At 51.3% G+C, this 69,566-nt stretch overlaps 2 protein-coding genes across 4 annotated transcripts; one reads left to right on the forward strand and one right to left on the reverse strand.

The window, feature by feature from the left end:
* The first annotated feature begins 5,521 nt into the window (after nucleotides 1–5,521).
* Nucleotides 5,522–43,542, forward strand: ACAN (aggrecan). 3 transcript variants are annotated; one of them, XM_030814978.1, is made up of 19 exons: nucleotides 5,522–5,591; nucleotides 7,978–8,361; nucleotides 9,327–9,501; nucleotides 11,066–11,193; nucleotides 12,680–12,973; nucleotides 14,847–15,224; nucleotides 16,348–16,522; nucleotides 17,015–17,142; nucleotides 18,534–18,827; nucleotides 20,910–21,149; nucleotides 23,906–25,815; nucleotides 25,876–27,505; nucleotides 28,396–28,509; nucleotides 36,417–36,530; nucleotides 39,577–39,735; nucleotides 40,198–40,280; nucleotides 41,070–41,214; nucleotides 42,027–42,209; nucleotides 42,593–43,542. In XM_030814978.1, the coding sequence occupies exons 1-19, from the start codon at nucleotides 5,522–5,524 to the stop codon at nucleotides 42,667–42,669; spliced, it is 6,681 nt and encodes a 2,226-aa protein (XP_030670838.1). In that variant the 3' UTR covers nucleotides 42,670–43,542. The 3 variants fall into 3 exon arrangements, with proteins under 3 accessions (XP_030670838.1, XP_030670839.1, XP_030670840.1); XM_030814979.1 differs by lacking the exon at nucleotides 36,417–36,530; XM_030814980.1 differs by lacking the exons at nucleotides 28,396–28,509; nucleotides 36,417–36,530; nucleotides 42,027–42,209.
* Nucleotides 43,543–45,482: 1,940 nt separating this feature from the next.
* Nucleotides 45,483–55,562, reverse strand: HAPLN3 (hyaluronan and proteoglycan link protein 3). Its single transcript, XM_030814982.1, has 4 exons — nucleotides 55,410–55,562; nucleotides 49,579–49,947; nucleotides 47,153–47,455; nucleotides 45,483–46,441 (listed from the first exon to the last, which is right to left on the reverse strand). The coding sequence occupies exons 1-4, from the start codon at nucleotides 55,531–55,533 to the stop codon at nucleotides 46,155–46,157; spliced, it is 1,083 nt and encodes a 360-aa protein (XP_030670842.1). The 5' UTR covers nucleotides 55,534–55,562; the 3' UTR covers nucleotides 45,483–46,154.
* Nucleotides 55,563–69,566: the final 14,004 nt, after the last annotated feature.

A 69,566-nucleotide genomic window follows, 5' to 3' on the forward strand; every position in this document is an offset into this window, starting at 1 on the left:
CAGAGCTTGCAGGACTAGAAGTTGCTCTGGTTGGGTGAGTGAGTGAGTGGTGAGTGAATGCGAAGGCCTAGGACATTACTGTACACTGGTGTAGGCTTTATAGACACTGTACACTTAGGCTACACTAAATTTGTAAAAATAAATAAAGTAATTGCACTATGACGTTACAACGGCTGCAACGTCACCAGGTGATCACCAGGTGATCGGCATTTGTCAGCCCCATTAGAATCTTACAGGGCCGTCATCGTAGGTACAGTTTGTTGTTGACTGAAATGTTATGTGGCCCATGGCTGTAGTTACTTCCAGTAGTGTGCTGGTAAATCCACTCTCAAAAAGGAAAAGAAAGAAAAAGAAAAAGAAGAATCTCACCTCATTGATAGTGTCTGCTGATATCCATCATAACCAGTTTCAAACTACCAGTGTGATGTCGCCGAACACAAAATTGGAAAGAGATGCATAAAATGGGCTCTGGCCGGCTGGTGCCAGTTGGCTGTAGCATAACATTGGTTCTCCTTGGAGCCCTGGGAAGGGGTGACCCTGATTGTTCCTCCTCTGGGCCGCACATGGTCTGTGACCTTCCCAAAATCACACGCTGCACTGAAGCGTTATCATTAATCAATACAGCCATGCACATCACAAGGAAGCAGTGTGTCTCTAGCTGAGACTTACTGAATGTGAAGTGGGAGTGGTCTACCTCATTTGGCCGGGCACCACCTAGGTGCTCATCACATGTGAGCCTCTAGTCCCATCCTCAGCCCTCCTCCCCCCATGGCCTGGGGTTGAAGGAGATTACTTCTAAGATGTACAGGCAGCCATTTGTTCATTCGTTCATTCATTCATTCGTTCATTCAGCAATTTCCTCTCTTTGTGCCACACACTACATTGGGTGCCAGGGAGACAGTGGGGAACAAGACAGACACAGCAGCTACCTTGTGAAGTTCATTAATGCTGGGAATTATGAGGGCCAGGCCCCCTAGCACTGAGTTCTGGTTTGGGCTCCACTTCCAACCTACCATATGGCCTTGAGCAACTCAGTCGCCTCCTTGGGCCTCAGTTTCTTCATCTGTAAAATGAAGAAGTTAGGCTTGATGTTCACTAAGGTCTCTCACAGCTTAGACCTTATGTGGCTCCAGGGGGTAAAGAGAGGTCCAGAAGGCCACCGCAGGAGGAAGGGTTGGTTGGAGGGACCAGGAATGTCTCCATGGAGGAACAGCAGGCAGGAAGCAGATTGGACCTCTGAAGATTCACCATGAGTCCCATGAAAGAGGAGGGGATGTGTTTTGTGTGGCTCCTGATGGTGGAACTCTTGGGTGTAAATTATAATATGGGTGAGCCATTTTGACTCAATCTTGAAAGTTCTTGAGTACAATTGGAGCTGCTCAGCCGAGGAATGGGCCACCTTGTGAAGGAATGAGCGCCTACCATGCAATCAGAAGGCAAAGACCACCTGGCTGAGCTGTATATACAGTATTCATGCCAGGGAGGTCATGATTGTAAAGCATCATGATCATCAGTAGTGAAGGAATGAAAAAAAAAGAAGTTGTATGGTCCATTGTATTATGTGGAAAAGACAAATAGCATGCAAAAAGATTGCAGTTACAGAAAAACACAAGTAGATACCTTAAAAAAAAAAAAAAAGATTAGAATGGCCAGGTACGGTGGCTCACACCTGTAATCCCAGCACTTTGGGAGGCCAAAGTGGGTGGATCACTTGAGGACAGGAGTTTGAGACCAGCCTGCCCAACATGGTGAAACCGTCTGTACCAAAAAATACAAAAATTAGCCAGGCGTGGTGGCACACACCTGTAGTCCCAACTACTCGATGGTTGAGGCAGGACAATTGCTTGAACCTGGGAGGCAGAGGTTGCAGTGAGCCGAGATCATGCCACTGCACTCCAGCCTGGATTAGTAGAAGGCAAACTATCAAAACACTAATAATGAGGATTTGGATTGTAGATGATGGTCATTTTTGTCCCATTGTCCTATTTTCCAAATGTTTGGTAGTATGATAATGTTGTGTTTGAAATGAATGCAGTTTTATTATTTATGGAAAGTCATCTGGTCCAACCCTCATCCTGGGACAGGAAGCCTCTCTACAACCACTAAACTCTCTTCCAATACCCCAGTTCTGAGAGGCTCACTCGGGCCTGACAACCAGGGAGGTGGGAGGAAAGTTACATTGATGGATGCTTGCTGACTGCCAGAGCCTGTGCTGGGTGCAGAGCCAAAGAAACAGTGTCTGGCCTGGAGGAGGGACGATGGCTGTCACATTATCTTGCTCAGTCTTTGAAACAGCCATGGGGCAGGTCCTGGATTATTAAGCAGTAGGCGTCCACCCAGGTCGAGGAGGGGTCTCCACTGCACATGTTGCTGGAAGAGGCATTCAGGGAGAGTGGGTGAGCTGCCTGTTCAATCCCATAATTTGATGGAATCCAGGCCAAGCCCTTGGCCAGGTAGACAACCATGGGGTAGAGTCTGGCTGATGAGGAGGTGAAAGTTTCCTTGTCTCCAACCTGGACACATGCACGCATGCTCACACAGACACATAGCCTCAGCTCAAACTAAAAGCACCTCACTTTCCCCTGCCAAATCTCCACATAATTCTCTCTGAGAAAGTCAATTCCTTGATGATGAACCCAAACCACATGGCTCTCACCCGGCCTTCACCCAGCATCCCCTTCCTGCTCCCCAAGCTCCCCTCTTCACTTCATTTCAGGCTCCCTTTCCCCTTCCTCTGCCTTACCTATGCAGTCGCCTTGTCAGCACCTAATTCAGCTTTCCATGGAGAAAGGCCTCCCTGTTGACAGGGCCGTGCTGGGACTCGGGGCTGCCAAAGTCAGTCTTCTCGCATAAAAGGCTCAGTGAGTCCTGGAGACACTTGGAAGCCAGACAGAATGGAATTTCTCCCTATTTTCTTTACAGCTGAGAAAACACACACAAACACAAGAGCATATTTATTGCGATATTTCTATCCTAAAGTTTGTCTTAAAAAAAAAAAAAGAAATAAAATTAGTTTCTCTGCCCACTCCACCCCTGTCCCCCTACCCCCACTCTCCCCCTCCCCACCTCTTTTCATTCCCTTCCCATTTCCTGCTCTAGGCCAGGGAGAGAAACCAAGCCGTCCAAGCCCCACAGAGCACTCCTACAACCCCGGACAATGTCCAGCTTGTTCAGAGAGTGAGGGAAGAAACACAGCTCCGAAAACATACACACAACCTCCCAATGAAGGGTGTTCTGAGGGAAGAACAGGCGGGCCTTGTGTCTGAACACGAATCCCTAAGGCTCTGGGAAGAGAGGAGCCGGAAAGTCTAGACCCCTCCCCAGAGTGGAGAAGTCACCTTGCCCTCTGCCCTCTGGGGAACTATTTTCCAGCCGCAACTGGTCACATGGGGCTTGAACGAGAGCCCCTCATGGTGCCACAGCCTGGAGCCGGAGGCTTTTCTTTAAAAGGCAGCATCTAGGTAGAAAAATCCCTAAGGAGACACAAGGGGCTACTTCTCAGAACTTTGGGATTTTCCAGACTTTCTCCAGTGTGAGGATGACGTGCCTCATGCATTCACGCCGTACCCCCAGCAGCACCCACAGACAGCCCTTTCATTTCTAGGGGGACTTGTATATGTAGCATAGGTGGTAGAAAGATGTCACACTCAATCAACAGGAAGAAAGGGTCACTCGGAGTCCTGGGCCCACCCTGCCCCTGCCCCTGGCATTCCTGGATGGGAACACCAGTGCCCTCCCAACACCCCTCCTGAGCCTAGGGACTCCTGGGGTGCCCCCCTTATCCCCAAATCCATCCAGCCCCAGCTGGCGGTGACTGAGCCAAGAGCGACACCTGCTGGGCCATTGGGCTCTGATAGAGCAAAGGTCTGGGAACGCCATGGGCGTTGCTGAAAGCTCCACTCTTTTCTTTAGTCCCAGATCCTCCATCCGCTCCAAGGTGCCCTCCCTCTGTGATGCAAGCACTTCTTAAACCAAAAGGGCAGGTAGGTGCTGATGCAAGTCCATCCAACAGAACAACTCGGGGAACATCACCAGGCATGAGCCGTGGAGGGAAGCTCACAGGAGGTGTCTGTAATGGGACTGCACGTATTCTAAGCCAACGGTGCTCCATCTTGGCTGCACCTTAGAACCTTCAAGCTCTAAAAATCCTGAGGTCCAGGCAGAAGCCCAGGTGATTTCAGTGTGCAGCTGAGGTTCAGAGCGCTGCTCTGATGGGTCTCCTGTACATTCTGTTGGGTCTTCTTGGGTCCACCTATGCTGGAGTCAGGGTTCCAATTGTGCACCTTTACACTGTGGTTGTTACAGACCTGTGTACTTATCATGACAGCTCTCCAGCAGATGACGATAAGGAAGGTTTGTCTTTCTAATCCACATGAAGTCATTGAACTAGCAGGAGAGCTGCAGCATCCTAGGTCTAATTTCTCTCCTAAAATATTAATCTGTTCATCCCACAGCCTCCTCAAAAGCTCTCTAGGTGAATGTCTTTTCCCTGACATGAACCAGGCCCCTAAACCTTGCCTGAAACCTTGGAGGCTAGTCCATTCTAAAACACACGTGATCTCTGGATTTGAAGTTGGTGGCAGGCCCAGGTTGCATTAGGGATGTTGAGCAACTCATCACTTCTCTGGGCCTGGAGGACTGTATTAGTCAGGGTTCTCCAAGGAAACAAACCAATAGGACACATGCACACAGACACACACACACACACACACACACACACACATATGCACACACACACGAGACAGAGAGAGAGAGAGATTATTATAAGGAATGGGCTCATGCAATTATAGAGGCTGGCAAGTCCCAAGGTCTACATGGTAAGTTGGTAAGCTAGACCAGGAGACCTGGCAGTGTAGTTCTAGTCCAAGTTTGAAGGCTTGAGACCCAAATGAACTGACTGGGGTAGTTTCAGTTTGAAAGTCAGTAAGCTTGAGACCTAGGAAGAGCTGATGTTTTAGTTCAAGTCCAAAGGGAAGAAAAAGCGATGTTCTAGCTCAAAGGCCATCGAGCACAAAGAATTCTCTCTTTCTCAGGAGAAGTCAGTCTTTTCTTTCTATTCAGTCTTCAACTGATTGGACGAGACCCTTCCACATTAGGGAGGACCATCTGCTTTATTCAGTCTACCAATTCCAATGTCGATCTCATCCAGAAACACCCTCACAGACACACCCAGAACAATGCTTGAGCAAATGTCTGGGTGCCCCGGCCCAGTCAAGTTGACTCATAAAATTAACCATCACAGGAACTCATTCAGGTGAGACTTCACTGGCTGAAAGATGGGAGGTTAGGTTTATTAGCCTAATGCCTGGAATTAAACTGAGAAACCTGTGAAGGTTTTGTGAGGGAAGGATTTTTTAAGAAAATATCTCACAAACCACTTGCAACCTCCTTCTCTGGAGATGATTCCAGGTCCTTGGGTATGGAATTATCATGTTGCATCCTATGTCACATGACTCTGCTTGACCTCACCATGCCTTCACTGTCTAAATAACACCTCTGCTTTCCCTCTTCCAGGTGAACTATGACCACTTTACTCTGGGTTTTCGTGACTCTGAGGGTCATCACTGCAGCTGTCACTGTAGAAACTTCAGGTGAGGACATTCCTATGCATGTCTCACGTATTCAGTAGGCCTGAGTACTGGGTTTGAGTACTGGGTACTGAACCTGGTGCTACTGGTCCCAGGGATGTAATTTCCCCTTTCCTGGCCTTTTCCTGGCCCCGCCCTTCCCCTATTGACGCATGCATAACTGTGATGGGACAGCACCCATGTGCGGGCACACACTTCCAGGAGCCTCGCTCAGATAACACTGCTCCTGACTGCCCTCTAGCCCCGACAGCTGGCAGAGAGAGCTCCCGGAAGGTGCCCTCCTTCCCTCCATGGATCTCAGTGAGGACTGCTGCGCACTGAGCTTGCAGGAGGGGCAGGACATAGACAAACCAGTGCAGAAAGGGCCATTGAGGGAGGATCGCCTGGAGCACCAAAGAAGAAAGGTCACTTGAGAGACAGCCAGAGAAAAGCCCCAGGGAATCAGACAGGTCTTTGCCTTTTCTGCAAACCATCCTCGGGAAGCCCCAGCCTGCTCTCGTGCATGTGGAAGGCACTGGGTCTACTGCTAATCCAGCATTGGACCAAATGAGCAAAACTTCCACTGACCCCAGGATGGGCTTGACCCCAGAAGGGAAGGTATGTCTCCCCTAGGCCCAGACAAGAGAGGACTCTGCTCTTGGCTGTGTATTTTAGAGGCCCCCACTGGCCCTCCTCCAGCCTCAACCCTCTCCAAAGGCAGGGGAGTCGGTAGGGCCAATGCGTCCGCCCAAATCTGCACTTCCCCTTTAGAGTACATTCTGGGGTCCCAGCATGCCCAGAATTTCCTCCCCGAGTGGGCCCAGGCCACATCCAGGGCCTGCATGGGTCCATCCTCCTATGGGGACACCACATCCCTGGAGGGAGCCACCCTGGGCCCAAGGGAGGGGCTAAGGAGTGGCTGTTTGTATAGGGTGTGGGCAGAGCAGGGCTGCGGGGCTGAGATAAGCACAGCAGCGCATGAGACCCCCTCACAGTGCAGTCAGTGTGGGAAAAAGAAGGGAGCCCAGCTCCCCATGCTCCCACCCAGCCACTACAGCCCAAGGCAAAACACCAAGGAATCCAAGAATTCTGAATTTAAATCTGTTCTTTCAGGTCATTTTGAAAGGTACCATTGTCAAATAGGAAGATAGGACATTGAACTCAACAATCTGTTGGCCTGATTTACAACTTTTGCATCTGTAGACATATGGGACAAGGACCTCCATTTGTACTGTTGCTGGGACACCCACAGCCATGCAGCCCCTGGCTGTACCCAGGGGTGGTCTGCCCACACAGGGAAGCCAGTTCATTAGGTTTGAGTGAGGCTTTAAAAACTGCTGAGCTGGGCACCACAGTGCCTTTCAGCTCTCCCCTGAGAACCACTACTGCTAAAACCACGCCATGTCCAGGGTGCGAGGGCCCAGCACTCGGAAGAAGATGCCTGTGGAAGGGGCCGGTGGGACTGTCCAGGACATCGGAAGGTTAAGGGCTGGACTCTAAGCATTCCTCGCTCCCCTCCCCTTGCCCTGTGATGTATCTACCACCCACAAATACCTGAAACATTTTTTATTTCAACCTGTAGGCTCTCCTGAAAGAACAGGTTTCATAAATGTACGCGTCTCCGTGAAAGGTGCTATTTTTTTTTTTTTTGGAAAGCTGTTTTTTTTGGGTTTTTTTTTCCCCATTCCCAGCAGATCTTTTACTTCCAACAAGATTTGGTAAGCTCGTTGCACCTCCCCTATTGACACTCTCCATTATATTAACGTGTTTGGAGTTTGGTCCTGTCCCATCGCCTCTCCTGCATCTGACTCTTTGCACACCAAAATGTCTGATCTTCTCGGCTGCTTCTCCACCCGAGTCCCCTGACTCCCAAACAGCAGAAGAGAGTGACTTGTCCCAGTGGCAAAATCAGGCTCGCACCCAAAGCAGACCTCCCCAAATGGGATACATCTTAGAAGTTTTCTGTCTCAGCTTTAAAATTGTGTAGATTACTTTTCTACCCTAAAACAATTTTTCCCAAAATCTTTGAGTTAAGCTGTCACTCCAAGGAGATGGGTCCTGTTTTATTCCATGCTTTGATGCCCACTGCAGTACCCCAGTTTGAGAAACAGGGAGTTGGTCCTGACTCTGACATCTCCCCTCCCCTCCTCTGGAATCCTTTTCCAGCTCCGTAGTTTCTGTCTCGAGGTGCAGAGGCCAGGAGTCTTGAGGAACGCTGCTCTGGAAAGGGCATTGCAAGCCTTTCTGGGAATTTCCACATGACACGGGAGCATCCCCATCATAGAGACAGACACACTCATTGGATTTCGCTCTCTCAGGAGAGTGCATTGCTGGAAGGATGGATGGGGAGGCGGGGTGGTCCTCTCTAGGCACTAACAGGTCTCTCTTCCACCCCACCTCTCCCACACAGACCATGACAACTCGCTGAGTGTCAGCATCCCCCAACCGTCCCCGCTGAGGGTCCTCCTGGGGACTTCCCTCACCATCCCCTGCTATTTCATCGACCCCATGCACCCTGTGACCACCGCCCCCTCTACCGCACCCCTGGCCCCAAGAATCAAGTGGAGCCGTGTGTCCAAGGAGAAGGAGGTAGTGCTGCTGGTGGCCACTGAAGGGCGCGTGCGAGTCAACAGTGCCTACCAGGACAAGGTCTCGCTGCCCAACTACCCAGCCATCCCCAGTGACGCCACCTTGGAAATCCAGAGCCTGCGCTCCAATGACTCTGGAGTCTACCGCTGCGAGGTGATGCATGGCATCGAGGACAGCGAGGCTACCCTGGAGGTCGTGGTGAAAGGTGAGAGCCTCCCATAGGGACAGACGCTGCTTCACCCACAGAAAGAACCAGAGCAGTCTGCGCAGTGCAGGCGCAGGCAGGCTGGCCTTCAAACCATCTCCTCCACGCACCTCAGCCAAGTTACTTAACTTCAGCTGCTTCCTCTGTGACATGGAGCTGGTAGTATCATTCTCTCTGGACTTAGGGAGCATTAAATACTTCCTGGCTGTGGTCACAGTTAACTGACAGTTTGTGCTTCCCAAGAATCCTGTGATCCGGTGGGTCTTGTGATCATGCCCATTTTACAGACAAGCAAACTGAGGGCAAGTTACTTGCCTGAGGTTACCCTGGAAATGAGTCAGAGCAGTCTCCTGACAGCTCATCCTGGTGTCTTTTCCCTCCCCCTCTCCACTCTCATTCTCAGTTCCAGAAGCCAAAGCAAGGGCTGAAGACTCCCTGGTCTCTTTCTCTCCATGGCCCAAGGAAAACAGTCAGGTCTTTGGTTAGCTTTAGGACTTTGGTCAACACCAGATTTTTCCCAGGGGGAGGTACAGTGGGAGGCTCTGTCAAAGACGGTTCACTCCTGGGCACACCTTAAATGGGGTTTCCGCTAGGGTGGCCCTGGGCTGAAGGTGCAGGGGGTTCTGAGTGTCTCTTTCCCCTAATGCAATATGGGGGTCTTGGAGTGATAAGAAAAAACTATAAGGAGGCAGGTTTTAGTTTAATTCAAAGAACTTTCTCATTATCAGGATTATCATAAGTCTTCAAAAAGGAATGCCTTGTAAGGTAGTGAGCTCCGCATTACAGGGTGTTCCAGCAAATTCAGAAGGATCACGTGCAAAGGTGTACAGGGAGTCATGCATCAGCCTGGACCAGCTAGTTCCCTAAGGTCCCTTTGACTATTGCCACAATTCTGCGAGGGCCTCAGTGATCAGAGACTGTGCCTGACCAGCTCTTCCACTTGTGGGCGTGTATGTGTCTTGCAGGCATCGTGTTCCATTACAGAGCCATCTCTACACGCTACACCCTCGACTTTGACAGGGCGCAGCGGGCCTGCCTGCAGAACAGTGCCATCATCGCCACACCCGAGCAGCTGCAGGCCGCCTATGAAGACGGCTTCCACCAGTGTGACGCCGGCTGGCTGGCTGACCAGACTGTCAGGTGAGACCTAGCCCATCAGCTAGTGGGGGCCAGGAGTCAGCGGCCACAGGGGAGTGGGGCGGGTGCTGGGTGGAACGTTGGCCAGCACTGAGCTGGTGCCAGCATGACACCATGGCCAGCCTAGGTTAGGGGCCATGGTCATACCTTGGCCGAACAGCAGCTCAATGACCCATCCCAAACCCTTGTTATTGTGATTCTCTCTTGCAAATGGGATGAGGGACTGCTAGCAACCTTGCCCTACATATCATTATTTTTCCTACCCATTTTTTTCTTTGCCATGATTTCCTCACTTTTAAACTTTGGTGTCTTCTGTACTTTTGTAAACAACCTTCCATCCTTTTTGTTTTTAATAAGGCAAGACATAAATTGAACCCCTTGGTACATCCTTCCCTGAGCATAGTTGCTGAGGAGTGAGGTGCAGAGCAGTCCAGATAGACCTTGCCCTCAAGGGATCTCAATGCACTCTGAAGGCAAGGTGATATCACCCATTTCAGGAGCATCATAGCTCCAACAGCCAGAACCACAAAGCCTCAGGAAGAAAAAAAAGGAAAATGTCTTTGCAATCTCGGGGTAGGAAAAGAGATCTTAGGATACAAAAACTATAGCCATAAAAAAAAAAGATGAGATAATAGTCTAGCATAGAGCAAGAGCCCACACCTTGATGGCATAAAGAACTGGACTCAGCCAGGCGCAGTGGCTCATGCCTGTAATCTCAGCACTTTGGGAGGCTGAGGTGGGCAGATCACAGGGTCAGGAGATCGAGACCATCCTAGCTAATATGGTGAAACCCCATCTCTACTAAAAAATACAAAAAATTAGCCAGGCGTGGTGATGGTCTCCTGTAGTCCCAGCTACTCGGGAGGCTGAGGCAGGAGAATGCCGTGAACCCGGGAGGTGGAGCTTGCAGTGAGCCAAGATCGCACCACTGCACTCCAGCCTAGGTGACAGAGCGAGACTCCATCTCAAAAAAAAAAAAAGAACTGGACTCAAATTCCAGCTCTGGCACTTGGAAGCTGCGTAACTGTGGACAAATCGTTTAACACCTCTGAGCCCTAGTTTCTTCAAGTGTAAAGTAGATTGACGATAGCACCTACCTCATTGGGTTGACGTGAGACTCAAATGATATAGAGCGAGGCCTAACAAACTATGGCCCAGAGGTCAAGTCCAACCCACCCCTTGCTTCTGTAAATAAAGTTTTATTGGGACACAGTCACACCCATTTGCGTATCTGTGGGTGCTTCACGCTACAGTGGCAGTTGAGTGGTCACCACAGAGACTATGCAAAACCTAAAATATTTACTATCTGGCCTTTTATAGAAAAAAAATATGTGAGCCCCTGATAGACAAAGTGTGTTTTGTACCACTAAATATTCAGTAGTGGGGGCTGCCTTTAATCATGATTCACTGTAAAAACAGATAGGCAGTTGACATATTCAAAAGAGACATGGTCAAATGCAATATTAAGTCGCTGTTTCCTCCCATGAGGGAGGAAGATTCAAAGGCAGAGGCCATGGGCTTCCCTTTGTCCCCTGAGTGTCACGCCTCCATTTCGGGTTCCTGGCAGATACCCCATCCACACTCCCCGGGAAGGCTGCTATGGAGACAAGGATGAGTTTCCTGGTGTGAGGACGTATGGCATCCGAGACACCAACGAGACCTATGACGTGTACTGCTTCGCTGAGGAGATGGAGGGTGAGCTGCCCTGCCCACCAAGAGGCACCCAGCTCCCTTCCCAAGGCCCCCTTCCCCTCCCCATCTCCCCACTGACACTTGAGATCACACACGGTGCCAGCTCAGGGCCTGACACACTCCGTCCTCCTCTGCTATGAAGGGAGGTGGGCTGAGGCCTACAGGTCTGCACCCCTCGCACTCCACTTTGGAGAGGGTCTCAGTGGCCCCAACATCTGCAAAATGTCTGGTGTCACCACTGGACCCAAGAGCACGTGTCACAGGAGGTTTCTCACCTGGGATTGCCCCTCCCAGCTGAGACCCTGGCTGCTGTGACAAGCACATCGCTGTTCTAAGGTCCACCGTGCTGTCAAAGTCCAGCCCAGCCTTACCCTCGCAAGCGAAACTACACCAGCAACGAAGCTCCCAGGGCAGCTGGCCACCCAGCCACCCTCCCCCAGAGTCCTTGTGGGCAGCCCCAGCTCTGTTCCTGGACAGAGCTGGGAGCAGCGGAGAGGAACCTGGACTTTTTCTGTTTTGTAAAGGGCACCGGTTTTGATCGCAGAGTTACCCACGCACGTGGATTACACCCTTTCCACCATCTGCACCCATATACCCCTTTGTACATTCCAGACTCTGCAATGTCTGTCTCCTCCCTCCCTGCCTGCCCCGCCTTCCCCCCACCTGAGTACAGTGCCCACAGCTTCTCCAGGCTGGGGAGAAGAGCTGACAACTGGCACTTTCTGGGTGAGGGGCCCCGGCCAGGCTTTCTCACCACCGTAGCCCCCTGCCGCATTCTCACCCCAGGGGGCAAATCTGCCTATTAGGTAACAAGTTATTTGTGTGTTCCCACATTTGGCTAACCAAAGACAAATAGAACTGCCAGTTAGAGCTGCCACTGAGCAGGGGTAGCCAGAACCACGCCTGTGAGTGGATGCCCTCCGCCCCCACCCTTACCCCTTACCCTTACCCCTGACACAACCTTGTTAGGTTTTGGGAAATTTTTTTTTAAGCTCACAGTCCTCAAATGATGCTCTTATGGACTCTTCAGGGTCTAGAGACCCCAGTTTGGGAACCACTGCTCCAAGGGCTCAAGGTCTGATGCCTGCTTTTTCCAGGAAAATTTGAGTTTTTTAAAAGGATTTGCCTTGAGTAGGCAATGCTTAACTCCTAGGAAAGATCCCCCTGTGGTGGAATGCAAATGGAGCAAAGAGGCTTTTGAGCAGAATTTTCCTCCCAGATTTCAAGTTTGCTCCACCCTTTGCCCAATCTCCCTGCCATTTTTGCTGCTTCTTTCTCAGTCCCCTTGTTTTAGGAAATTGATGTCATCCTACACAAAAGCCCAGAAATAAGCAATGAAGGGCAAGATCTGAGATACAGACATATGGGACCAGGACTTTGGGAAGTTAAAGGACTCCCAAGGCCTCGTGGAAAAGTGTGGATCTCTCTGGGGATGCGGAGCAGAGGGAGGGGGAGAAGACCCTTACCCAGCTGGCTGTGTCCTTCACAGGTGAGGTCTTTTATGCAACATCTCCAGAGAAGTTCACCTTCCAGGAAGCAGCCAATGAGTGCCGGCGGCTGGGTGCCCGGCTGGCCACCACAGGCCAGCTCTACCTGGCCTGGCAGGCTGGCATGGACATGTGCAGCGCCGGCTGGCTGGCCGACCGCAGCGTGCGCTACCCCATCTCCAAGGCCCGGCCCAACTGCGGTGGCAACCTCCTGGGCGTGAGGACCGTCTACGTGCACGCCAACCAGACGGGCTACCCCGACCCCTCATCCCGCTACGACGCCATCTGCTATACAGGTGGGGCACGGCTGGTGGTGGGAAGGGAGTTCACGCCACTAAAATGGGGTCCTAGAGGGAAGAGGAGATATTGGAAAGGGAGGGTTGGTTTTTGCCCTTGAAGGGGCCACTGGGTACCTGAACCCCATGTTTTTAGAACACCCCTCCATTTTCACTGGTTCCTAGGAAGCACTGAGGTAGAGACACTTGAGACTGAAGCGTTTCTAGCCCTGTCTCATCAGATCAGCACAGAAGAGGCTTAAAAGCCTCCAAACTGTTTTCTCCAGTTTGAATCAAGGCTCTGTCACCTACTACTGTGCAACCCTGGCAAAGTCAAGGCCGTGAACCTCACTCTTCTCATCTGTCTAGTGGGGAGATGGGGTGCCCACCTGGGAAGATGTTGGGGGTCTGACATGTGACCCTGGCACCCATGGGAGGGTGCTGCTATCTGCCTTTTTAAATTGAATGTGTCTAAAAGGAGGGTCAAAATGGGTTTTGTTGTGTTTTTTTGTTTTTTTCTTTGAGACAGGGTCTCACTCTGTCATCCAGGCAGGAGTTCAGTGGTGCAATCATAGCTTACTGCAGCCTTAGCCTCCTGGGCTCAAGCAATCCTCCTGCCTCAGCCTCCCATGCAACTAGGAAAACAGGCACCACCATGCTTTGCTCATTTTTTTTTTTTTTTTGGTAGAGATGGGGTCTTGTCATGTTACCCAGGCTGGGCAAAATGTTATTTTACTTTATTATTATTATTATTATTATTATTATTATTATTATCATTATTGAGACAGAATCTCATTCTGTCACCCAGGCTGGAGTGCAGTGGTGCTATTTCAGCTCATTGGAACCTCCATCTCCCAGGTTCAAACAATTCTTCTGCCTCAGCCTCCCAGATAGATTGGGATTACAGGTGTGCGCCATCATGCCCAGCTAATTTTGTATTTTTAGTAGAGATGGGGTTTCACCATGTTGACCAGCTGGTCTTGAACTCTTGACCTCAGGTGATCCACCCACCTCAGCCTCCCAAAGTGCTGGGGTTACATGAGTGAGCCACCATGCCTGGCCGCAAAATGTTATTGAAAAGAGTAGGGGAAAGTTTGATGGGGACTTTATTTTGAAAAATTAGACCAAAATGTTCAAATAAGTTTTTATCTTACATTTAACACATTTTGAGTTATAATTATAATTACATGCTAATTCTTGGAGGAAAAAGCAATGTATCACATGAATGAGGAGTTGCAAAACTTTTATGTCCTAAGTGGTGATAACACAATGACAACTCATTACACGTTTCATTTCCACAACCTGATCTTACAGGAAGAGGGTTAATAGTTGGGATTTCCCCCTCGAAGCCTCTCTTAACTTTTTGGTATTCTAACCATTCTTTTGGAAGTAGTATCACTCTCATGAGACCCTCATTTTTCCATGACTATGAGACAGGCAGTTCTTCAAGGCCACCTTCATCAACTTCACAAACTGTACTTTCTGCAAGATTTTCTGATTTCTCTTTATAACACTTACCCGGTCCTGTTGGATAGTTACAGCATCAGATGGTTGGTAAGGTGCTCATGAGACGAGTGAAGCAGCAGCTGTGTTGAGCAGGAAGGGCTGTTGGGGTGGGAACTGATCTTTATGAGCCGTCAGCTCATTGGTCAATATCTTGCCCTCTGATAGCTCTTGCACTCTTTTGCGATCTTGAAACTGTGGGGACTCCTACGATGAATGCCGATAGCTGAGTACCCCTGAAATGGGCTTGGCAAGGCGCCTGGCACACAGGGGCGCCCTCCTGCCCCAGCAGGGAAAGAGGAGGAGCCATGCTCATCTCCAGCCCACTCCTCATCCCCCTCAAGCCGGTCCCAGGCTAAGAGGCTAAAGCTTGTCTTTGCCCCTTCCCTAGGTGAAGACTTTGTGGACATCCCAGAAAACTTCTTTGGAGTGGGAGGTGAGGAGGACATCACCATCCAGACAGTGACCTGGCCTGACATGGAGCTGCCACTGCCTCGAAACATCACTGAGGGTGAAGCCCGAGGCAGCGTGATCCTTACCGTAAAGCCCATCTTCGAGGTCTCCCCCAGTCCCCTGGAACCCGAGGAACCCTTCACGTTTGCCCCTGAAATAGGGGCCACTGCCTTCCCTGAGGTTGAGAATGAGACTGGAGAGGCCACCAGGCCCTGGGGCTTTCCCACGCCTGGCCTGGGCCCTGCCACGGCATTCACCAGTGAGGACCTCGTCGTGCAGGTGACCGCTGTCCCTGGGCAGCCGCATTTGCCAGGGGGTAAGTAGCTGCCCGTGGGTGCATCCAGGGGCAGGTGGAGAGAACTTGGCCTGCAGGGAAGGGATTCCCGCAGTTGAAGGCTGCACCTTCTACTTAACCTGGCACCTGGGACAATGTTCTCTCCTCTCAGACCTTATTCTCCTCATCTGTGAAACAAAAACAATAGGCCAGACTAGTCAGGTCCACACTCTTGCCATCAAGGATTTATTTCAGATGAGGTCATGTGTGGAATCCAGTCTCTATATCAAGCAGGCACATGTGCCACATAGATCTAAGGGAAGTAGCGTGGAGAACAACTGGGGCTCCTTCTGTCCAGGGCCCCTCCTTGCCCCATCAGACACCCCCATGAAACAGAGCCACTAGAAAACCACTGCTTTGGATGACCCCTGAGGCCTCTGACTGCTCTGACCTCCCAGGACAAGGGCCAGCAAACTGTGGCCAGTGGGCTGGGTTTAGCTGTTCTCATATGGCCCATGACTTAGGAATGATTTTTACATTCTTAGGGGCAAAAAGTCAAAAGAAAAATAATATTTTGTGACACATGAAAATTATATAAAATTCAAATTTCAATGTCCACAAATAAAGTTTGATTGGAACAAAGCCATAGCCATCTGTGGACAAGTTGTCTATGGCTAACTGAAGACAATCACAGCGGGGTTGAATACAGTCAGTCCTTCATGTCTGGATTCAACCAACCATGGATGGAAAATATTCCAAAAGAAAAGAAACAATAACATAACAATACAACAATAAAAGTAATACAGATTTAAAACAATGCAATATAACCACTACTTACATAGCATTGTTATTGTATCAGATTTTATAGGTAATCTAGAGATGCTTTTATACAAATACTACACTTTTATATCAGGGACTTGAGCCTCTGCGGATTTTGGTATCTGAGGAGATCCTGGATCCCGAAGGATAACTGTAGGGGAGGCGCAGATGGATGCTGCCATCCACCATCACACCCACATGGCTACCAAGTGGGATTTCAGCCTGCATTGCCCAGATAAATCCAATATGTCAGGCAGCAGGAGTTGGTCCCCCTCTGTGCCCATGGAGCCTTGGGAACTGCACACCATGGGTCCCTGAACCTGACCGCTCCCTCCTCCCCACCCAGGGGTCGTGTTCCACTACCGCCCGGGACCCACTCGCTACTCGCTGACCTTTGAGGAGGCGCAGCAGGCCTGCCTGCACACCGGGGCGGTCATTGCCTCGCCGGAGCAGCTCCAGGCCGCCTACGAAGCAGGCTATGAGCAGTGCGACGCTGGCTGGCTGCGGGACCAGACCGTCAGGTGAAGCCATGCTCCTCGCCCAGCCCAAACCCAATGGAAGAGGTCAGGCTCAAGGAGCCACAGCCTGGCGTGGCCCCCAGCACACTGAGCACCCAATACCTTGTGGGTTAATGAATTAATTGGTGACTCAACTGAAGCATATCCCGAAAGGGTGGTGAAGGGCACCGGGTAATGTTTAGTTCTTGGTCATTTCTCCCCATCAGACAGAGGCAGCAGCCCCCTCCTCAAGTGCCGCGTTCCCCTCCAGCCTGACCCGGTGCCCTTCCATGCAGCTGCTGTCTCCTGAAGCCAGAAATCCCCCAGGAGCCACCAGACCCTTCCCCAGGCTGCTCGGAGAACTTGCTGCATAAGGGGCTTCTTGCTGGTTTGAATCCCGGCAGACAACTGAAGACATGCCCGAGTCCCTGCGTAGCCTCTGGCCTCAGCCCAAGGCCCTGCATCTACCAGGCCCTGGAACAGGCCTTTATCTTCTCCTCCCACTCTCCTTTGCAGATACCCCATTGTGAGCCCACGGACCCCATGCGTGGGTGACAAGGACAGCAGCCCAGGGGTCAGGACCTATGGCGTGCGCCCATCAACAGAGACCTACGATGTCTACTGCTACGTGGACAGACTTGAGGGTACAAGCCACATTCTCACATTTCGGGCCCTAGATGGGCAGGGGGTGGGCAGGGGGCTGACAGGGCGATACAAAGAAGAGAGGGGGGTTACCACCCACTCACCCCTGATCCCACCCAGTTTTCCAGGTGGGAAAGGGTCTGCTGAAAAAGGAAGGCCTCCAGCCCCTCCCTCAGATCCAGCCCCTGCTCTCCTACTGAATGTTTCATGTGGTCTCCTCCAGCATTGCAGGGGAGCATCAGTCCCTTTAAAAAGCAATGAGGTCTGTGGGTAAATCTCGGTTTATTATAAATAAATGCTAGATACACCAACTCCTTCTTGGAGAGTCCCAATGCCTGGGCACAAATCAAAGGCACTGAGAAGTCCTGCAGTAAAAACAAAAACAAAAAACCTCTTTAGGCTGGGCACAGTGGCTCACACCTGTAATCCTAGCACTTTGGGAGGCAGAGGTGCCTCAATGTGGGTGGATTGCTCTAGCCCACGAGTTCAAGACCAGCCTGGGCAACATGGCCAAACTCTGTCTCTACTTATTTAAAAAGAAAGAAAAAGAGAAACTTCTTTAACTCTGTTTAACTCAGCATTGCCCAATTTTTAACCACAGACCTTTATTTTGTTTTATTTCATTTCTTTTAATTTCCATGAAAATTACCAAATTTCCACTGAACACAATTTTGGAAATGCTGGTGTTCCAGAAAGATTTCGGCATTGCCACTCACTTGTTTCAAGACCCTGGGCAAGTCACTTAACCTCTCTAGGCCTCAGTTCCTTCATCTATAAAGTGGGACTGATTTATATGTACATCAGAGGTTTTTTTGAGTATGAAATGAGATATGTATGAAAATCTTCTTGGCATGAGTAGGTCTTCAGTAAGTGTAAGCTCTCCTCCCCCTGAATCGGATAGGTACCAGGTACATTGCTAGGTGCTGGGACCCAGCCCCTGCCCTGGATGAGTTCCCAGGGTGTGGGGTGAGCAGGTCCACAGCAGTCACAGTGATAAGTGCAGTGGTGTAGGGGTGCACAGGGATTGGAGGGGGCCCAGGCGAGCTGCCTCGCTTAGCCAAGGGAGGGGGTGCCTAAGTGTGACTAGAGAATCCAGAAAAGAGGGCAGGAGGAGTTGTTGTGGAAACAACTTGGCCCAGTTTGACAGGAATTTTGACTTTTTTGGCACCGGAAGTCCTACGTCCCAGGAAACCCCAGTACAAACCAGAGCAGTGGTCACCTATTTCCCAGGATCCCAGAAAATCTAAGGGGGTGTGGTCAAAGAAGGGGTGATGGAGCTGGGCTGGGTCTTAGCCCTGGTGAGGAGGGTTGGAGGAACTCTGTCCTGGGTGGGCAGGGACTGACCTGGCCTGAATATGGGGGGTCATATTCTACCCCTTGCCTCTGCCCCCAGGGGAGGTGTTCTTCGCCACACGCCTTGAGCAGTTCACCTTCCAGGAAGCACTGGAGTTCTGTGAATCTAACAATGCTACACTGGCCACTACGGGCCAGCTCTACGCCGCCTGGAGCCGCGGCCTGGACAAGTGCTATGCTGGCTGGCTGGCCGACGGCAGCCTCCGCTACCCCATCGTCACCCCAAGGCCTGCCTGTGGTGGAGACAAGCCAGGCGTGAGAACCGTCTACCTCTACCCTAACCAGACGGGCCTCCCGGACCCACTGTCCCGGCACCATGCCTTCTGCTTCCGAGGTATGCAGCCTCGCTTCGGCTCCAGCAGCCCCTTTTGTCTGGAGAGGACCCCCCTAGTTTCACCCCATCCTGCCACCACCCAGTATCCCATCCATCAGAGCAAGAAAAAGTCAGTCCCTCTGGGGCAGAGCCAGCTCTGAAACCAGCACAACGCAGGCTTTGACCCCAAGGCAAGGTCATCCTTCTAAAGTTCCCCAGAGACAAGCAGAGATAAGTAAGAACTTGAGCTGGTATTTGTGTCTACTAGAAATGAGGTAGACCTGAATTTGAGTTATGGCTCTGCTACTTAATAGCTGTGTGACAATGGAGACATAATGGTTCCTACGTCAGAGAGAGCTGCAAGAATTAATTGAGTGCATGTGGTGCCCTTGGTGTAGTGCCTGGGACACAGTAAATGCTCAATAAATGTTAGCTTTATTTCATATACATATATATATGTAAAGCTATAATATATAGCTTTATTTTGTACAACCTGTAATTTGTACACCCTTGTCAAATTCTCTCCTGCTTGCAAATATTTTTGTGATGAGTTTAGTCAAATTATTCTATTACTCTTCACTAAGCACTGGTGGTTCATGTTTTTCATTGACCTATGCTATGGATATGCTACCATTTCAACCATCACTCCCCATTGGACTTCTGAGAGTGATGTCATCAAGCAATATAGTAAGCATGGCCAGGGCATAGCCATGGAATTGCTGGGCTCTGATTGGATTTGTTCCTGCACAGTCCATGGAGGGTCTGGGTGCATGGACCAGAATGTAGATTGTAATAACAGCCTGTGCCATGTTTTAGATAGTTTATATCAAAACTGAGTGTCTTTGCAACTTCCTGTGAATCTATAATTATTCTCAAATAAACTTAAGGGGAAAAAAACTTGAGTGTCCCCAAGTTTCCCAGACAGCCAGGGTCACCTTTTAGAACCCAATTCAAAGCCAGGAGCAGTGGCTTACGCCTGTAATCCCAGCACTTTGGGAGGCCAAGTTGGGCGGATCACTTGAGGTCAGGAGTTCGAGATCAGCCTGGCCAACATGGTGAAACCCTGTCTCTACTAAGAAAAGTGCAAAAATTAGCCGGGTTTGGTGGTGCGCACCTGTAATCCCAGCTACTAGGGAGGCTGAGGCAGGAGAATCGCCTGAACCCAGGAGTTGGAGGTTGCAGTGAGCTGAGATTATTCTGCTGTACTCCAGCCTGGGCAGCAGAGCAAGACTCTGTCTCAAAAAAAAAAACAAAATAAAATTCAAAGTTCAGACAGCTTCAGTAAGTCAAGTCCAATTCTCTCCCAGAGGCTTTGATGAGGCTCTTGTCCCAGTGCCCCTCTCCCTGCTCTGGGAAGCAGAAACCAAGCCAGTTAACCTCCCAGAAAGTTTCCAGCCATGCTGCCCCCAGCCTCCCAACCCTGACCCTCCGTGAACTCAGCCCTGTATATTATCCTGCACAGTTCAGCTTCCTTGCTGACCAAGCTCACTGCTGGTTTCCCCCACACCAGAACAGTTACCCCCAGCCCATGAATACTACCTTCACGCTTTCAAATGCCGAGATGGTTTCATGGAATTTAAGCACCATCCTCCTATTTTTGGTCCTGACACACTGGGAACATAATCCCCATCCCCAAGATCGGCAGCGTTGTTCAGTAGTTGAGAGCGTGGAGTCTGGCACCAGATGCTTGAATTCAAAGACTAGATCTGACATTTGTAAGCCATTGACCCTGGGCAAATCATGTAACTCTGTGCCTCAGTTTCCCCATCTGTAAAATGAGATAATTATATCTCTCTCATAAAGCTGTTGTGAGATAAAGTGATTTTATATACATAAGCCTTTAGAGCAATGCCTGGCATGTATGATGGATTCTGCAGGTGAGATGACCCAGATCACCGGAACTAAACTGCTGGTGGTGCATATGGATATTATATCATTGGTGCCGATGGCTCTTACTAAGCGAGAAGGCAAACAGCCATCCGCTGACCCAGGAGGTGGGGCCTGGCCCACCTCAGAGTCCCCTAGCTCCCCTCAAGAAGGGCCAGCCAAGGACGGGTCACTGGTAAGAGAGGGACTCACTCTGACCACCCACATCTCCTTTAGGCATTTCAGTGGTTCCTTCTCCAGGAGAAGAAGAGGGCGGCACACCCACATCACCCTCTGTTGTGGAGGAGTGGATCGTGACCCAAGTGGTTCCTGGTGTGGCTGCTGTCCCCGTAGAAGAGGAGACAACTGCTGTACCCTTAGGGGAGACTACTGCCATCCTAGAGTTCACCATCGAGCCAGAAAACCAGACAGAATGGGAACCAGCCTACACCCCAGTGGGCACATCCCCGCTGCCAGGTTGGTATGGCTTGGGTTCTGGGGCACACCCTGAAACTGCATACCCCTGTCTGCCTATAGTGTGCCTGGTGGGGTGGGGGGGTTCCCTTCCTGGGATTTGTGCTGTTTCCCCAGCCCTGACACTGGCTGGGTGTGCTGCTGTGGGCAACTTTAGCCACCTCAGCTGGCCCCTAGGACCTGCCCCAGAGTGACAAAAACAGCCTTGTTCATAAAATTTTTTTATTACACATTAACTTTTCTGGCCCTTATTTCCCTTGCATGAACCCCCAAATGCCCAGGACTGTGCTGATCAGAGGGCCCTCAGTTACCTTGTCCTCCCGCACTGACACCCTTACCCTAACCTCAACCCTCTCTTGTGGGAGGATCTCTAATAGAAGAGAAATAACCAGGGAGGGGGTTACTGTCAGAAGTCTGACTGTGACCTGTCTCCTCGCCTTTCTCCTCCTTCCATTTCCCTCTTCTGGGCCAGGCCTCCTCAGGCAGAACTTCCTGAACTCTGTCACAATTAAACCAGATGAGACTTAACAGGATGAAAGCAGCAGTCTCTAAACCTTGTTGAATAAAGTGTTTTGTGGCCACTAAGGTTTGGGAAATGCTGGCTTACAGAGATTAACAGGTTTCCTCACTGCAGACCTTCTCAGAGCCTTGAATATGCTAATATGCACTGTAAGTCTCCAAGAGGAGGTGATAGATATAGTGTGTCCCAAATTAACATTACCACAGAGCCTCCCCCCACTCCCACAGAGCATTGTTAACATCTAGCAGCTTCCAGCTGGGGTAAGCTTGATTTAGAACAATGTACAGTAGTATGTGTGTATACCTGGTAGAGTCAGTTTCCCTGGGGTATGTGCATCTGAAAAAAGGAGTGTATCCGAGCTCCCACTAACTCATCCATCCATGCATCGGCATTCTGTGCATGGTTCCAGAGCAATTTGGCGGTGTCAGGCGCTCTTCTGGGCCTTGGAGATGCAAAGCCTGGCCTCTCTCCATATCAGAAGGTTAAGATGCCTCTGTAGAGGGGAGAGTCTGGCCTAGCAGCCTCACCCAGCAGCCACACCTGCCTGTGGCCTTCCTCGCCCTTCACCAGGACAAGAATGACTGAGTCCTCTTTGGCATCAGGGTATGACTTTGCACGGGACTCTGGCAACCACTAGTGGAGAGTTACCAGTGGGAAAGTGGCTCCAGCAGCTCTGTAGAAATGTTTTCTAGACTTCAGTTCCTGACTACCTTGCTGATTTCAGCCATATCTGGGAACCATCTGCACTATCATTTGCTCCATGTATTTTTCTTTAGGTTGACTTGCTTTTAAAAAAAGAAATGTAGGGCTGAGTACAGTGGCTTACGCCTGTAATCCCAGCACTTTGGGAGGCCAAGATGGGAGGACCACTTGAGGCCAGGAGTTCAAGACCAGCCTGGCCAACATGGCAAAACCCAGTGTCTACTAAAAATACAAAAATTAGCCAGGTGTGGTGGCACGCACCTGTAGTCCCAGCTACTCGGGAGGCTGAGGCATGAGAATCACTTGAACCCAGGAGGTGGAGGTTACAGTGAGCCAAGATGGTGCCACCGCACTTCAGCCTGGGCAACAGAGCAAGACCCTGTCTCCAAAAAAAAATAGAAAGAGATGTAAATTTATTTAAGAGGGAACTGTTATAGTATGACTGCAAATGGTCATCCTGGTTGTTTCATAGATAGATAGATACATACATACATACATACATACATACTTATCAAAATAAAAAGAATCTTTTTTGGGTCCTGCCCAGCTAACTTTTTTTTTTTTTTTTTTGCATGGTACCACTGCTGTTCTTCATGCCCCACCTCCCCCTCTAAGATTCTCCTCTCAGCAAAAACAAACTAAACCTGCCCAGTGGACCCAGCTCCCTCAGTGCTCAGGGGTCCCATCTGGGAAGTTGGCCCCAAAATCCATACAAGGTTAAAATGCATTGTGGCTGTTTTTCAAATGCCAAAGGAAAGAAGAGCTGAAGCAAAGAATGTAGCCTTGATTAGTTAGAATTGTGGGGTTTCCTTTTTTCATTTCTCTATTTTTCAAATTGTCTGTAACAGAGTTCTCAGAACTGGAAAAAGTCACTGTATGTTTACAAACATCACCACCTGGCCCTTTCTTCCTCAGAAGGATGGCTTAAAATGAACAGTTCTTACACTGAAGTGAGTCCCAGCATCACAGGGAGGGCTTGCTAAAACACAGTATGCCAGGCTCCTTCCCAGAGTTGCTGAATCAGTGGGGCTGGGAGGTCCAGGAATTTGCTTTTCTATTCAAGCTCCCAGAGGGTGCTGTTGCTGCGAGTCCAAGCTTTGAAAACCATGGGACCAAATCAATGAGATGGTAATGTGGAAGTACTTGCAGGATGACCTTGGTGGTCTTCAGTGGTGGCCAGGCCCCCACATCCAGTGGGTTGTGTGGATGGTGGCCCCCGCATCTCACACAAAGTACAACCTGTGTAGCCCATGGCCCTTTGGGCACTTGGGGGAGCTTCCCGGTTCCCTACCTCCCTCCTTCCTTTCTCCCTATCCTTCTGCCTTCTTTTCTCCCTATCCTTCCTTCCTTCCTTCTTTCATTTCTTCATTTCCAAGACACTTTACACAGTTCCATTAGAAAGCATTTGGACACGTTGCTGAGCTCTTGAGAGAAAAATTTTACTGTGGAAAGAATGGAGTTTAGATTCTACGTATGAGCCTAAAATGGGGCAGAGTTAATAAACCCACACCTCATCTTTCTTCCTTCTTTTCTACAGGGATCCTTCCTACTTGGCCTCCCACTGGCGCAGCAACAGAGGAAAGCACAGAAGGCCCTTCTGCAACTGAAGTGCCCTCTGCCTCAGAGGAACCATCCCCCTCAGAGGTGCCATTCCCCTCAGAGGAGCCATCCCCCTCAGAGGAACCATTCCCCTCAGTGAGGCCATTCCCCTCAGTGGAGCTGTTCCCCTCAGAGGAGCCATTCCCCTCCAAGGAGCCGTCCCCCTCAGAGGAACCATCAGCCTCAGAAGAGCCCTATACACCTTCACCCCCGGTGCCCAGCTGGACTGAGCTGCCCAGCTCTGGGGAGGAATCTGGGGCCCCTGATGTCAGTGGTGACTTCACAGGCAGTGGAGATGTTTCAGGACACCTTGACTTCAGTGGGCAGCTGTCAGGGGACAGGGCAAGTGGACTGCCCTCTGGAGACCTTGACTCCAGCGGTCTTACTTCCACAGTGGGCTCAGGCCTGCCTGTGGAAAGTGGACTAGCCTCAGGGGATGAAGAGAGAATTGAGTGGTCCAGCACTCCTACGGTTGGTGAACTGCCCTCTGGAGCTGAGATCCTAGAGGGCTCTGCCTCTGGAGTCGGGGATCTCAGTGGACTTCCTTCTGGAGAAGTTCTAGAGACTTCTGCCTCTGGAGTAGGAGACCTCAGTGGGCTTCCTTCTGGAGAAGTTCTAGAGACTTCTACCTCTGGAGTAGGAGACCTCAGCGGACTTCCTTCTGGAGAAGTTCTAGAGACTACTGCCTCTGGAGTAGAGGACATCAGCGGGCCTCCTTCTGGAGAAGTTCTAGAGACTACTGCCTCTGGAGTAGAGGACATCAGTGGGCTTCCTTCTGGAGAAGTTCTAGAGACTACTGCCTCTGGAGTAGAGGACATCAGCGGACTTCCTTCTGGAGAAATTCTAGAGACTACTGCCTCTGGGGTAGAGGACCTCAGCGGACTTCCTTCTGGAGAAGTTCTAGAGACTACTGCCTCTGGAGTAGGAGACCTCAGTGGACTTCCTTCTGGAGAAGTTCTAGAGACTTCTACTTCTGGAGTAGGAGACCTCAGTGGACTTCCTTCTGGAGAAGTTCTAGAGACTTCTACCTCTGCAGTAGGGGACCTCAGTGGACTTCCTTCTGGAGGAGAAGTTCTAGAGACTTCTGCTTCTGGAGTAGAGGACATCAGCGGGCTTCCTTCTGGAGAAGTTGTAGAGACTACTGCCTCTGGAATAGAGGATGTCAGTGAACTTCCTTCAGGAGAAGGTCTAGAGACCTCTGCTTCTGGAGTAGAGGACCTCAGCAAGCTCCCTTCTGGAGAAGAAGTTCTAGAGATTTCTGCCTCTGGAGTAGGGGACCTCAGTGGGCTTCCTTCTGGAGGAGAAAGTCTAGAGACCTCTGCTTCTGAAGTAGGGACTGACCTCAGTGGACTTCCTTCTGGAAGGGAGGGTCTAGAGACTTCAGCTTCTGGAGCTGAGGACCTCAGTGGGTTGCCTTCTGGAAAAGAAGACTTGGTGGGTTCAGCTTCTGGAGACTTGGACTTGGGCAAACTGCCTTCTGTAACTCTAGGAAGTGGGCGAGCTCCAGAAACAAGTGGTCTTCCCTCTGGATTTAGTGGCGAGTATTCTGGGGTGGACTTTGGAAGTGGCCCACCCTCTGGCCTGCCTGACTTTAGTGGACTTCCATCTGGATTCCCAACTGTTTCCCTAGTGGATTCTACATTGGTGGAAGTGGTCACAGCCTCCACTGCAAGTGAACTGGAAGGGAGGGGAACCATTGGCATCAGTGGTGCAGGAGAAATATCTGGGCTGCCCTCCAGTGAGCTGGACATTAGTGGGGGAGCTAGTGGACTCCCTTCAGGAACTGAACTCAGTGGCCAAGCATCTGGGTCTCCTGATGTCAGTGGGGAAACACCTGGACTCTTTGATGTCACTGGACAGCCATCAGGGTTTCCTGACATCAGTGGGGGAACATCTGGGATCTTTGAGGTTAGTGGGCAGCCATCAGGGTTTCCTGACACTAGTGGGGAAATATCTGGAGTGACTGAGCTTAGCGGGCTGTCCTCTGGACAACCAGGTGTTAGTGGAGAAGCATCTGGAGTTCTTTATGGCAGTAGTCAACCCTTTGGCATAACCGATCTGAGTGGAGAAACATCTGGGGTCCCTGATCTCAGCGGGCAGCCTTCAGGTTTACCAGGGTTCAGTGGGGCAACATCAGGAGTCCCTGACCTGGTTTCTGGTGCCACAAGTGGCAGCAGTGAATCTTCTGGCATTACATTTGTGGACACCAGTTTGGTTGAAGTGACCCCTACTACATTTAAAGAAGAAGAAGGCTTAGGGTCTGTGGAACTCAGTGGCCTCCCTTCCGGAGAGGCAGATCTGTCAGGCAAATCTGGGATGGTGGATGTCAGTGGACAGTTTTCTGGAACAGTCGATTCCAGTGGGTTTACATCCCAGACTCCAGAATTCAGTGGCCTACCAAGTGGCATAGCTGAGGTCGGTGGAGAATCCTCCGGAGCTGAGATTGGGAGCAGCCTGCCCTCGGGAGCATATTATGGCAGTGGACTTCCATCTGGTTTTGCCACTGTCTCTCTTGTAGACAGAACTTTGGTGGAATCTGTAACCCAGGCTCCAACAGCCCAAGAGGCAGGAGAAGGACCTTCTGGCATTTTAGAACTCAGTGGTGCTCATTCTGGAGCACCAGACATGTCTGGGGACCATTCTGGATTTCTGGACCTAAGTGGGTTGCAGTCCAGATTGGTAGAGCCCAGCGGAGAGCCACCAAGTACTCCATATTTTAGTGGGGATTTTGCCAGCACCACCAGTGTAAGTGGAGAATCCTCTGTAGCCATGGGCACCAGTGGAGAGGCCTTGGGACTTCCAGAAGTTACTTTAATCACTTCTGAGTTCGTGGAGGTTGTTACTGAACCAACTGTTTCTCAGGAACTTGGCCAAAGGCCCCCTGTGACACACACACCCCCGCTTTTTGAGTCCAGTGGAGAAGTCTCTGCAGCTGGGGACATTAGTGGAGCTACCCCCATGCTCCCTGGGTCTGGAGTAGAGGTATCATCAGTCCCAGAATCTAGCAGTGAGACGTCCGCCTATCCTGAAGCTGGGGTTGGGGCATCTGCTGCCCCTGAGGCCAGCAGAGAAGATTCTGGGTCCCCTGATCTGAGTGAAACCACCTCTGCATTCCACGAAGCTGACCTCGAGAGATCCTCTGGCCTAGGAGTGAGCGGCAGCACTTTGACATTTCAAGAAGGCGAGGCGTCAGCTGCCCCAGAAGTGAGTGGAGAATCCACCACCACCCATGATGTGGGGACAGAGGCACCAGGCTTGCCTTCAGCCACTCCCATGGCTTCTGGAGACAGGACTGAAATCAGCAGAGACCTGTCTGGTCACACCTCGGGGCTGGGCGTTGTCATCAGCACCAGCATCCCAGAGTCTGAGTGGACTCAGCAGACCCAGCGCCCTGCAGAGGCGCATCTAGAAATTGAGTCCTCAAGCCTCCTGTACTCAGGAGAAGAGACTCACACAGTCGAAACAGCCACCTCCCCAACAGATGCTTCCATCCCAACTTCTCCAGAATGGAAACGTGAATCAGAATCAACTGCTGCAGGTATTGTGATTTTTTTCCCCCTTTAAATGTGCTTGGGTAGTTCAGACTGTAGGCTACTGTAGCACAGAAGGAGACCACGTAGCTTTAAGGTTCCAAGAATAGCTCCACGATAGGTTAGGTGTGCAGCCTCAGGCAATAGTCTTCACCTCTCTGAGCCTCATCTGTAGCATAAGAGTAGGATAATACTATACCAGGGAAGATTAAACAGAATATAAACATAGATAGATAAAGCAAGCACTCAGCATCACACTGCATACAGTGCACACTTATAAAGATTAGCGATGTTATCGTTACAGCAGAGTTGCAGTCCTTGAGTTTTTACATGTGAATTCAACTATCTGTACTTGGCACAGGGAGAGAAGGATGACTGTTTAGATAGTGCTAGAAATTCTGCTCACGCGCCCTGCCCTGGAGTGAGTGTGAGATGAGAGAGTAAATCTGCTGATGGTGTTTATGTCTGAATATTTATTTTGTGCAGGGTTAAAACCTGCACAATTTAAGGAACTATGAAGTGTCATTTGGTTATCTGGCTTTAGATTCTGCATCCCCAACCCCATCCCTGTACGAAGGGGCTCCTGTACTATCATGATTGTCTCACCGCGACATAACTCCAAGTGCCAGGCAGTGGGCTCTGGTAGCTGATTTTCCTTTGTTTTTTGCTCTGGGGTCCCTTGTACCTTCTTTTGTGCTGAGAGAGCTTTCACAGCTAGAGAGCTCCCCCCGATGCTGTGGGCCAGGTGCCCAGGAGGGACAGAGGCCTCAGAAAAGTGCTGACCCAAAGCCAGCCTTGTGGACTTCAGGGACCTCATGCCCCAACTTTGAGGTCTTGGAGGCCGTGGTAGCCAGGCGACTGTGTTCTTGATGCTCAACCTCTCCCCTGGGGGTTGCAGCCCCCGCCAGGTCCTGTGCAGAGGAGCCCTGTGGCGCTGGGACCTGCAAGGAGACAGAGGGACACGTCATATGCCTGTGCCCCCCTGGCTACACTGGCAAGCACTGTAACATAGGTAAGGCCCTCATTGGCCGTGGAGAGAGAGGGCAGAGGCGCTGGACAGACTCCTTCATCCCCCAAAGGGTCCCCAGGCGGGAGGAGGCAACCAAGGTCCACTGAGGCTGAGGCTTCTCAGGCTGGGAAGGAGCTGCATGATGACATATCAGGGGCAGGAGCCACAGGACAGACATGGCTTATCTTTCTCGAATGTCTAGGTTTAGGAGAAAAGAGTCAAGTAATTAAGTTGGTAAGTATTTTTATATCAAGCCAATGACTATTGTAGGAGTAGAATGAAAAATGTGCTTGAATTTTGGAGATGAGACTTCAAAGAAATATTGAGCATGGGGTGAGTATTAAATACAGCGGCCACACCTCTCCGCTCCTGGTGAGGAGTCTCTGAGTGGGGCCGTCTTGTATCGTGCAGAGTGAACCCCACCAAGTTGCCTCCATGCTTGGGTCTGCGTGGGGTTTGGGTCCCCTTCTTGACCTGAAGGAAATGACACAAACAGCGGTAATCACCCAGCACAGGGATTCGTGGCTGTAGGGCAGCTGTAACCCAGCAGCGCGTCCTGCCCAGGCACCCACCATGAGCCTGTTTGTCCTTAGGTATGGGTGAAGCAGCCTGTGGGATGGGTGGATGGGTGGAGAGCCTGGGGACCCTCTGATCTGAGGTGGACCCCAGTAGGAGATGGTTAGAATCTACCTGTTGTTCCGCGGACACACGGGAGGCCGGTGATCATGAGGACATCTCATCTCATCTTATCAACATCACCACCTTGAGGAAAGAAATGCCCAGTTACCACCAAGCTCATATTCTTTCATTAGTTCTCCCACTACCCCAGTGCCCTTATCCCCAGCCTCCCTCCTAAGTCAAGAATCAAAGACCTAGGGTCTTTCATAAAAGGAGTCACTCCTAGGACATGTGCAAAAATGAAAAAACGAATCCTGGAGAAAAAACAATCACTTCCAGGTAAACCTCATGTCGGGCAATTATCCTTCGATAGCCTTTACATCAAACACAGAGAAGAATCCTGTGTCTATATATATTAATATACATGCAAATTAATACATCATTATATATTATTAGATATCATATAATATAAACATGCTGTATACATGGTACATATGCAGTAACTATATATGTATATATAAACAAGCATTAGGGTAGATATTCATTCACTCTTTCCCCAACATGTGGGCTGCAAGGACAGAGAGGGTGGGCTATCCTGGGAAGGTTCCGGGCTTACTGCAGAAGGGGACAGCATTTCCACTGGGCCATAGTGACCCCACGGACTGTAGCTGCACCCCACCATCACTCACCCCTGATGGGTGACTCCACTCTTGGGAAATCCTTCTCAACCTGATACTTGAGGCAAAAATCTGACACTAGCATCAGATGTCAAAGCAAGGCTTGTGTTCTTGGCAGCCCTGAAATTAATAGAAGTGTCAGTGGGCTGTAACTATTCTGCTGTAAGGACAGCCTTTCTGTGATCATGTATATTTCCAAAGGGCTTTTGTTCCCATGATTTCTCCCCAGACGGTTCTGTAAGCAGCTTGGTAACTACTCCCATTTGAGACTGGAACACAGAGGAGTTAAGTAATTTGCCTAACTATACTGAGTAAGTGGATTGAATCAAGATTCAAGACCTTAATTCACGTGTTTAACACACTCAGCTAAATAAGAAACTCCCTCCTGAACATAACAACCAGTTGCCGGTCTCAAAAAACTGAAGCTGGACTTCAGGGGAGCCAGAGAAGGAAGGAGCTGGGAATCCGAGGTGGTCGGATTCAAGACTTGCAGCCCAGCCTTCATTTTCCTCATTTGTAAACAGGGATCGACGGTAATGGTTCTCAGCTTTGAAAAAATATGATGCCTGAGATCTACCCCAACAGATTGTGATTGAAGTGGTTCTGTGGCCTTGGCATTGAGGTTTTTAAAACCCCCAGGTGACTCCAATGTGCAGCCAGGGCTGAGAACAACTGCTGTGAGGGTGAAGATCACCCATGTACAGCATCTGGTCAGAAGAGGTATTTAAGAAAAATTGCTTCCCTTTCCCCATCTCCCACTCTACTGGCTAAGAGAAGCTTTAGCATCTCCAAAGAGTGAGTGGTGGGGATCAGCCCAGCACAAAACCTAGGTCTCTTTTCTCATGACTGTACCTTGGGGTCCCAGGTCACTCTTGTTCAACTTAGCTCAAGGTTCAAGTGCTTCCAGAAGGACTGCAGATAGTGGCCAGTCTCCATGGGTGACCCACCATTGTCTTGCACCAGAACCAGGAACTACAGGTTGTTAAAAAGACTACGGATCGGCCAGGTGCAGTGGCTCATACCTGTAATCCCAGCACTTTGGGAGGCCAAGGCAGATGGATTGCCTGAGTTCAGGAGTTCGAAACCAGCCTGATCAATATGGTGAAACCCCGCCTTAATTTTGACTTCAAAATTAAGATCTAGGTTGGGCGTGGTGGCTCACACCTGTAATCTGAGCCCTTTGGAAGGCTAAAGTGGGCGGATCACTTGAGCTCAGGAGTTCGAGACCAGCCTGGGCAAAATAGTGAAACCCAATCTCTATTTAAAAAAAAAAAAAAGTCAAGATCTGTTTAATGAATACTCAGATTATTTAGCAATTAAAAGCAAGACTATTCTATTCTGACCCACTTCAAAAGCAGCAGCATCTTTCCCCACTTCCACTACTGACGGCACCCATGGGAATTAGGCTCAGCCTCTAAGGTTTCTATCCTGGCTGCAGCTTAGAATCACCTGGAGTGCTTTTAAAAAGCATTATGCCTGGGCCCCACTCTGAGATAGTCTGATTCAATTGGTCTAAAGAGGAGCTTCAGCATTGGTATTTTTTAAAAATCTTTAAATAAGAATATTTTTAAAAACTACTCCAGTAATTCTAATATGCCAGCCAAAGATGAAAAATACTGTTGTAACCAGATCTCACATCCAATTTCCAGTCATCACTGGTGCTATGTAGACTTATCTCCTCTGTTAGGAGGGCATGACCTTAAACTTAATCAGTTTCCTTTCTATCTTACTGCTTTTTTTCACTTTCTAGGTTTGAAGCTCTGATCTATGACCTTCCACTCTCTCTTCCTCTAGGAGAGATGTTTGAATTTCAGTGAAACCTCTATCCTTGGGAAAGAAATGTTTTCAAAGCAAATGAAAGTATAGGGTTGCAAGTGAAAATACAAAGTATGCCTTCTTGACTTAACCAAAAAGTTCCTGGGCAGATTTTAACAGGCAACTAATTGATTTAAGAAGCAGGATATTTTTGGGCACAGTGGTGCACACCTGTAATCCCAGAACTTTGGGAGGCTGAGGCAGGAGGATCACTTGAGCCCAGGAGTTCAAAACCAGCCTGGGCAACACAGTGGGATCCCATCGCTACAAAAAATATATATTTTTTTAATTAGCTGGGCATGGTGGCACATGCCTTTGGTCCCAGCTACTTGGGAAGCTAAGGTGGGAGGATCACTTAAGCCCAGGAAGTTGAGACTGCAGTGAGCCATGGTCGTGCCACTGCACTCCAGCCTGGGTGACAGAGTGAGACCCTGTCTCAAAAAAAAAAAATAAATAAAGCAAGATATTAAAGTTATATTCAAGATCAACCTTTAAAATACAAAAGATTTGAAATAGTACAAATAATGATAGCATACGTTATAATCTTTTTTTTTTTAAAGACGGAGTCTCACACTGTCACCCAGGCTGGAGTGCAGTGGCACAATCTCCCCTCACTGCAAGCTCCACCTCCTGGGTTCAAGCGATTCTCCTGCCTCAGCCTCCAGAGTAGCTGGGATTACAGGCACCCACCACCATGCCTGCCTAATTTTTTGTATATTTAGTAGACAGGGTTTCACTATGTTGGCCAGGCTGGTCATGAACTCCTGACCTTCTGACCCACCCGCCTCGGCCTCCCAAAGTGCTGGGATTACAAGTGTGAGCCACCGTGCCCGGCCTATACTTTTTAATTTAATTATTTTATCTTAAAAGCAAATTAGGGCTAGTAAATATGCTTTAATAATCCTTCTCTCACTTGTGTAAGAGACAACCAGAAGGTCAGTGTATCTACTCAGGTCTGTTCATCTTCATTGATCCCAGGTCTTTGCAACATGCAGAGCACCCATTGAATTGAGAAATTTTATCTGTATTTCTTTTTTTTTTTTTTTTTTTTTGAGACGGAGTCTCACTCTGTCGCCCAGGCTGGAGTGCAGTGGCGCAATCTTGGCTCACTGCAAGCTCCACCTCCCGGGTTCACGCCATTCTCCTGCCTCAGCCTCTCCGAGTAGCTGGGACTACAGGCGCCCGCCACCACTCCTGGCTAACTTTTTTGTATTTTTAGTAGAGACGGAGTTTCACCGTGGTCTCGATCTCCTGACCTCGTGATCCACCCGCCTCGGCCTCCCAAACTGCTGGGATTACAAGCGTGAGCCACCGCGCCCGGCCATATCTGTATTTCTTAAGAGGTTTCCCCCATCCTTGCCCAGGAAAGTTATGTCCAGAGTCACCACATACAGCTGCACAAGTGTGCACCGAACAACTTGAGGAGTTCTATTCATATTGTAGTCTTTATTCTTTATGAGTGGCAACCCTTTTAGTTCAGTATCATTTGAGTTTTAGCACCTGCATCGCTCTTCATTCAGCATTTTTTATGAGCAAATAAACTCTCACTCACTTGGAGGTCCTGGGCTCTGACCTAGGCAAAAGCTGGACAAGATCTTTTCAAGGTGGAGGCCTGAGGTCTCCAATTCAGACAACCACGTGATGCTTTGCAACTATCTCTACTCCCCTGGCCTTTATCGGGGGCTCTCAGTTATTTTATCTCCCAAGTTAGAGATATTGCTGGAGGGCCTTGTTCAGGAACAAACCAGCCCTTTTGGTTATAGTAGTGGGAAGAGGACCCTGAGAATCCTGATGCTCCCCAGAGTCCCTGCTCAGTGATGATGAGTGAGCCCTGGGTGGCTGTAGCAGCAATGGTTAGGAGGTGCTGACAGTCCAGGACTCCGGTGTCTCTCTCCCTCCACGTGGGGCAGAAGCCAACTTCCAGTCTCATTTCCTGACTCCTCCATCTCTTCCACTCTGTCTCCCCAACACCCAGGTTGGGCAAGTCACCTCACTTGTTTTCTTTTTGTTCTTTCTTTCTTTCTTTTCTGTTTTGTTTTTACATCTCAAACATGCTAAAGAATTCACATGTTTTCTCACTGTAAATGGCTAGTGATGTCTTGCCACCTGGCCACTGGAAGGATAATGAAGGAGAACGTGTGTGAGTCAGCACTTGGCTCACAGGAGCTTCCTGATAGTTATTGGTTTCCTCCCTTTCCTCTCTTTCTCTATGAAGCCTGCCCATTGCCCAAAGCCCTTCCCTCCCTCCACTTGCAAGCTCCTTATCCAGGATCCATCACTCTGCATTCACAGGAGGGCCCAGCCCAACTCCTCTATCAGTTCCAGAAGGCATGAGATGTCCTAATTGCCCTTCTCAGAAAGAGGTGGGCCATGCAGGGCCAGAATGGCTCTTACAGCCAGAGCAAGAGGAGATGAGGCACCACAGGCCAAAATAGCTAATAAGAAAGCCCCACACCAGTCACCTGGCCTTCTGCCCACTGCTGAAGATGCTGACTCAGCCTCTCCAAACTACCCTGACTGCAAACACAGGTTTTCTGATTTTCAGAATTGTGGACCTTCTTTCCCTCGTCACCTGTAAATCCAGGGCCATGAAAAAAAATTTCTGAGCTCCGGAATTTGTTCCTTCAGTCCCCGCAGCCTTCTCAGATTTTGTGCCCTGGTCAAACACAGAAAGAAAGCAACGCTACCCCTCACCCTGACTCGGGCAGCCTGGGAGCAGGTTTTGTGCGATCAGCCTCTGGAACAACTGGATGCCCCCCAGCCTGACCTCCACTGGAGCGTCTTTCCTTTCCTGCCCTTTCTCCCATGGGCAGACAGAGGCCCCAGGGTTGATGTTTTACTCTTCTCCCCAGAGGCCACTCCCGTTCCCTGCTCTGTACAACTGCTTTAGCACCTACATTTGCTTAATTCCCCTTGCCCAGTGCTTCCCATCTCCCATAATGACGCTAATGGACAAAAGAGAACATGCAGGAGAGCCGCCCCCAGCTTCCGCCCTGCCGACTGGCCTGACCTATTGCTGCTACTGCTGCTGCTGGGAATCCTGGGGCACGCTGGGAACCCAAGTGCATGCTGGGATTTCAGTCTGTTCCTCCATGCATTTTGGGTTTGCTTGGAACAGTTCCAACTTGGAACTGTTGGTTCTAGTCTGTGGTGTGCACTCCCTGAGATGAAGTTAAAGACTTCATGGGAAGAAAGAGATGCCCAACCACTGGAGATTAGGGGCTTCATGGGATGAGCAAGATGCCTGAGAGCTGGGGATTTTCAGGCCACCTGTTGCACAAATCCGCCTCTGGCCTAGAAGATGTCTACTATGCACCAGCATAAGGACTCAGAGGAAACCGCCTTTACCATCTCATCAGAAGGTTGACTTTAAGGTCTGGTCTGCTCTTATGGGAAGCAAGAACTAAGTCTTGGCACATGTTTAGGACTCTGAGATCCTATTCCCACCACAGGGCTTCGCTGTCCTGCAAAGCCCACCCACAGACATGTCATTGGATCTGGAAGGTTGTGTGAACACAGCTGCACATACTGAGGCTCAATATCTTCAAACCAATGTCATGGTGCCCCATAGCCAGTGGAACCCACTCATTGCAGAATTTTACTGATCTCCTGGCAAGAGGAGCTTCATAATACCATTTGTCATGTTCCCAGGGGAGGAAATCAAGTAGGGGGATAAAATGGCAGGAACCTTTGAAGTACAAATACAAATAAAAGCAGAAGAGAACCCCCAGGTCTTCTGGTTTCTCAGCAAGATGCAGAAAGACCAGATGAGGAGATTTAGTTCTCACCTTGGCTAATTCATGAAAATTTGAGGCAGTGGCCAATGACTTACCAATTCAAGTACCACAAAGAAGCTTGATCAGAAAGGATATCTCAGGACCAGAAGAACAGAAGAGAAGAAGAGCCTATCTGAAAAGAGGCAGAGGATGGGGATGTGCCTGTATCCCAGACTGGTGCCAGTGCTGTTGTGCGGCCACTTGTTAACCACCTCTGTAGCTCTGAATGCTTGACTCCCACTGGCCAGGATGGAGTCCCTCTAGAAATTGTGTCTCCCTGGAGATAGCCACCTTCTGGGGCCTGAAGCTGAAAGGAGATTATATGGGGAGATGTTGGACAGAGTTTCCATCCCTCTCCCGAGAGAAAGATTCAGGCTTCATTTTTATAAGATATTCTAAAATCATATCTACTGAAGACAAAGATGTCTGCAGCCCAAGAAGTCTGATGGGTCTCACACGAACATCCCATGCTGCCATTTTCATATGGATCTACACTCTTCAGACCATTTCGAGGTCATTCATTCTAGGCCCACACAGCCTTGCCCTCTTTCTCTGGGTCATAACTACAAACGAAGCCAGGAAAAGAAAGACCTCTAACCAAGCTTCAAGAACTTGACTTCAGTTTCCTTGCTCACCGCCATGTTCATAACCACTTCAGAATCCATGGTCTCTCAAAATATTCACAAGAGAAGGCATCTTGGAGAAACTCTATGTTCACTGTCACAATAGGCATTTGGCTTTAGACATATCAGATCTCTTCAAACCACCGGGAAATCTGGCTCCAATGCTCCAAGTTTACCAATCAAGACTCACACACGCCCAAGGAAACCCTTGTCTGGATCTTTGCTTCAGCAGTCCAAGATGGCAGCAGCAGCAGCAGCAGCAACAGTTCTCAGGAAAACCAGCCAGTTCCCTCCCAGGGGTCTGGAGAGCAGCAGGACTGGCCACTCAAAAGGAGGCCACAGTGCTTGTGAGGCTGGAGTTGCCGGCAGGAGTCCTAATGGCGGCCCTTGGTTTCTTGCAGACATTGATGAGTGCCTCTCAAGCCCTTGTCTGAATGGAGCCACCTGCGTGGATGCCATCGACTCTTTCACATGCTTATGCCTTCCCAGCTACGGAGGGGACCTGTGTGAGATTGGTACGGCCGTCTCGGCTTCAGCTAATGTTACTAACTGCTGCACCCCCTCCTCCTCCCTCACCTTTCCCTCCTAACAACAGGCTCCAGGCCCTGGCTGGGTCCCCCAAGGTCCATCTGGAGAGCCATTTCAGGGGCCACGACTGAAAAGTCTGCCCCACTGATTCCCACTCTTTTTCTTGCTCTCCTCCTTGAAAACCCTTTTCTGGAGCACTGGCTGATCTGACTTTCTCCAGGGCTTCCAGACCTACTGATGCCACCACTGAGGTTGGTGTATGGTTCAGACTAAGAGGACAGGGCTGATTCTGAGCACTTGTCTTGAAGGAAGCTATGGGGTGGGAGTAATTGGTTCTCATTCCAGATGACAGCCACGGATCTTCTCAGTGTGGTCATGGGCATGGGACCTTTGTGGTTCCTTCCTTCATGGCCCTGGGAGCCACTGTGCCACATTGGCCAAGCTGCCTTTCTCTTCTCCTGGGGCGAGAGCTGTGGTTGGTCTGCCTGAGATCTCCCATGTCACTGGCATGCTCAAGTCATGCATGAGCAAGGACTGCTGCATGTCACCTTCTTCTCATCACTATTGTGACAGCTGCCATGACAATGCCATGCCAGCCTGTGCTCCCTTTCTCCCTCCCTTGTGCAAGGCAAAGGGTGGCCAGAGAGAACAGAACTGTGTTACAAGGGAAAGGAGCTGAGTTACCTCTCTTGGGCTTTGCCAACCTCTCCATTTCTGCACCACTTCTACCAAAAGGAGCTGTGCACCAGGAACCCTCCCAGGGACAGACTGAACCCTCAGCTCTCTCACCTTTGGTGCTTCCTAGTCTCCCCACCAGCCTCCTGGATCTCAGGGGTTTCCCAGCTCAGAAAAGGGGAGACAAGACCTTTGGATGCTTGTCTCAATGGCCCAGACAAAACTGGAAGTGTGTAGGGGCTTAAAATCCTTTTCAATGAACTCTCAAGTTGGATACCCAGAAACTTCCAGAAAGCAGCTGAAACTACTGTGAAGTCTCCCTTTGGTCCTAAGCAGTGTGGGGAGGTAGTTTTGGGTTTCATATTCCTTTGAGGCACTGCCAAGGTTACAGACTGGTAGAGGAACTTAAGGCTTTTGGGGAAAAAAAAGGCCTGGACGCTCCTACTCCCTTGCAGCCTCCCACCCTCCATCCTCACCCCAAGACCCCAAGAAATTGGTATATGGGGTCTTGGCTGGGGTGGAAGCAGAGACTACAAGGATTTTCTCCCCAGGATACTACAACATTTGCCACAGGGTAGAAGAGTCTGGGACTTCCATGCCGACAACAGCTGTTTGGTTCCAGACTGGAAAAGTGGGCTCTGCTGGAATGGAGGCAGGACCCTCACAGGGCTCTGTACCCTGATGGGGCAGAGAGATGGTGACAGAGCCACCCAGCTCGGCCCTGGGCCTGGGGGCCTAGCTAAGCAGGGCTGCATCTCCTCTCCCATTCCAATCCTGAGTCCTCACCACTCCACGGTGCCTCCTGCCTTGGCTCTGTCCCTGCTACCTCTTCCAGCCTCCCTGGAATTGTTTGTTTCCTAAGAACCTTCAGCCTGCACCACCCTGCCCTCCCATACCCACCTCCCAGAGAAGCTGCACCCTCCAGCTCTGCCTGCCCAGCTCAGCCCTTAGCCACTGAAGGGGCCAAAAACTGACCCCCTAAGTCAGCCCTAAGATGATATCTCTGGCCCAGAGTGCTAAGCTAGTCTGAAGCCTCTCCACCTCTTTCCTGACTGCAGACTCTCCCCTTGGGGAAGGCGTTCGTAGCTGAGGCACCAGAGGCCTCTGCTCCTACAGCTCTGCTCTTTCTTCTCAGGCTGCTGACCCCCTGTTCTGCTCTCCCTCCACTGTCCCCAACTGTCTCTCCCCCACTTTGCCAAGCATCCACCCCTTCAGCCTAAGACTCCTTCCCCTCGGGTACTGGCCCTTCCATTCCAGGACAGCCAGACTATGGTGGCACCCAATCAGGGAGACCACCATGTAGCCTGAGGGGTTTGTGGCCCTCCACCTGGGAGATCCCAGGGGAAGAAGGAAGAAGGGGGGCCTTGGAATTCACTCTGTCCCACACTGTGCTGGCAGATGTTTAACAACCAGCTCTCATAGAGGAGAAAGGAGCCCTGATTGTAGCATCTGCCAATTCCTGAGGTGTAAATGCTTCCACCAAGGCCAGTTTAAAGCTATCAACATGATGTCACTGAAGGCGAGGTTGGGAGGAGACACTAAGAATGAGCTCTCTCAAAGCTGAGTGAGCCAGCTCAGCACAGCTCCGCCTGTCCCCTAGGCTGTCCAAGAACTCCAAGCCAGCCCCTTCTCCAGACTGAGAACCCATTACAAATTTAGGTTTGTGAGGAGAGAAGCTCCTCCCCTCTTCCCATTCACCCCCAAAATAAAAAGCCAGGGCCCCTGGATCCCAGACCCCCAGTGGGCTATCTGACCCCGGCAAGAGGCAGGCACAGTGTGCTTAACTAAAGCCACCTCTGATCGACAGCCTTAGAGCTCTGAGTCTTCTCTGGACCCCAAGCAGACTTATTTCTGCTCCTCTGTTCCCACCCGAGGTTCTGCAGGAAGGAAGCTGCCAGCTCCGCTCCATGCCCCAGCACTACCCGCTCCCACTGCCTCCACACACTTCCCCACAGCTCCACTCCCTCTCCCCTGGAGTCCCTCAGAGCCCCAGAACCATGTTTTGCCTTAAATCTCAAGACCCACCTTCCCACCTCTTTTTAACTGGCCTGCTGACCTCTGCCGGCCCACCAGAGCAGGCATCAAAAGGAGGAAAGCTTGGGAGAGGGTGAGGGGGGAGGGCATGGCATCAGGGAAGGAAAGGGCCCCTGGCATTTTCCAGAGTGGAAGCATGTGCAGAGACTCCCAGGGACCAGACCAGTTTCCAACCTGAACCCCTCCAGCTGTGCCTCTCCCTTCCCTTGAGGGCACAGCATTGAAGGTGGGGTGAATGCAGGAACCTATGCCATAAGACTGGCAGCATCTGCCATCCCCTGGTGGCCTTTGCCCCTCCCTTCAAGCCCCTGACCTGTGTTGCAGACCAGGAGGTATGTGAGGAGGGCTGGAACAAGTACCAGGGCCACTGTTACCGCCACTTCCCGGACCGCGAGACCTGGGTGGATGCTGAGCGCCGGTGTCGGGAGCAGCAGTCACACCTGAGCAGCATTGTCACCCCTGAGGAGCAGGAGTTTGTCAACAGTGAGTGCGATGGGGCCTCTGGAGCCTGAGAGAAGAGTGGCGGTGTAGGCAAAGGGCCTCACCTTTCAGAAGGCAGCAGATTTGGGCCTCGTGAGACTGCAGGACAGGGACCTGGGGGAGGCAGAACAGTGTTCCCGCAGTCTGAGCTCCCAGAGAGAAGACAGCGGTCTTCGGGGCCAGTAGCTCTGGCTGCACCCAGGGCAGACCCATTGCCAGCCAGAGTCAGCCCAAGACTAAGCTATGGCTGTCACCTGTCCATGCCAGCTTGGAGAGGTGGCCCAAAGTGCACTCCAAGCATGCACGTGCTGAGCCTCTTGTGAGGACCTGAGAAGCAGGTGGCTTGTTCCTAGGAGCCCACCCACCTCCTTCCCTCCTCCATCCCCTCTGCCTCCATGAGCTCAAGTTTCTCAGACACCCTCAGGGTGTCCAGTGTGAGGCCTGACACCCTCACCCTTTCCTCAGACAATGCCCAAGACTACCAGTGGATCGGCCTGAACGACAGGACCATTGAAGGGGACTTCCGCTGGTCAGATGGACACCCCATGGTGAGTTCTGCTTTAGGCACAGCTGGTGGCCCAGAGGACAGGGAGTGGGATAAAGACCACTGGAGAGAGATGCATTCACACCCCATGCAGACACTCACCAGCTGCTGGACCGGGAGTCCTTGAGGGCAGGGATTGTCTCCTTCATCTCTGCCTCTAGAACCCAGCCTGGGGCTGGACAGATTGAGCTAATGACGGCATGAGGCAAGGGAAGGAGCCAGGAAGGAAATGAAGGAATAACAGCCACCACCATGAGTACACGGAAGCTTTAGAGAGGTTTCTTGCCCACACTGGACTCGAGTCTACTCAAGGAGACAGAAAGCAACATAGATGCCAAGTGAATGGTACGGGCACCCAGTGATTCTCTTTGTCCTGAAGCACAGCTGGAAGGATAAGCTTTGGGAGGACTTCTTGGTGGGCAGAAGCTGGACTTAAGAGCCGTGTTCCTACCATCCATCCCTACCCAATGTGGTCAGCCCTGGTTGGCCCTTCTGGATAGGAGGAGTGGAATCAGCTCATGTACAGTGCCTGTGAGTCCTGGGGGTTCTGAGCTCCTGCAAAGGACCCGAGCCAGGCTGTGTGACTGATTCCCTAGAGGGCCGCCGGGTTCCATGGCCCCTAGAACAGCCCTGACCAGACTCCCAGCAGCCTTTGTGCTGCTATCAGATGAGCCTGAAGTTGGGGCTAAAAGAGAAAGGAGACGATGAGGAGGCTCCATGGGGAAGACAGTCGGAGCAGGCCAACCCGCGCTGTCCTGCCCTCTCCTTACTCCTTCCCCACTCCCACCCACAGCAATTTGAGAACTGGCGCCCCAACCAGCCTGACAACTTCTTTGCCGCCGGAGAGGACTGTGTGGTGATGATCTGGCACGAGAAGGGCGAGTGGAATGATGTTCCCTGCAATTACCACCTCCCCTTCACGTGTAAAAAGGGCACAGGTAAGCTGGCGCCTGGGAGGGGTCCAGGGAGGATAGGATCAAGACCTCCAGCTACAGGTGAGGCTCTTGCTGTGTGGCCTGGGGTGAGTCCCTTGTCTTCTGGCTGCTGGTGTCTCCTCACCTGTCCAAAAAGCAGACTGAAGCTGACCTGGGGGTCCCTCCTAGCACCAGCATCCCAGGGCCAATGGCAAGGGCAAGCTCGCTGCCAGGGACCGTTTGCAGGGACAGCGGGCACAGGAAGGTCACAGGCTAGAAGACAGGACCCCCACTCCACACTCCACACAGTCCCTTGGATAGCAGCAGCAGAGTTACCCACAAGGGGCCCCAGGTGGGGAGCCTCCCTGTCTTTGGGATTCCCAAGGCCATCAATCACAGAGTCATAGTTGTCAGGCCTCGATCCCTTGGCTTTCAGTCTGTGGACATTGAGGTGCTGGTAGGATGCGCCCCACTGCCCCTGCTCACCACCTTGCATCCCCCAGGCCTCCTTTCAGTCTCATTTTCCCCTGAACTGGATGTTTTCATCAAGAAGCCTGAGTCTGCCTGGCTCTCGCCCTCCACACCTTTCTACCTCCCTTTCATCTTCTCTTCATCCGTTTAAAGACCACCCCGTTTGTATTCCCTTCCTGCTGTTCCAAATTGTTGAGGAACCCAGATGTTAGAGCCAGCAGCTTCCAGATTCTTAGCACTGCATGAAAACGTCCAGGGCTCTCAGGTGTTGAGGCTGTGTCCCCCATAGTGCCTGGGGTCACAACCAGCATAGGTCATCCCAGGAGACCCTATGAGCCCCTTTATAAAGGGTTTTTGCCCCTCAGTGGCGTGCGGAGAGCCCCCTGTGGTGGAACATGCCAGGACCTTCGGGCAGAAGAAGGACCGGTATGAGATCAATTCTCTGGTGCGGTACCAGTGCACGGAGGGGTTTGTCCAGCGCCACATGCCCACCATCCGGTGCCAGCCCAGCGGGCACTGGGAGGAGCCTCGGATCACCTGCACAGACCGTGAGCATCACCCCAGCCACCCTCGCTGAGCACAGGGTTAGATTCTGCCAGCACAGCATTCCCCCCGTCCCCTCTCCTGGGGACCCTGCACCATCCACAGGGTTGAGCAAGGGAGGGGAGGTCAGGGGGCTCAGTCACAAATAGCTGACCGCTGCCCCTAGAAGGGTCACGTACTTGTCCCAGGAGAGGGCTCACTTGGAGGATGAAGGAGGAAAAAGCCAGAAAGTCCAAGAAAAATCAAAATCAGGAAAGCTGATAAAGCCTCAGGCGCCTCACTGAGTCCTGGTTTCCACCAGGGAGAGAGGGTAGTCTGGGGAGAGCCTAGGCTCACCCCACTTTCTTTCCAGGTCCACTGATATTTTTCCATCTCCCTTTTGCCCTAGCCACCACCTACAAACGCAGACTACAGAAGCGGAGCTCACGGCACCCTCGGAGGAGCCGCCCCAGCACGGCCCACTGAGAAGAGCTTCCAGGACGCACCCAGGACGCTGAGCCCAGGAGCCTGCCAGGCTGACGTGCATCCCACCCAGATGGTGTCCTCTTCTTGTCGATTTTTGTCATATAAGGAATCCCATTAAAGAAGGAAAAAAAATAAATCCCACATTGTGTATGCACCCACTCACCCCTCCAAATCAGCAAAACCGCATCTAATTTGTCCGCCGAATGCCAAAGCAAAGCAGACTTATCATAACCCGTGGACTGAGTTTAGAGACATTTCTTCAATTTCCCATTGTGCCTTTCCAGGGACCAGTGCAGGGACAGGGGGAGAAGGGGAGGGGTTAAGTTAAATAAAGAAGATTATTTTTGTTTCCTGACTTTATCCAAGAGCAGTGCAATCGTTGGTTATTTCACCTCCAGGGAAAGCTAGGGAGGAGGGAGGAGGGCTCCAAAGGAGCTGGAAGGGGCAGAGGCCTGAGAGCATGAAGAACTCGGAACCGCAGCTGAATGTATTGGATGAGAAGGAGCCAGGAGGGCTACACCATCTGTATGAGAGAAAAGCCTTGGGGGAGAGGGGTGGGTTCCTGCATCCTGCTGAGGGTAAGCCGGCAGGGGAGAGCCATCAGAGGGACCTCTGCTGCCTGGGAGTTGGGTTCCCTCCAAGGGTCCCTCTTCCAGTAGTGTCCTCTCTCTCACCTGGGTCTGCCACCCTAGCAGGTGGCAACTCGGCAGGGCTGCTGGGGGCACTTCCTGCCCAGTGGGGTGTGCCACCCAACCTTCTCCCCTCCCCCACCCCCGCCCCCGGGACCGTGCAGGCACCAGGGTTCCGTGCACCTATTTATATTTTTGAAAACTGAAGATTATATTATAATAATAATAAAGACATTGGAAGAGATCTATCTCTTTTCTTTTCCCTTTTTTAATTTAAGAAGAAGGCAACCGTGACCCGGAGTCTCCCAAAGGGGCTCTTAGGAATGGTGGCAGTGGAGACAGGTTTTGATCAAATGATCTCAAATTGGTGCGACTCTGTGACTCTGGTCTGTTCAGAGCGCCTAGGACAGTCACATCTGTTGTGCTTTATTTTTCCTAGGGTCCCAATGTGTGTGGTAGATGATCTGCATGTAAGCACGTGTGATATGTCTGTACGTGTGTGCACCTGGCTGTGCCTGTCACATGTGTGACGTGTGTCAGTCAGTGGGTGCCATATGGATTTACAAGTGGGCACTGTCAAAGAACAACTCAAGCAAGACATCTGGTCACCCGGCATGCTTTGGTTCTTTATGATCACACTGCTCTGGTGGGTTGGTAGACTGAGTTCCAAGAACAGAGGCAAAAATCAGGATTTATAAGAAGGGAAGGAAAAAACAAACTGCAGACAGTCTGGGAACAGTGAATCTTGCTTACACATTTTCAAGGTAAACTGCTTGCCAGCTACTAGCAAAAAGGTCTGGACATTCTGCCCTTAAGTACACTACAGAGACCGGGCACAGTGGCTCACGCCTGGAATCCCAGCACTTTGGAAGGCCGAGGCCAGTGGATCACAAGGTCAAGAATTCAAGACCAGCCTGGCCAACATGGTGAAACCCTGTCTCTACTAAAAAAATACAAAAATTGGCCAGGCATGGCGGCATGCACCTGTAATCCCAGCTACTCGGGAGGCTGAGGCAGGAGAATTGCTTGAACCCGGGAGGTGGAGGTTGCAGTGGGCCGTGAGCCAAGATTGCACCACTGCACTCCAGCCTGGGCGACAGAGCAAGACTGTCTAAAAAAAAAAAAAAAAAAAAAAATTGGTACACTGTAGAATAGCAATGAAAACAATTCCAGTTGCTTACGGATTCCCCTGACAAACCTTGAGAGTTGAGCCCACACAGGCATGCCAGGCAGTGTCCTTCCACCAGTGCCACCTCCTCAGACGCCTCCCTCATCACAGTCGCTGGACATGCCATTGAGTCTTTGTGAATGTGTGTGTGTGTGTTGGTTCTTGCAGGTCAGTGTGAATTCTTGGGTCCTGGTATCTTTTCAGGCACGGGCGTGTGAACAGTTGCTTGTTCGTAGACACATACTTGCATCTCTACCTCTAGAAAGAACAGTGGGCCAGAGTAGAGTGTACAGCACTGGTCACATAGTAGGCGCCCAATCATTACTTCATTATGAACTGATAAGTTGGTGGTGCAACTGTCAGTGGTTTTCAAACTTGAACGTGCATCAGAATCACCTAAAGGGCTTGGTGACAACAGAGGGTGCCGGCCCACACCCCAGACTTTCTGACTCAGCAGGTCTCTGGTGGGGCCCAGGAATTTGCACTTCTAACAAGATCCCAGTGGTGCTGATGCTGCAGACCACACTGCAAGGAGCATTGAGCTAAGGGAAGAATCGATGGGATAACTGGTTGGTGAGTGGCAGAGGCGTTCCTGCGCAAGGCAACAAGTCAAGTTTCCTGAGGTGGGGATGGGAGTGGGTGGCAGAGGGTGAGGCACACGGAGCACTGGCCCCTAGATCCCTGGCCTCTAAGGTCCTCTGGAGGGCGCAGCCTCCTCTGTCTTCTGAGAGACACCTCTGGCTCTTCTGCTGAGCCTCACACAGACAGACACACTGCCAAGGGGTGGGGATGATGAAGACAGAAGCCAGGTCCTCTGCCACTAGGCCAGCACCCAGGACCAGGTGAAACATTGAGCAGGCAAGGCTAGAACCCGCCTGCAGAGTTCCCTGTTCACCCCAGGGACCAGACCCAGCCAACCTATGAAGCCTGGGCTAGGACTGCCCCCACCACACCCACCAGGCAGGGGGCTGCGCCATGAGACTGAATGAGATGGAGACACAGAAAAGGACTGGGGATGGCGGAAGGCGGTCATAGCACCATTTATTGTCCAAAGAAAGTACACACACCTGAGGGCCCCTCCCCACACAGGGAAAAATGAGAAACAAATGACAACAAAACAGATTCTTTGGAACCGAGAGGGGAAGGGGAATTTCTTCCTTCCCTCAGATTTCGCCCGGAAGCCTAGAACTGGCTTCCAGCCCTAGCCCCTCAGCGGGCAGACTGGGGTCAGCAGCTTCACAGAGAAGTAGAGGTGGGCAGGAGAGGCGCAAAGCCCAGCTCCGGAGGCCCCCGGGACCCTCTTCTTCCCCCAGGCTGAGGGGCAGGGAGAACTGTGCCCACCATGCCCGGACTCCCAGCGAGCGGCATTCTGGACAGGCCACTGCCCACTCTGGGCACCAATCTCCTTAAGGGAGGGAGACCAGCCTGGATGGCGGGGAACCCTCCAGAAACCCACAAAACCGCAAATGGCCCAGGGGAGCAGGCAGGATTCCTGGAGTGGGGCGTCCAGGAGCAAACGGAGGCATTGGGCTCTGTTTGCTTTACAAAAAATAGTAAAAAAATGTTTAAAGAAAATTTAAATTGAGAAGTATAAAAACAGTTAAAATGGCTCCAACCCACAAGGGAAAATGAACCACTCAATAAATACACAGCCAGTGAGGGAACGCAGCAGGGGAGGGCCCCAGGTCCTAGTGCTGGCGGTAGCAGTAAACACCGTACAAGCGGCTCTGCGGGTCGGGGAAGCCAAAGCTTCGGACCCCAGGCTCTGGGGGCCCACAGTTAGGATGCGGGTGAACCACAGGGTAGCGGACACTGCCATCTGCCAGCCAGCCAGCGTCGCAGCGGTCCAGGCCATGGAACTTCCAGGCGGCAAACAGCTGTCCCACCTTGGCGATCGTGGCATCATCTTCCTGGCAGGCCTCCCTTGCCTCTGTCAGCGTCAGCTTCTCAGGGTGCTCCAGGTAGTACACCCGCCCTGGGGGAAAGGGGGCGTGAGTGCCGGACAGCGCAGGGGACAGCCAGAGAGCACAGCGGGGCCTGCAGAGATGCCGGCCCCAAAGACCCGTCTGAGCCCAGGGAGCTACCTGAGCCCAGGCATCTGCAGGGAACACTTCCTAATCTTTACCCGGTCCCAGAGAGCTCTGTCCCACCTGCCATAGAACCCCGGGTCCCTCCAGCCATGTCTGCACTCCCCCACCACCTTTCCCTATTTAGGTGGGTGGGCACCCCACCTAGGCTGGACTAGTCAGAGTCTCTTGCCCATTCGGTCATTTACTGAACACCTACTATGTGTCAGACACTTTTCCAAGGGCTTGGCATATGACACTGAACCAGTTTCTGCTTTTACTTGCTCATCTTCCTATGAAATGAGCTGCTTTGTGAAGACAGGCTGTGTTTTATTCGTCTGTGATTCCCCAGAGTCTAGTCTAGGCCCCAGCATATGGTAGGCACTCAGTAAACATTTGATGAATGAAGAAACCAATGATTTATGCCCTGCATAACGCAGCAGCAGCAAAGCACTCAAAACTCAACCAGACGCTGCTTCTAGGGTGGCTGGTGCTCTTGGCCTCCAGGTGGCAGTACCAGCAGAGCCAGCAGACGGGGCCAGAGCTCCCCAGAAGCTGCCCTCTCACAGGTCCCGGGTGGCCACCAAACCCGCAGGCCCGGACTTGGCCATTCCACTCACCCTTGAGGGCAGTAGCGAAGCAGAATACATCATAGCGGTGCAGGCGGCGGTGGCGGGGGCCGTAGCTTCGCACGCCAGGTGCCAGGCCCGGGCCGCCGCAGGGCTGGCGGGGCAGCATGATGGGGTACTGCACCGTGGCATCCTGCAGCCAGCCCGCGTTGCACCAGTCCAGGCCCTCCTCCCAGGCCCGGAAGAGCTGCTCAAAGGAGGCCACCACCGCGCTCTGCTCTGCACAGACCTGCTGGCCCTGGTGGAAGTTGAGCTGGTAGCGCCCATTGGGGGACTGGTAAGGAAAGACCACACCTGCCGGGGGAGGAAAGAGGAGCTTAGGGGGTGGCCAGGGGCCCAGCTGGCTGGACACCCTGCTCTCCTCCCACGTTCACTGGGACATGTGCTGCCTGCAACACACACACATACACAGTCCCTTAGAAAAACTCAGCAAACCTCTGACCTCCTGTCCGTTGCCGCCTCTCTTCTGGGACTCAGCTGGTTCACAGCAGTACTCAGAAAACATCCATGAGTTAAGGTAATTAATTAGTCCTTTAATGTCCCCAACAATAGAAGGGAAATGATACCTAATCCACGAGGCTGTCGCCAGACCCCCAGTGAGCTGTGCCATCTTCTCCAGACAGGCCCGGGCTTTGGGCTCTAGGGGCCAGGTTTGACTCCCAGCTCCCCACTCATTAGCTGGGACCTGATCATCTATGTTATTATGAATGTGGAAATTTCCTAGGAAAATGCAAGGAACTTTCCACGTGTGGCAGATGATTTTCAGGAGAAGGAGAGGCCCTAGAGGCAGTGGGGCGAGGGTTGGAGAAGGGCCTTCCATAAAGGAGGCTCAAGGGCAGGGAAGTCCTGGGTAGGTGGTTTCTCTCCTTGTGGCCAGGGTCTGATAGGGGCCACAGGCTTCCCTCAAAAGATATGTTCATGTTTGAAATTTTACTCTAATAAAAAGTTTTAAACTTCTGAGATGTAGTCTCTACCAAGTCAATGAAACCTTAAGGAGTAGAGGTGACCCTAGGGGTCTGGGAAGGACACTGCTTGGCTGCTGTTGTTTACTCGGAGTCTTTGCAATCTACTCCCTGTGGCCAAGGACCTGGGAATAGCCTGAGCCCCAAACCTCCAATCTCACCAGGGCAGGAAGCCAGGCACCTGGGCAAAGCCAGGTTGGGTGGCAGAGAAGCCCATGAGCCCTGACAATCAGCTTGCAGCCTCCACGTGTGTTTGCAGGGGGACTATTTCATGCCTGGTTCCACCCCAAATTCCTAGCCCTTGCAGCCCTGGGAATGGGGTGAGGGCTCCCTGCTTCTCTAGACTGCCCCTGCAGACCCCAGACCAATGACTCTTGTGGGTTCTCCCCAACTCCACTGCCACCCCAACTTCAAGAATGAGGAATGTGGCCCCTCTGAGCCACCATGTAAGCCGTGTGGACACTGGTGGCAAAGACAGAGAATGCATTTTAAGGACATATATCTTATCCTCATTGCCTCTGAGGGAGGTAAAGGAGGAAAGATTGTGATACCTCATTTTACACCTGAGAGGCCCAGGGCTCTAAGGGGGATGAGGCATTTACCCAGATGTCACAGCTGGGGCGGGCTGGGGCTAAATTCAGGTCACCTTCCTCTATGCCCGAACTGCCTCCCTAATATGTGGGAGAGATATGAGGACACACAGTCCCATCCTAGAGACAGAGAAGGTAAATACAAGTTACAGATCAAACAGGGACCCCACATACAAGATCTGGCTTGCAGGGTGTGGCTGGTTTGGACAGCACTGGGTTTGTTTTTGGTTTTGGGGGGCTTTTTGTTTTTGTTTCTTTGTTTTTTGTTTTGTTTTTAAAAAGAAGGTTTTTACATAAAAATCAGGAGATCTCACATAAAAATATAAACTTATCAAGCCAGAAAATTTGGCAAAGTGGGGCCTGCATTCTGGTGTGGCATCATCAGCTGGGCCTGAGTAGCGTGGGAGCTCCCTGGGGAGAGGACAAGGGCCCAGGAGTGTGCCCAGTCCCCACCACTCCCAGCATCTCACACTGGGCTGCCTCATTCACTTGTGTTACCCGCTAACCTTGCTTAAATCTCAGCTCTGTCTCTAATAAGCTGTGGGATCAGCTCCAGTTTTCCTCTCTCTGAATGGGATGTGAATGACAGCAGGTAGAGGGGAAGAGATTCTAGAGGCTGGGTGCTTGGGTTCAGACCCCAGCTCTGTCGTTTACAAGCTGTGTGACCTTAGGTAAGTTATTTGACCTCTCTGTGCCTCAGTTTCCTCACCTATAAAATGGGGGTCGTAACAGTAGCTTCCCTGTGGGTTGTTTTGAGAATTAAGTACTTTGAAATGTCTAAAGCACAGAGGTCTGGATGTTTTCTCTGGTCCTCTCCCCTCTGCTCTCAGGTCCCAGTGTCACCCAGTCCCCATCAGGGTCTCACCCCGCAGCTCCAGCTCCACCAGACCGCTTTCATCCTCTAGCCCATCAATGACCTCACAGCGGTAACGCCCATAGTCCTGCAGCCGCAGATCCTGGATCTCCAGCGAGACGTCATGCTCCTTGTCCTGCCGCAGGTGCACGCGGCCTTGGTAGTCCCCAAAGGAGCGGTGCCTCAGCCCGATGGCCACCAGCACGTCCTTCTCTGGGGCCCCGTTCTCCGACAGCTTCCACCATTTGATGCGCACACGCCTTGGGGAGACCAGGGCCGGCTCGTAGCGGTAGCGGCAGGGCAGGATCACACTGGCCCCTTGGTAGGTGAACAGGGTCTCATCGGGTGTCTCCACCACCAGCTTCACTCCATTGAGGAGGTCTTGGGGGAGAGACACGGTGCAGATGAGACCTGCTGCAGCACATCTGTACCCCTGCAAGGGCCACCGCACACCCTCATCCGTGGCTCCTCCAGGCGCAGATTGCAAAAATGGCCACCATGCTCCACCCCTCCCTGTATCCACATGCTCTGCAATGTGACTTGGCATCTCCTTCCATCAAGAGATGACATTTATTCCCCCACCCCCTTGAATCTGTGCTGGCCTTGCCACTTGCTTGACCAACTGAATGCCTTGGAAGAGACTGTTCATCATGCCTGTTCTGAGCATAGGTCCCAGGGGGCCTTGCTGCTTCCACTTTTTTCTTAGGACTTTGCCAGCCACCATGAACACACGGCCAGGCTTGCATGCTAGAGGATGAGAGAATACACAGAACAGAGATAGGGCGCCCCAGCTGAGGCCATCCTACAGCAACCAGCCCCCAACTGACCTGCCCACCACAGGCAGGCACATCTGCAAGACCCAACCGCAAGACCTGAAGAAATGCAGCCCACTCCAAAATGCTGACCCACAGAATCATGAGCTAAACAAACGGCTGTCATCCTAAACAAGTCACTAAGTTTTGGGTGGTTTGCTATGCATCAAAATCTAACCAATGGAGCAGGCGACAAGAGCCACCCCACATGAGGTACATGGCCAGGACAAGTGGCCCTGATAGGGATCCCTCGGAGTTTCCTTCCCCACTGCACTGGCCAGAGGACAGCACAGCCCCGGCTTTACTCTCTGGTCCAGCTGTCCACCATGACTCTTCCCAGATACCAAGCAGCCTAGTGAGCTAAGGTCAGAACTTCTAAAGGAGACTACGCTCACAGCTCAGAGTTACAAATACACACAGAACTCAACATGCAACAAAAGAATCAAGTTCATAGGCTAAGGCTGCCTCATCTTTAACTTGGGAGCCCCTATTGGGACCTCACTGATTCATTCTCTTGGGTCTAGACTTCAAGACATGCTTGATTTACTCAAGGTGGGGACAGGGGCCAGGCCCAGTGGTTCACGCCTGTAATCCCAACACTTTGAGAGGCCAAGGCAGGAGGATCGCTTCAGCCCAGGAGTTTGAGACCAGCCTGGGCAACACAGTGAGACCCTGTCTCTAGAAAAAAAAATTTAAAACTAGCTGAGTATGGTGGCAGGTGCTTGTAGCCCCAGCTATTCGGGAGGTTGAGGTGGGAGTATTACTTCAGCCCAGGAAGTCAAGGCTGCAGTGAGTCATGATGGCACCACTGCATTCCAAACTGGGTGAGAGAGCAAGACTCTGTTGCTGAAAACAAAATAGAAACAAGTTAATTAATTAAAAAGGTGGAGGCAAGGGGACAGCCTCATGGGTAAGCAGGAGACAGACAGGGAGGTTCCCTGTAGAGGAATCATGCTGAAAAAGAGCTATACTAATGTGGCAGATCGACATATGCAGAAGTCTCCAAGTGTGGCCCTCGGGCCAGCAGCATTAGCATCACCAGGAATTTGCCAGAAATGCACATTGTGGGGTCCCAGTGCATCAGAGACTCTGGGAATGGGGTCCAGCCCTCCAGGGGATTCTCAGGCTCATTCAGATTAGAGCTGTCCTGCTCTGCAGAGGCAGTAGGTACAGAGGTTTGGAGTCAGGCAATCCCGGCTTGCCATTGGTTCCACCTTTTCCCAGCTGTGTAATCCAGGGAAGTCAAGCCTCAGCTTCCCCATTTGCAGAATGGGTTAATTACAGTCCCTACAGAGGGCTGTGGTAAGGTTCAAATCAGGTAAGGCAGGACGCCTGGCACACAGAAAGTGTCCAACAGATATGAAGCAGGGCTATCATTTAGGGGCCACTTCCTTGGTTCTTCCCAACTCTCTTAAGTAAAGTTACCTTTGAAGCTTTAACCTGAATAAAATGAAAATGTACATCCATATGATAAAATACTATGCAGCCATGTAAAATAATCTGGTAGACGTATATTCATTCATTGACTTAGAAAACGATTTCTATTGTATGAGGTGACAAGGGAGACTACAAAAATCATATGTATGACATAAGCTGGTTTTTGCTGAAGAAAGTTTTCTAAATCATAAAGGAAAGGCTCGGCCAGGTGCAGTCACTCACGCCTGTAATCCTAGCACTTTGGGAGGCTGAGGCGGGCAGATCACTTGAGGCCAGGAGTTCGAGACTAGCCTGGCCAACATGGTGAAGCCCCATCTCTACTAAAAATACAAAAATTAGCTGGGCACAGTGGTGCACGCCTGTAGTCTCAGCTAACTCAGGAGGCTAAAGTGGAAGGATCTCTTGAGCCCAGGAGGCAGAAGTTGCAGTGAGCCAAGATCACACCAGTGCACTGGTGTGACAGAGTGAGACCCTGTCTCAAAAAAAAAAAAAAAAAAAAGGCTAGAAAGAGATACCTAAAAAGTGAGCAGTGGTTCCCCTGGGTGGAAGGATTATATATGACTTTGCTTGCATATTCAGGGACAAAAGGGAAACAGAAAAATGAAATGTTGGCCTGGTAGTGTAGTGAAACTATGAGTAGGAAATTTAAGTTTTTTAAATTCTGCAAATCTCATTAAAGTAGTGTTTGTAGGCTGGGCGCGGTGGCTCACGCCTGTAATCCCAGCACTTTGGGAGGCCGAGGCGGGCGGATCACGAGGTCAGGAGATTGAGACCATCCTGGCTAACATGGTGAAACCCTGTCTCTACTAAAAATACAAAAAATTAGCCAGACGTGGTGTCGGATGCCTGTAGTCCCAGCTACTAGGGAAGCTGAGGCAGGAGAATGGTGTGAACCCGGGAGGCAGAGTTTGCAGTGAGCCGAGATCGCGCCACTGCACTCCAGCCTGGGCGACAGAGCGAGACTCTGTCTCAATAAATAAATAAATAAATAAATAAGGTAGTGCTTGTATGACAAAATACATTCTGAAGAAAAAGGTGTGGTCGGCTAAATAACAGCCTCCCAAAATACCCTAAATCCTAATCCCTAGAACTTGTGAACATTATCTTACGTGGCAAAATGGACTTTGCCGATGAGGTTAAACTAAGGATGTCGAGATGGGGAGGGTATCCTGAATTTTCCAGAGGGGCCCTAAATGCAAATGTGCAAGTACCTGTTTAGAGGGAGGCAGAGGGAGATTTGCATATAAAAGAGAAGGCCATATGACCATGGAGGCAGAGACTGGAGTGAGGCAGCTACAGCCAAGGAATGCCAGCAGCCACCAGAACCAAAAGAGGCAAGGCAAGAACAGATTCTCCCCAAGAGCCGCAGGAGGCATAGTCCTATCCACACCTCTGTTTCTGCACAGTGAAACTAATTTTGGATTTCTGGTGCCTAAAGCAGTGAGAGAATACATTTCTCTTGTTTCAAGCCACCAAGTTTGTGTTCATTTGTTACAGCTGATCTAGGAGACTAATCAAAAGAGGGAAAACGCCTCTGCAGGCACAATCATCTACTCAAAGGCAGAGGGAAAGGTGAGAAACACCCAGCCCTGCGCTTGCAGGCTCATGTGTCGTCTCTGAATCAGGCTGTGAGCTCTTCATGGCAGGTGCTGGCTATTACTGAGACCAGCAATCTGGTTCATTCCTTCCACAAACAAGTGGAACAAGTTTGTTGTTGTTTTTGAGGCGAGTCTCGCTCTGTCAGCCAGGCTGGAGTGCAGTGGCATGATCTCAGCTTACTGCAACCTCCTCCTCCCAGCTTCAAGCAATTCTCATGCCTCAGCCTCCTGAGTAGCTGGGATTACAGGTGCGCACCACCACACCCGGCTAATTTTTTGTTTTTTGTGTTCTTTTTTGAGACGGAGTCTCACTTTGTCATTCAGGCTGGAGTGCAGTGGTGTGATCTCGGTTCACTGCAACCTCTGCCTCCCAGGTTCAAGCGATTCTCCTGCCTCAGCCTCCTGAGTAGCTGGGATTAAAGGCACCTGCCACCACGCCCGGCTACTTTTGTATTTTTAGTAGAGACAGGATTTCACCAAGTTGGTCAGAATGGTCTTGATCTCTTGACCTCGTGATCCGTCCACCTCGGCCTCTTAAAGTGCTGGGATTACAGGCGTGAGCCACCGCACCTGGCCAATTCTTTGTATTTTCGTAAAGACGGGGTTTCAGTATGTTGGGCAGGCTGGCCTCGAACTCCTGACCTCAAGTGATCCACCCACCTCAGTCTCCCAAAGTGCTGGGATTACAGGCATGAGACACTGCACCCAGCCCTCAGCTTGTCTTTTTAATAGCTGTGTGACCTGGACAACTGGATCAACTCTCTGAGCCTCAGTTTGCTCATCTATGAGAAGGGATGATAATAGAATCTATTTTCAGGCTGTGAGGGCAGGCAGCACCAATTCAGCCTGGTCAGCACCTGTGCTGCACTAGTGGTTAAAAATGTGTATTTTTGGCAAGGCTCGTTGGCTCAGGCCTGTAATCCCAGCACTTTGGGAGGCTAAGGTGGGTGGATCACCTGAGGTCAAGAGTTCAGGACCAGCATGGCCAACATGGCAAAACCCCCATCTCTACTAAAAGTACAAAAATTAGCCAGGTGTGGTGGCGGATGCCTGTAATCCCAGCTGCTCGGGAGGCTGAGGCAGAAGAATCGCTTGAACCCAGGAGGCAGAGGCTGCAGTGAGCCGAGATCACACCACCGTACTCCAGCCTGAACAACAAAGTGAGACTCCATCTTAAAAAAAAAAAAAAAAAAATGTGTATTTTCACCCTTGCCTACATCAGGGCTTTTGTGATTATAGGAGACGACATATGCAAAACATCTAGAAGCACGCCCAACCCATGATGGGTGCACAATAACTGCTACTTTAAAAAGTTCCCCGCCCAAGGCCACACAGCTAGTAAGAGGTAGAATTATAAGATTCAAACTCGGGCCAGGCATGGTGGCTCATGCCTGTAATCCCAGCAATTTGGGAGGTCGAGGCAGGTGGATCACCTGAGGTCAGGAGTCCAAGACCAGCCTGGCCAACATGGTGAAGCCCCCTCTCTACTAAAAATACAAAAATTAGCCAGGCATGGTGGCACATGCTTGTAATCCCAGCCACTCAGGAGGCCGAGGCAGGAGAATCACTTGAACCCGGGAGGCGGAGGTTGCAGTGAGCTGAGATCACACCATTGCACTCCAGCCTCGGCAACAGAGTGAGACTTTATCTCAAAAAAAAAAAAAATTCAAACTCACATCTATTCGACCCCAAGTCCCCTTTACACTGGGGGGGACCAGGGGAGGACACATTCAAGCTGGACCTTGAACAACTGGCAAGACTTTTAGGGAAAGTAAAAAGCCTAAGTGAATTGGGCCCCATGACGAAGGGGCTGGCGAACACAGGAAAATGAAATCACCCCTTCCTCTGTCTGAGAAGCAAGCTGGTCCACTACAAGGGCCCTGCTGGAACAGGGCTGCTGTCCCTGTCCCAGCCTGGAACCCGCAGATCACAGCAAGAGCCAAGGAGGTCTAGGTCACCCAGGGGAGCAAAGAGCTGGGTTCAGGAGGTTGCCTACCTTTGCCATGACCGTTGCCTGGGTTCTGGTCGTTGGCGCTGTTGGAGTAGTAGAAGCCGTTGTAGAAGGGCAGTCCGTAGGAGCCGGGCAGCAGGAGCAACGGGACCAGGAGCAGCAGGCCCATCTCCTCATGCCAGGGTGACCCGGGCCAGGGCAAACTGGGAAGGGGAGGTAAACAAGGCAATTAGAAAAGCCCAGCTTCCAGGGCCCACATCCCCTCTGCTCCAACACCACTCACAAGCTTGCTTAACAGCTCACTGCAGGACACCTGCCGCCTGCATGCCAGACGCTGTTCCCAGAGCTGAGAAGACAGCAGTGACAAGCTAGATGAGGTTCTTGCTTTCAGGGAGCTGTACCCCGAAGGCAAGACGGGAGATCAGCAAAGAGCCAAATCATAAGAAGGAAGTATCAGGCAGCTAAAAGACAGTAGAGAAAATTAAGCGGATGATATGACAGGCTTAATGTTTTTCAAGCCAGAATTTGAAAGGTTATGGGCAGGCCGGGCATGGTGACTCACGCTTATAATCTCAGCACTTTGGGAGGCTGAGGCGGGCGGATCACCTGAGGTCGGGAGTTTGAGACCAGCCTGGCCAACATGGAGAAACCCCATGTATACTAAAAATACAAAATTAGCCAGGCGTGGTGGCACATGCCTGTAATCCCAGCTACTAAGGAGGCTGAGGCAGGAGAATCGCTTGAACCCGGCAGAGGTTGTGGTGAGCCAAGATCACGCCATTGCACTCCAGCCTGGGCAACAAGAGTGAAACTCTGTCCAAAAAAAAAAAAGAAGAAAAGAAAAGAAAGGTATGAGCAGCATTTTTTAATGATGCCAAATAAACTAGACTAGAATAGAAAATATCAGGGTGAATAGAGGGTATGTTAAGATGAGTCCTGCATTGTGAACCCTTTTTTTTTTTTTTTTTTTTTTTTTTTGAGACGGAGTCTTGCTCTGTCGCCCAGGCTGGAGTGGAGTGGTGCGATCTTGGCTCACTGCAACCTCCGCCTCCTGGGTTCAAGAAATTCTCCTGCCTCAGCCTCCCAAGTAGCTGGGACTACAGGTGCATGCCACCAAGCTCAGCTAATTTTTTTGTATTTTTAGTAGAGATGGGGTTTCACCGCGTTAGCCAGGATGGTCTCAATCTCCTGACCTAGTGATCCACCTGCCTCGGCCTCCCAAAGTGCTGGGATTACAGGCATAAGCCACTGCGCCCAACTCAAAAATAATTTGTGAACACCATGCTAGAGGTCTTGGGAGCTATTCCAGTTTGGGTGGGCACTCAAAAGAGGCAGCCAACCCATGGGCTGTAGTTTGATGATTTGATTTTTTTAATATTGTATTAAAATATTATGTCTTGATTACTAAGATTTCTAGCAAACTCCCTTCCTCCCCCGCTTAAATCTCACACCAAGGGCTACTGCCTCACTCATGTCACCCTAGCCCTGCTCACCTGCCATTTACTGCGTGCTCTCAACAATTAAAAGATGGGGTCACTCCTTGAAGGAGCTTTGTCCAGGGAGCAGCAGAGTCGTGGGCAGGCAGTCTTGATTGCTGTGTGGTGAGTACCAAGATGGAGGTACAGAAACAGGAATGTCCAAATGAGACTGAAGGCGCAGGAGTTTGCCAGGTGGAGAAGGACTGACAGGTTTATCCAGTAGGGCACTGCCACTATAAAGGTGCAGATGCCAGCAAGAGTCCCGAGCCTGGGGGTGCTGGGGGTGTACAGGAAGTCCTCCATTTGTCCCACATACCCACCAGGTCCATCGTCTGTCTTTCTCTGACATGTAGTGGTCCCTGTTGTCCCAGTTCCCCGGGCCCTCTGGCTTCCAGTGGGGTTGAGCCAATGGGAGGCACTCAGAGAAGACGGTAGAGAGGGAAGAGAAAGAAGACGGGGTGTTGCTTCCCGGCTCCCTCGCCACCCTAGTGCCCCTGCCACAGAGTGTCTGCTGCTGCTGGTCTCTGCGTCCCCCACTTCCTTTTTGGGTCCCTTCACCCTACTCTCTAGAAGTCATTCCTCCATTAAAGTCTCTTTATTGGAATCATCTGGGCTGAATTCTGCTTCCTACCAAGACCCTGGCTGCATGGGAGAGAGGAGGTAAGGGGGTCACCAAGGTCAGTGTCTGGATGCCCTGGGTGTCAGGCCCAGAAGCATATCCTGTTTTGTTTTTTTTTAAATCTCACTCTGTCGTCCAAGCTGGAGTGCAGTGGCAAGATCTCAGCTCACTGCAACCTCCATCTCCTGGGTTCAAGTGATTCTCGTGCCTCAGCCTCCCGAGTAGCTGGGATTACAGGAATGCGCCAACACGCCCCACTAAATTTTTGTATTTTTTGTAGAGACGGGGTTTCGCCATGTTGGCCAGGCTGGTCTCGAACTCCTGGCCTCAAGTGATCTGCCCACCTCGGCCTCCCAAAGTGCTGAGATTACAGGCATGAGCCACCATACCTGGCCAGAAGTCTATCCTTTGTCCTGGGGGCCAGTGATGGCTTTAAGCAGAGAAGTCACAGGATCAGACTCACATCTTAAGACACTTCCCTGCAGGGGCTGAGTGGAAGGTGGACCTGGGGGCAGCAAGACCAGAATGACAGCAGGCAGCTGCAAACATAACTATGATTATCATGTAGCAACGTGGAAGAATGCTTAGGGTGTGAGTTAAAATAGACAAAGCAGAACATACAATTGCCTCTGCTATGACTGCAACCATGCGGTCTTGTGAATGCCTGTGTACAGGACCCAGAAGATGAGGAAACACTTAAAAGAAAGAGGAAGGGAGGGAGGGAGAACGGAAGGGAGAAAGGAAAGAAGGGAGGAAGGGAGGAAGGAAGGAGGGAGGGAGGGAGGAAGGAAGGAGGGAGGGAGGAAGGAAGGAGGGAGGGAGGGAGGAGGAAGGAAGGGAGGGAGGGAGGGAGGAGGGAGGGAGGGAGGGAGGAAGGAAGGGAAAGGAAAGGAAAGGGAAGGAGGGAGGGAGGGAAGGAAGGAAGGGAAAGGAAAGGAAAGGGAAGGAGGGAGGAAAGAAGGCAGGCAGACAGGCATGGCATTGGCTTGTTAGAGTGATGGGATTGTGGAGGAAACATTCTTGTTTCCAGAACAGTTAGGAGCTCTTGCTGGAGAGAATGGATGTAAAGAAAATTGAGAGGCAGAATCCACCATTCTCTTAGACACCTTCACAGAAAACCTGAGGCCCAGACCTGCCATCTGTGCTGTGCACTGCAGCCAGGACACTACCAACTCTGAGGCCCCACTTCTTGTCCAAGAGGAATTCATTCCCCTGTTGACACCTGTAAGGCCCCTTGGTGATGGAGAACGGGGAGGCCTAAGCACAATGGGGCAACCTGGTACAGAGTTTGGGAACTGGAAGATCAGAGTTCAAATCCCACCTCTACTATTTATTCACTGCAAGATTCTGGGCAAGTTTCCTCGGTTGCGAAATGGAGATCATAAAACTCACCCTGGTACATTTCTCGCCAATGTGTTCTAGTTTTCTCCTAAAGTAACAGAGGTCTAGATGGGTGCATGACTGCTCAGCTGAAGACTGCATTTCCAGCCTCCCTCGCAGCTAGGAGAGCTATGTGACTCAGTTCTGGTCAATGGCAGCAAGTAGAAATAACATGCCACATCCAGGTCTGGCAGTTAAAACAATTACAGATGACTTTCCCTGTTATTCCTTCCCCCAACTTTCTGGAAACCACAGTATCCAGCTTAAAGTCAGAGATGGAAACCACAGATTGAACGGCAGAGCTGCCCATCAGCCCTGGACCTCCTCCACTTGCACTGTCCTATGAGAGAGAAACAGAGTCCTATCATATTTAAGCCTCCATTTTTTGCATCCTTTTTTATTTTTTTGAGACGAAGTCTCACTCTGTCGCCCAGGCTGGAGTGCAATGGTGCAATCTCGGCTCACCGCAACCTCTGCTCCCAGATTCAAGCAATTCTCCCTGCCTCAGCCTCCTGAGTAGCTGAGATTACAGGCACCTGCCACCACGCCCGGCTAATTTTTGTAATTTTTTAGTAGAGATGGGGTTTCGCCATGTTGGCCAAGCTAGTCCTGAACTCCTGACCTCAGGTGATCTGCCCATCTCGGCCTCCCAAAGTGCTGGGATTACAGGCGTGAGCCACCGCGCCCAACCTGCATCTCTTTGTCAACACAGCTTAGCCTCACTTGTCCTAACAAATACACACACCACAGCATTACTATGATCAGCATAAAAGTATGAACAGCTGAGCACTTACTCGCTTATTTGTTTTATTTTATTTTTGTTTTTGTTTTGAGGCCAAGTCTCACTCTGTCGCCCAGGCTGGATGGGGTGCAGTGGTGCGATCTCGGCTCACTGCAACCTCTGCCTCCTGGGTTCAAATGATTCTCCTGCCTCAGCCTCCCAAGTAGCTGGGATTACAGGTGTGCATCACCACACCCAGCTAATTCTTTGTATTTCTGGTAGAGATGGGGTTTCACCATGTTGCCCAGGCTGGTCTCAAACTCCTGGGCTTAATCGTTCTGCCGGCCTCCGCCTCCCAAAGTGCTGGTATTAGCGTGAGCCACCACACCTGGTCTCTCTCATTTAATTCTTACCACTACCCCAAGATGTGAGCCTATTAGTGTTTCCATTTTGCAGATGGAAAAACCAAGGCACAGAGAGACTAAGTCATATGCCCAAGGTCATCCAGCCAGGAAGTGGCAGAGCTAGGATTGGAACCCACTCCAGCCCCAAAGCCTGGAACCATGCCAAATTCAGGGAGGTGATTGTGTGGCACACACAGCCCAGTGGCCCAGAGCAAACCCTTGTAAGAATTCGTTTCCTCTTCCTTCCTTCAGGCTCCACACCTGGAACCAGGAGGGAAGTGGGGCCAAGACTTGATGTTGAGCTCGATGTCCCAGGCTCCCGGCTGTCCCTGGGCACCTAGAGTCTCCTTGAGCAGAGGGGCTCCCAGCTGCCGCTTATAATGTTTCCAGCCTCTTACAGCGGCTCATCTAGCACAATGCTCCCTAGTGAGAAAGGGCTTCCTAAGCGTAAACAAATGCAGGCGTTTCTGCCACTAAGTGACATCAGTAGCCCTGAAAAAAAAAAGTGCATTTTTGCAAAATCATGCATTAAAAAATAACAAAGTTAGAGGGAAATAAAGTCAGGACAGACTGCTCAAAACCTGTAACTTTGTAATCAGAGAGCTAATAAAATAAGAACAATCTGAATTAAAAAACAAAAAACACAATCACCGTTAACACTCCACTGACATCTGCACCCCACTGATGCCTCTATCAGCCCCTTGCAGCTTTCACCACTGGGACAAGTGCTTCCTCCTTTGAGATGTAAGTCCTCAGAGGCTTTGGTTTTGATAGAAACCAGGTTTACCAAAATTAAAAGTCTGACCCAAGGTGAAGTCATCTTCTTCAATTTTTTTTTTAACACAGGGATATGTTTTTACAATTTCTTCATCATATTCCTATTTTATCAGAAAACTTTTAGTTCTCTTAAGCAGCTAAGCCAGCCATGCAAGCATTCCTCCTTCGCCAAAGCTATTGCATCCTTTGGTTGGGATGGTGAGAGTTTGGATATTGAGATTTTGGAAATGTGGGGTAGGAAGGGATGCTGTGTTGTCCAAATCTATGTGGTTCCTGAGTTTTGGAGAGTGAACAGCAGAAGTTAGGATGGTGGCTGGGTGTGGTGGCTCACGCCTGTAATCCCAGCACCTTAGGAGGCTGAGGCGGGTAGATCACCTGAGGTCAGGAGTTCAAGAACAGACTGGCCAACATGGCGAAACCCTGTCTCTACTAAAAATACAAAAATTAGCTGGGCGTGGTGGCAGGCACCTGTAATCCCAGCTACTCGGGAGGCTGAGGCAGGAGAATGGCTTGAACTGGGGAGGTAGAGGTTGCAGTGAGCTGAGATTGCGCCACTGCACTTCTAGCCTGAGAGACAGAGCAAGACTCCATCTCAAAATAAATAAATAAATAAATAAATAAATAAATAAATAAATAAATAAAAGAGTTAGGATGGCGACAGACTTCTGGATGCATACTAAAGAACGGCACTTTCTGCAAGACTGTCAGCATTTACATTAAGGAACTCACACATTGCTAAGGCTTGATATTTAATTACGAAAAATCTCCAGACATTCACGGGTTGGGAAAAATCACTACTGAACCAATGCAATTCCATGTTATACTGACATTGTTCCTCCATCATTCTCACCAATCATGGATGAGGTGAGTCCCAGTTCAGAAACATGCATGAAGGCAGAACACACTGTAGCACCTTCTGCTGTCCTCTGGTGAGCTCAGCGCTTGAGCCTCTGAGGCACCCCTCCCCAGCCTCAGAAACCCCAGCACACCCTCACAACCTTCAGCCTGGCACCACACTTGCTCCCTGGTTGTTAAAGGGCTTCTACAACCAGCAGCTCCCATGATCCTCCTAAGAGCTCCCCATGGTTGGCAAGGAGAATTTTTTTCTCCCCATTTAATCCACAAGTGAATAGAGCCACAGAGACATGAAGCAACTACCCAAAGATCACAGAGCCAGGAGGTGGTACAGACAGGACTCTGTTCGGTCCTTGTCAGCCAAGCCCATAACAGTCTGCATAAAGATTTATTTATTTATTGAGATAGACTCTCACTCGGTCACCCAGGCTGGAGGGCAGTGGTGTGATCTCAGTTCACTGCAACCTCAGCCTCCCAGGTTCAAGCGATTCTCCTGCCTCAGCCTCCTGTGTAGCTGGGATTACAGGTACTCACCACCACGCCCAGCTAATTTTTTTTTCTTTTTTTTTTTTTTTTTGTATTTTTAGTAGAGATGGGGTCTTGCCATGTTGGCCAGGCTGTTCTCCTGACCTCAAGTGATCCACCTGTCTCGGCCTACCAAATCCCCTGCTGGGATTACAGGCGTGAGCCACCATGCCCAGCCCAATCTGTCATATTTAAAGACTGCCTTCCACTTGTCAGTGCACTTCCATGGACACAATTGTCTGTGGGCCTCCCAGTGTCAGAATTATTATCCTCACTGTACAGACAAGGAAACTGAGGTTCAGAAATGCTAAGATGCTTGCCTAAGGTTACCCAGGTAGATAAAGGAGCTGGGACTCGGTCTCATTCATTCAACACATATTTGTCATGCATCAATCGTTTGCCAGCCACCATTCCGGGCAGAAGAGACGTCCTCATGGAATCCTAACAGAAGACAACAAACACAGTGCGCGGGCTCTTAAGCCGCATGCTGGAGCCCACTCCCCCTCTGCGGGGTGTACTTTCGTTTCAGTAAATCTGTGCCTCTGTTGCTTCATTCTTTTGTTGCTTTGTTTGTGTGTTTTGTCCAATTCTCTGTTCAAAACGCCAAGAACCTGGATGACTTGTAGTCAAGACCCTCCACCGGGAACATATGTTGATATGTTCAGCCAGGAGATAAGCCCAAAGTTTGGGATTTATTTTTTCTTTTTCCCTTTTCCTCTCTGCTCCATACAGGGCAACCCTTTTCTCTCTCTCTCCCTCCCTCCCTCTCTCTCCCTCCCTCCCTCTCTCTCTCTCTCCCCCTTTCCAACTCAGGACCCTCAGTGGACAGTGCCTACGCACAGAGGCAAATGTAGGTTTCCGGCCTGGGCCACTCTCTGGTGAAACTGAAGGGTTTCCGTGTGGAAGCACCTGGTCACCACTGCCCAGTTGGGGCGAGGGAACTGAGTCCTTTTCCTTTTTTTCTTTTGCAGTCTTTGAGTGGCCATTTCCTAGCAGCTCCTTAGTAACTGAAGCCAACTGGCCAGGGCCACTCTCTGGTGTTACCTGAAGGCCAAGAAGTGAATGGGGATAGCTGCCTGCCTGGAAGGGGGAAGGGCTCTTTTCTCTCTCTTCTGGTCACAGTCCCCAATCCCTCCATGTGATGCAACTGGCAGTGGCAGCTCTTCCAGGGTGACTCACACACATTTCCAGTGACTTAAACCCTCTTTTCTTATGCTAAATTCTCCTATAGAGTTAGCCCATAAAGGCAAAAGATAATGTGTCTTAGGCATTTTGACCTCCCTTCTCCTACTCGATCTCCTACTGAGGACCTTTGGGTCCCAGAAGCTTTAGAATACATTCTACATCTTGGACCTCCACTGAGGGGATCCCACAGCTTGATGGTCATTGCTTCAGCATCAATTTGCTTGCCCTGAACCCCACAGAAATTCTCAACCCCAATTCTATTTCCCCCAGACCCTGGAACACCTTGCCGACCTTGGTATTGTTAACTCCACAATGTTTGGGAACCTCCTTAGTCCTGCAAGGAGTCAGGAAGATATGGCCCATCTAAATTGGTGCCATGCTAAAAGTCGGGGATTATACCCAGGAACAAAAGGAAAGTTCACAGTAGGCCATCACCTCTGGAGGGAAAACATACAAAAAAGAAAAAAACAAACCCATGATGTGTGATATATGGAATGTGAAAGTGATGCAGGTGATAGAGAAAGAGGAAGCAGGAGAAGGGGTACCTTTTGGACAGGGAGGGTCAGGAGGGCCCCCCAATATACAATGAAGACACGAACCTGGAAAATCCTGGGAGAATGGGCATTCCAGGGAGAGGAAACAGCAAACGCAAAGGCCTTTGGCAGGAATGGCTCAGAGGTCAGTGAGGCTAGAGCCCTAGGGACAAGGGGCGGGGGGCGGGGGTGGCAGGAAAAGATGTCTAAGTCATGGCCAGAGGTCCCATGATGTAGCACCTTGGAATTTATTCTAAGAAAGGAAGACATCGAAGAGTCTCAGCAGAGGAGTGGCATGAATCTGCTTTGCACTCTCAAAGGATCATTCTAGATGTTTTCTGACTGCCAGTCAACTGCAGGTCCCCCTCCTGGCTCCTCCTTTCCAAGCTAAAAGGAACCCGAGTTATCTCCATCACTTCTGGTGTCTCTCCTATGGGGCATGCAGCTTTGTTTGCTCTCTGGTTTATCACTTCGAGTGGAGGGGTATGATCTGGTCAACACCTCTCTTTGTTGGATGCTAACCCAGCAGTAATGTAACCTCACATTGAGGGGGATGCCAAGAAAATCAAAAAGAATTAGCTGAGCACGGTGGCTCACACCTGTTATCCCAGCACTTTGGAGGCCAAGGAGGGTAGATCACCTGAGGTCAGGAGTTTGAGACCAGCTTGGCGAACATGGCGAAACCCCGTCTCTACTAAAAATACAAAAAATAGATGGGTGTGGTGGTGGGTGCCTGTAATCCCAGCTACTCCAGAGGCTGAGGCAGGAGAATCGCTTGAACCTGGGAGGCGGAGGTTGCAGTGAGCCGAGATCACACCTTTGCACTCCAGCCTGGGCTACAGAGCGAAACTCATCTCAAAAAAAAAAAGAAAAGAAAAACAAAAGGAATTATAATAAAAAATCAGCCCTGTGCCCAAGAACGACAGGCCAGGAGGAAGCTGGCCATTTTCCAGGCCTCTCTGAGAGACGAGCAGCACACAGGCCTGAGGTTTCAAGTTAAACTCATTGAGTTTGGGTCTTGGCTCTGCCACCTGCTAGCTGGGTGACCCTGGGAAAGTCATTTGACCTCTCTGAACAGAAAATTTCCTCTCTCCAGACAAGACTAAAGGGGAACTCAGGGGCTGAGGACAAGCACAGCCTTGAATGCTGAAGTCAGTGCACAGGACAGGGTTCTGGGTGGGAGTTGGGAATGACAATTGCCACTTGGTTGCTGCCTTGCCCCAGGTCCATCTCTGACCATCCCTGACCACTACCACTGAGGGGAGGGATGGGTAGCCGCGGCTCCCCTACCATGGCTATCCAGCCACCAACTCCTCAGGACCACCACAGAGGTGCCACCAGCTGGAAGGCCTAAGACCAAGTCCGGCCCAGTCACCTTGACAGTGGATAGCTCCCCAAATCTTCTGGAGTCCTGCCTGGGCACTCGGACCTGGGCTCAGTATTGGAGCTGGACACACTGCATCCTGCTGAGTGACTTCAGGCAAGTTCACCTCTCTGTGCGTCCATTTCCTCATCTGTAAAAAAAAGGAACTTAAGGCCGGGTGCGGTGGCTCACACCTGTAATCCTAGAGCATTTTGGGAAGCTGAGGGGGTGGATCACCTGAGGTCAGGAGTTCGAGACTGGCCTGGCCAACACAGTGAAACCCCCGTCTCTACTAAAAATACAAAACTTAGCTGGGTATGGTGGCAGATGCCTGTAATCCCAGCTACTGGGGTGGCTAGGGCAGGAGAATTGTTTGAACCCAGGAGGCGGAAGTTGCAGTGAGCCCAGACCACACCACTGCACTCCAGACTGGCCGACAGAGCAAGACTCCATCCCAAAAAAAAAAGAGCTGTGGTGACAATTATAGAAGATGTATGATATCTGGTCCCTGGCATGCAGCAGGTGCTCAACAAATGAAAATGGCAAAGATTTCAGGCTCTAGAAGCAGACTGGCTGCCTGCATTCAGTTCTGGCTCCACCCACTTACTAACCCTCTGTCATTGGACAAGTCGCTGCACCACTCTGAACCTCAGTTTCTTCATCTTTAAAATGGGGGTCACAAGCCAGGCACGTTGCCTCATGCCTGTTATCCCTGCACTTTGGGAGGCTGAGGTGGGCGGATCACCTGAGGTCAAGAGTTCAAGACTAGCCTGGCCAACATGGTGAAACCCCACCTCTACTAAAAATACAAATATTAGCCAAGCGTGGTGATGGGCGCTTGTAGTCCCAGCTACGCGGGAGGCTGAGGCAGGAGAATCGCTTGAACCCGGGAAACGGAGGTTGCAGTCAGCCGAGATTGAGCCATTGCACTCCAGTCCGGGAAACAAGAGTGAGATTCCATCTCAAAAAATAAAAATAAAAAAAGCGGGGGAGGGTCACGACAATACCAACAAGAAAACACTCTCGTGAAGATTAAGGGAGAGAAGAGCTGCAGAGCACTGAAAACACTGCTTGATGCTTGATAAGGAGCAAGCACTGGGAAAATATGACCTATTACTACACTTGTGAGCAGTTCACACAGTGAAGTCTTACACCGTCTCAGTGGCTCTTTCTCCTCTCTCACTGCCCGCGAGACAAAGTGGTCACCACTGCCTCCTCTTCACAGTTGAGGAAAATGAGGCCAAGAGTGTGGAGGTCAGTGAACTACCCAAGGCGTTATCTTTGTCAAATATCTCGAACTTGGAGAAAGCTCAGGTTTCCTGATGACCAGCCCTTTGCTTTTCCCAGGCGCCTCTAGCCTAGGGATCCCTCCACCCAAGAACAATAAGCCTGGGCTTGGAGGGAGGGTGGGTGCCCGCCAGTCCGCACTGGGGCGTCCGTGAATACAAGTCCCCCAGGTACCAGCAGGGGGCAGCATCGCCCGCGAGGTCTGCTCGAGCGCTGCTCCCAGCGAGAAATTTGACATCCCTGTCCCTGTTTGCACAAGGCTTGATCTGCGCCTTTGAAACCTGCAGCCCCCAGGAGAATGAAAACCGGAGGTGTTTCCTACCAGCATTCCCAACCCGCTGGCCCGGGCGGCGTCGAGGGAGAGAAGCCAGGGCCCCTCTCAATCGCCGCCCCCTGCTGCAGGGAGCACAGGCACTCCCGCGGGTCAGCGCAGAACACCGAGGTCCCAACAGGTTCACAGGCTGCCTGTGGCCACCCAACGAGCTGGTGGCAGGACTGGGTCCAAGTGCCGCGCTGTTTCCATACTGGCTGCGCACAAGCCTATGTTTCTCCCTGAGGGTCGCCATCTCCCACCCAGTGCTCTGCCCTCCATCCCCCCTACCCTTCTGGCTTCGCTGTCCCTGGGGCAGGAACCCCGGTGAGCGAGGTCTGGAACTCATAGGCATCCGCTGCGTTTGCCCCAAGGCGTCCAGAGCCGGCCAGCCGCGGTCCAGAGGCGCAGGTCCGCCAGCCGCCTCGCAGGTTGCCCCCAGCCCCTCCCAGGACTCCCGGGGCCCCCGGAGCATCCAACAGATACCCAGGGGCAGGGCCTGGGGCGCTGCGGACGGCACTGGAGGCAGCCGACCCTGGACAGACGACAGGGGAGAGAGCCAAGCGGCCCCTGGCAGGAAGGGGGCTGGAAGCGGACGGTGGTCTCGGAGGCCACGGGGTCCGCTCGGGCTCTGCTCCCTCAAGGTGGGCACGAGAATCCGGTGCGAGTCCGCCTACACCCCCGCGCGGCTCCCTCCCCACTTGTGCCCAGGGCGCCCCTCGCCCGCGATCACAGCCCATCTCAGCCCGGGCCTCCGCAGTGCCCGGCCCACGCCTCCTGCCCCTTCCCCCGACTTTGCCCGGGAGGTGTGGGAACCCGCAGGGCACCCAAAGCGGTGAGGGAGAAACCCGGCCCACACACAGCCCCAGAAGCCCAGCGACCCCTGAGCCACGTACCGTCCTCAGGCAGCTCCTCGACGGCTAGAGCTCTCGGAGGCCGCGAGCTGTCCCGGTCCAAGGCAGCGGTCGGATTTCGGGGAACTTAAAAGGGCAGAAAGGAAGCGGCAGCAGAAAAACCCCCGCGCTCCCGCCAGACCAGCCCCTTAAAGGAACACGCGCACCTTTCCCTCCCAAGGGCTGGGCCCTAAGGGAGGAGTTGCTGCAGGCTTGAGCGGTCTCCAGACTCCCTGGGAACCACCGCAAAGGGGGTGTGCAAGAGTTGAGGCCCTCACGTCTTGGGAAAGGAGAGTAGGGGTGGAATAGGAGAGTTTGGGGCGGGGGGATCCCCTTAGAAAGCCTGGTATACCAAAAACAGTGGGAGTAAGCAGGGGAAGCCCCTGTCCAGCATTCTGCTAGGAGCTAAGGCTGCTCCCCACCTTCGGTTGTGGAAGGGATGAGACTTCTGTATTACTTTCTTTTCCAAATAGAAAGCAAGGGGGTGAGGCCAGGTGCAGTGAGTGGCTCATGCTTGTAACCCCAGCACTTTGGGAGGTGGAGGCCGGTGGATCACCTGAGGTCAGGAGTTCAAGACCAGCCTGGGCAACACGGTGAAACCCTATCTCTACTAAAAATACAAAATTAGCTGGGTGTGGTGGAACATGCCTGTAATCCCAGCTACTTGGGAGGCTGAGGAAGAGTTGCTTGAACCCACGAGGCGGAGGTTGCAGTGAGCCAAGATCATGCCATCGTGCTCCAGCCTGGGCAACAAGAGCGAAACTCCAACTCAAAAAAAAAAAAAAAAGCAAGGGGTTGCTGACGTCCTCATGCCCCTGAGTTTGGCCATCATGAAACGCTGACCAGACTCCTAACTCACTGTCAGGCACATAGCAGGTGCTATCCCCAGGACATGGGGCTTGAATGAGTGGCCCTGGCTAGGAGGGGAGACACAGGGTGGGATGCCTCTGCAGCCTGCAGGGGCAATCAGGCTTCTGAGTGGTCCTCCAACAGGGGTGCGCCTCCCTTCGGAATCCTGCTAATCGGCACAGCCATCCAGGCAGCCGCTCAGGATGCCTCTGTTTGGACAGGGTGTTTTCTTTCCTGTCCAGACCAATGAGGGCCCTGGCCTGGACAGCCCGATGTTTCCTCAGCAGAAAAGACTAAGGAGGTCCTTCAGCTTTGGCTGGGGGAAGGGTCGAAGGGTCACAGGGTCACAGAGCCCAGAGCCTCTTCGTAAACACAGCTCAAGTTGGCCCATGAGTGTGTGTGTGTTTGGGCATGGGTGTGTGTGTGTTACACACAGCCAGGGGCAAATTGGAGCACAAAGAACTGTGATGAACAGGTAAACTGCACCTAAAAGGAATGCCAGGCTTGATGGGCAAAGGGGAGCCAAGGTAGGTTCTTCTGCAGGTTCCCGACAGGGGAGAGGATGGACAGCAGGGAGAGCACATTTTGTTACAGTTAAGTCGAGTTGAACATGCGAGCCAGGGGAAGGGGTAGCCAGCAGGTGGAATCTGAACGCTCACCCTCTGCCTTGCAGTGGGGCAGAAAAAAGTCAATGTGTAGGGGTGATGGTAAAAGCTGGGCAAATGGAAAACACTGCTGAGGGAGAGAAGCCAAGGAAGGAAGGAGGGGGTCAGGAGTGAGGGGACTCCACTCCAGGGTCCCAGGAGAGGGACTTTTAGAAGGCTCCGGCCAACCCATCCCAGAGCAGAGATGCTTCTCCCACTGTCTGCTCCTCCCCAGGGGATGCTGGAACAGGGGTTCAGGACAGGAAACTCCCCCGGGGAGGGAGTCCTGAGGCTTGAAAGCACCCAGAAAGACTTGGGTCTAAACCCAGTCCACACCGCTCCACAGAAGAGAGCTCTGAAACCAGAAGCAGTAGGCCAA

The sequence above is a fragment of the Nomascus leucogenys genome, chromosome 6 (assembly GCF_006542625.1).
Source record: "Nomascus leucogenys isolate Asia chromosome 6, Asia_NLE_v1, whole genome shotgun sequence".
Taxonomy (NCBI): Eukaryota; Metazoa; Chordata; class Mammalia; order Primates; family Hylobatidae; genus Nomascus; species Nomascus leucogenys.

Coding starts and splice junctions, on each gene's coding strand:
- ACAN (XM_030814978.1), top strand. CDS start 5,522: ATGACCACTTTACTCTGGGTTTTCGTGACTCTGAGGGTCATCACTGCA. Junction 8,362..9,326: donor CCTGGAGGTCGTGGTGAAAG/GTGAGAGCCTCC, acceptor TGTGTCTTGCAG/GCATCGTGTTCCATTACAGA. Junction 17,143..18,533: donor CTACGTGGACAGACTTGAGG/GTACAAGCCACA, acceptor CTCTGCCCCCAG/GGGAGGTGTTCTTCGCCACA.
- HAPLN3 (XM_030814982.1), bottom strand. CDS start 55,533: ATGGGCCTGCTGCTCCTGGTCCCGTTGCTCCTGCTGCCCGGCTCCTAC. Junction 49,948..55,409: donor AGGCAACGGTCATGGCAAAG/GTAGGCAACCTC, acceptor CTCTCCCCCAAG/ACCTCCTCAATGGAGTGAAG. Junction 47,456..49,578: donor GGTGGAGCTGGAGCTGCGGG/GTGAGACCCTGA, acceptor CTCCCCCGGCAG/GTGTGGTCTTTCCTTACCAG.